The 72,089-nt window shown below is 37.8% G+C and overlaps 1 pseudogene; it reads right to left on the bottom strand.

Moving 5' to 3' along the window:
- Positions 1-46,186: 46,186 nt before the first annotated feature.
- LOC129485769 (uncharacterized) lies at positions 46,187-61,202 on the bottom strand (annotated as a pseudogene).
- Positions 61,203-72,089: the final 10,887 nt, after the last annotated feature.

The raw sequence follows: 72,089 nt of genomic DNA, 5'->3' as shown, positions 1-72,089 counted from the left end.
AGGTCATTCTTTCTGGTATATGTAAACCTATTCCTCCTTCTTTCATCTTGCTTTCTTGTCTTTGCGAGTCTTGTTTCTATTCCCTTTTAGCCTCTCGCCACTATTAGAACATTTCCTTGAGAAAATTATTCTTAAAATTAAGCTAAAAAATATCAAATCCCCTTGATATGCACTCAGGGGTATGGGAACTAAGGGAAATAAGGAGAAAATATTGATTTAAGATTAGTGAAAATGGGAATGACTAGTTTGGGCTAAAGCATAAAAAAGAAGAAAAGGGAAAGAAAGGGTGGCAGTATTGCAATATGTTGAACAATGAAAATTATTGCATAAATATTATTCATTCACAATTTTTTATTGATTTTTAAACACAGTCTATAACATTGCATAATAGCTTATTTGATCTTTTTCATTAAAAACTATCTTATTAAGGATTATTTCAGTTCATTTATATTTAAAAAAATACCCCACGCAAAAAAAAAAAAAACCATATGAAAATGGTACCTCTCTCAGTATTCTCAAAAATTGAATACTATGTGTCAGGTTCCTAAATGCTCCACATACAATAATACAAGGAAATTTTTACTCTTATTACCCCATTGGAAGATGAAGTAAACTGAGACTAAGAAAAATGAGGCAATGTGCTCAAAGTTTCAGTCAAGGGATTTGAATTCAGGTAATCTACCTTGCAGTTTATACTCCTCATTAGGACATGATACTGTTCCATTTGATGTAAGGTCTAGAGCCCTGGGGAATGTGTCTAGCCAAGATGAAAAGCCAATCAGAGTTTGTGGGTTTGGACTTTGAAAATGAACTCAGACCTCTTGGCATTTGCATTCTCTTTGTGGTGGACAAAATGCAAACTTCCATTTGAAAAAAGGGAAACAACGTGGTCTAAATGGCTTCAAGGTTTTGAACATCAAACAGTTTTTACCAAAGAACAGTACAATCACTGAAGTGTATCCAAATAAAAAAATACATGGATTTGACAGCAATCTGATTCACAAAATACCCAGAGCCATTTCATGATTATCATAGTTCCAAGTTAAATAGAAAGCTCTATGTTGTATTCTTCTCTCCCATTAATTGATTCCTGATTGGGTATTACTGATCTTCCAAGGGCATGCCAGTGGGCACACATGGGGAGCTTCATCATTCAGGAAATGGTGTTGGTGGGACCCAGAGGTTTGGCAGGGTGAGTGGCTTGGGGGCAGCCCTGGCTGGAGCTGCCTCTTCTCATATGGTCCAAGTCAGCAGCACCAACTGAAAGTAGGCACTTTCAGTATGGAAATTTCACAATGGGTGAATTTTTTTTCCCAGTCCTTCAAAGTCTGTGGATGCAGAAGTGGGCAAGTAATTTGTGCCTGCAACTTGGTAGTGTGGGCAGCTAGGATCAAAGTAAGGGAAATTGTACAAATTGTCCACTTGAATATGAAAGAAGTAAAGAAAATCCAGCCAACTCAATCAAATATTGCTTTTTTTCTTTGAATTCTTTATTTTTATAATTCAGAAGTTTATGTTTTCAATGGCTGGGTAGCAAAGTGGCAGAAGTGGCAAGATTTTGAGATTGCTACTAGAAAACCTGACTTAGAAAGCAGAGGACTGGACTTTTTATTATTTTAATGCCAGTGAGGCATAATTCAAATAATCATTTCAAGCAAATTTAGGCTTTAATGACTTACAGAACACTGAGCTGGGGAATAGTTCTTCTTCAACTTGAAGAAGAAACTAGAGCCAGGATGCAGCTGGAGCACAAAAACCTCACAAAACACATTTCTTATCTTAAAAACGAGAGAGCTGAACCACCTTCTCTAAGGCTCTTTCCCATTCTAACATTCCATGACCCTATTTTATGCTAAATGCATGTGTGGAGCTGGATAGGTCACTTGAGCTTTAGTCTAAAGGCTTTTGATAATGCATCATAAAGTCCACCAGTTCCTAGATTGACTCCTGTTAAAGCTCTGATCTTGTAGAACATTCCAGAGCCCAACGCTGAAAGTGAGATAAACTAGACTTGACCCAGATCTGACATTGGTTAGCTACATGCAATTGGCAAGCAACTAGTTTCATTTCTTAATCTGGAAAATGAGACTAATACTTTCACTTCTAATATTTGGTTATCAAATAATCACCATTTGTTATTCTTATGACCCTTCATAAAATTATGTTAAATATTATTTTAATTATTTTAATATTTCTTGAGGTAGAATAATGTTAAGTAGGTTTTAATATCTTTAACATCAAGGAACCTATGAAATATAGGCAGCATCCTTAATACCATTTTTTTAACATAGAAATAATGTGAGATTAAAGAATCCAAGAATCAGTGCCTAATATAGTTTGGCTATGTCCCCACCTAAATCTCATCTTAAACTGTAGCTCCCATAATACCCAAATGTCGTGGAAGGGACCCATTGGGAGGTGATTGAATCATGGGGGTGGTTACCTCCATGCTGTTCTCATGTTAGTGAATGAGTTCTCAGGAGACTGGATGGTTTTATAAGGGGATCTCCTCCTTTTGCTCGGCACTTTTCTCTCCTACTGCCATGTGAAGAAGAATATGTTTGCTTCCCCTTCAGCTGTGATTGTAAGTTTCCTGAGGCTTTCCAAGCCATGCAGAACTGTGAGTCAATTCAACCTCTTTTCTTTATAAATTACCCAGTCGTGGGTATTTCTTCATAGCAGTGTGAGAACAGACTAATACAGTGCCTTAAAAAATACATGTAAGTCATGAACAAGTATTTGAAGATATACCTTCTGGTGATAGATGACATATCAGTTAATTGACAGAAAAATTTAGTCACACTATTTACCTGGCATTGTTAATTAATTGGAAAGGAGATGAAACCAAAGATGTTGCTGAGGAAGAATTAAAAATCAGGCAACAACACATATAAAAGTCCCCACTTAATGAAACTCTGTCACCAGCTCTTATTTGTGTATTGAATCTCATTCCAGCAAGAGCACTATCTATTAATTTGAAACACTATTATCTTTTCTATGAGCACAACTGTATCCTAGAAAACTAAAAAATACCCCAAGTTTCTATAATATGAAATACTAACTATAATTTACTTGTGATGAAAAATTAGGATAATTAGTATGTTGGAGAGGTCAGAAACACTTTATTCCCAGATATTTTACATGACTTGTTTGTGTCTTCTTGTACCCTAGCTTAGGAAAGTTAGTGATTCAGATTTATTGTTCTTAATGTCTCCTATAAAGTCTTTATCTAAGTTTATTTAAGCTCCTAAACCTTTGGAAATGGAAATGGGAAATTTCACCTACTACAGATATACACCCTATACTTTAATCCATGGATCTCAGATACCTTTCTAACATGACCAAATTCTCATTTACTTCATGCTTAAATGAAAATACTCCATATTTACATGCTTTAAAACTCCAGAAACTGAGGCAAATATTAACTGCTCTGGATAATAACTGTTGAGAGACTAAATGATTCATATAATCCCACATAGAATGTAGTATATTTTGAGGACAGGATCAGGTTTTTCACATTTTATCCAGTCCTTTCCACTCTCTGAGCACCATTCATCCAAAATTTCCCCAGCACAAATATATCATACCTTGAGCTCTGTAAATGAGGCAGAGTGAATAACTAAATTGGTATTTTAATTTCCACTTCATATATGTTGGAAACATTCGTGTGAGTTTTGTCTTTGCTCAAACCCTCTAGTGGCCTCTCATACCACTTATTCAGAGGAGAAGCCAAAGCCTGTGACCCTTTAAGCCCCCTCCTGTTTAGCCTTTCTCCCCTATCTGCTGTCCTCTGCTCTTTTCATGGCCCACTCCATTGCTATCCCAGACACACTTCTACTTCAAGTCCTTTCCAACTGCTGGTTCCCCAGCCTGGACACTTTTTTCCTATGGCATTCCTGTGGCTGTTCTGTTTCCTTGATTCCTTTAAGTTCTACCCAAATGTCGCATTCTCAACTAGGCCTTTTCTCTCCACTTTTTCAAGAATTTTACCCATTTTCCCACATTCTCTTTTTGATACTTAATCACTACTTGATCTATTATGTAAGTTATTTTATTGATTGTCTTTCTACTGACTGTATCCTCCAACTAGAATGTAAGATTCATGAGGGCACAGATTCATGTTTCTATTTTTTCACAACATATTTAGCACTTACTAAATATTTACTGAATGAACAGATACATTTCTAGAGGTCCATAATTATAATTTTAAAAGGGCATTTACACAAACTGGCACTAAATAGGTAGAGTCAGCGCCCTTGTCTCCCCCCATCTTGGGGAAGGATTATCTCAGTCCTTCTCAATATCAGTTTCAGTAAGTTTTCTCTTTCACCTTCTAAATTCACATTTGCGCTTCTTGGATAATCTTCATCAGAATCAACTTGAATCTTTGTTGAAAATGCAGATTCCTAGGTCCTAGTTCAGGTCAAAATCTTTGGGCAGGGGATAGGACATTTGTAAACTATATTTTTAATAATCTTTTCAGGTGGTACTTAATGCACACTAAAGGGCGACAGCCACTGACAGAAATATTTTTTGGCCTGTTTATTTTCCTACTATCTTTCTTCTTCTGTTCTGAGCTCTGTGTTAGGGTACACCCTAGCCAATGTCAGTCTATGTAGTAGGGACCATATCCACATGGTTCTTCTTAAATTATGCTGAGTACAAGGACATACATGCTTAAGCAATTGTTTGAGGGATTTTAATGGAAGGGATGAACAGAATGACAATAATCATTGCAATGAGGTTTATTTTGACCCTCACATTCTTCCTTTTTACTAAATAGGGTTTGGGAACTAAATTACTTTCAAGTGTGTTTGTTGTTGCAGTCATAAAGGCATTTTCCTGTTTTTCATAAACATCTATCATGTCCAAGCTTCTGAATTCTTTTTTCTTGCTCTGTCACCCAGGCTGGAGTGCAGTGGCATGATCTTGGCTTGCTCCAACCTCTGCCTCCTGGGGTCAAGCTATTCTCATGCCTCAGCCTCCCAGTAGCTGAGATTACAGGCACTCACCACCAAGCCCAGCTAAATTTTGTATTTTTAGTAGAAATGGGGTTTCACCATGTTGCCCAGTCTGGTCTCCAATTCCTGACCTCAAGCGATCCACCCTCCCTGGGCCTCCAAAGTGCTGGGATTACAGGTGTGAGCCACCACACCTGGCCCTGAATATTTTAAGAATAGTTTAACTTAAACATGTTAAACTTAAACAAGGTAAACAGTCAGACTCAGGTTCAGCTGCTTCTCTCCTGAAAGAACTTATTTTAGATGAAATTTCCAGTTAATATTCAGAAATCAAATAAATCTTACCAATACATCTTACCTCATTCAATCCTTTGAAATCTATAGAGAAACTTCAGCCTTGCTTATATGCATTCTCAGAAGGATTTATCTGTACAACTCTGTCTCCAATGATCAAAGAGGGAAACCATAAACTTTGCAACACCTTTTATAAAACCTAGCTTCAAACTGACTCGAGGTTTTTACAGTGAATGTGGGGTTTTACAAGGCAAGAGAGAAATAAAATTTGTTTATTTTTTTATTTGTTTGTTTACCTAAGCAGCACACACATTTTTCATACAATTTGGGTTTGGCATTACCCACAATGCATCTGGCCAAACACTTTTTTTCCTTAATTTTTATAACCAAAGAAATTTTCAGGGAAATTTAATCCACATGTTTCTGATTCATTCCATGTCCAGTAATGTTTCAGTGAAGGATGTTTGATTCCAAGACCTCTGGAAAAGATTCTTTATCTACAGTTTCTAAGATGGCAGGTAAGTGAGTGTAAATAATAGGCTCACTCAAGGTGGGAGATCAGGCACGGCAAGATTGACACAAAACGCAATGAGTCAAACAGCCTTAAGGGACAAGTTTCCTCAAGGTTCTGGGAAGTTGAAGTAGCCTATTTTGACCTCAAATTCCAAGTGTGGTTAAACCAGTATTAGTTTACCAGCAGGAGCAATTCTATTTGCGTAGAAACTCTACTCCAAAGGCTTGAGTGTTCAATATTTATTGCGTATTTAAAATGTGCCAGGTATTATTGCCACAGTCCATGGGGAAATGAGAGATGAATATTCTCTCATACTGATCTGAGTACTGACCTCAAAGAACTTCTAATTTAGTAGGTGGGAATAAGATCCAGTGAGTCAATACCAATGTTCTTCTTAAACCTGTAAGACAGACCGACAGACCGTCTAGTTCTTTTTTTTTTTTTTTTTTTTTTTTTTTTTTTGGCAGAGTCTCGCTCTGTCACCAGGCTGGAGTGCAATGGCACAATCTCAGCTCACTGCTGTCTCCGTCTCCCAGGTTCAAGTAATTCTCCTGCCTCAGCCTCTCAAGTAGCCTGGACTACAGGCACGCATCACCACACCCAGCTAATTTTTGTATTTTTAGTAGAGATGGGGTTTCACCATGTTGGTCAGGCTGGTCTCGAAATCCTGACATCGTGATCCACCCGCCTCGGCCTCCCAAAGCGCTGGGATTACAGGCGTGAGCCACTGAGCCTGGCCGTTTAGTTCTCTACATAGCCTACATCAGCAACCTCACTCAAATCCTAATACACAAAAATACATGCATAGACACATGTGCACACATACACACAGGATTGTAATCTTAGATCTCAGAACTAGAATATTTTATTCAATTTAACCAAAATCTATCTTTTCATCACATATAGCATACAAAGCATTTTAAACGTGATACATGTTAAGTGAATAAATAATATAATGCAATCCATTTTCTTGCTTGTTTTATAGATTAATTTGCAGAACTTAAAAGAATACTGTAAGATTGAGATTGATGCCACTTGAAAGTGAAGAGCCAAACTGAAAAAGTCATAAGTGTCTTAAGAAGTTCGACTTCAAACTAAATTCTAGGCCACTTATGGACAGAATACCATGGTGGGTGGTGTCATCACTGTATGTGATACAGCAAGAGCTTCTACAATATAATTAGTGATTATTGCATTCAGTTTAATCAAAGAATAGTTTACCATAACACCAACAGGCCATCATTTTATGGTTATCAGGTGGACCAGAGACCAGAATCTAATTGTGAAGATTCTCTTAATAAAATGTTAGTCTATATGTTTGTTTATTGGCTGATTGGTCTAAAGTGGTTGGTTTATTCATTTTAGACATTCTAATTTTTGACTCCTCAATGTATATATTTTGCATTTTACGCCAATGCACTTTCAAATGAAACTGTTGAATTTCCTCTGCAGATTAGTCAGATTATATTTTTCAAAGGGGACCTCAATAATGATACACATTCTGCATGCTCTCCTGTCATATGACCTTGTCCCATTCCGAACACCAAGAGCTGGAGTGTATTTCTTCACTTCCTTGAATCTGGGAGGCCCTGTGATTATTTTGACCAATAAAGCATAGGGTTGAAGTGTGATCACATGCAAGAAATGTGATTATCCCAAGATTACTGCACTGTGAGAAGCCCAAGCCAAGTGGAAAGCTCTGTACGGTGAGCTGCCATGCAGGCAGAGGCAGGCCAAGGAACACCATAGCACCTGACAGTGAATGAAAGTCATCTTGGAGTATATCCTCCAATCCCACTGCCTCAGCTGACACCATAGGGATAAAAGACAAACCATCCAGTTGAGCTATTCCTGAGTTCCTCACCTCCAAAACCATGAGTACAATAAAATGGATGATTTAAGCATCACGTTTTGGGGTGGTTTGTTATGACGCAATAGATGACTGAAACACAGACGTCTAGGTAGCTTTCTGCACTCTTTCCAAACCTGTACTCAAATGTGAAAAGGAAAACTTAAGAGTTACAGAAGTCAAAGTCAGCATACTGAAGAAGTTTGAAATCTAGTGAGTGCCACAACGTGTAAGACTACAGGGAGATGATCAACAAAGAAACAAATAAGAACTACAAGTCATAAAATATTTACGGTAATAAACAGAATCCCCAGAAACTTTGGGGATGAAAGAGACAATCAGTGCTCTGACTTGAGTACAACTGTCAGATAAGGCTTCTCATAATTAAATTGCATCTTTAAATAGAGGTGGGTTAGCATTGTCAGAAAAGGTAGACGTTTCTTGAGGAAAATAGTATGAGTGAAAGATAAAAAGAGGAAAGATAAAGAAGGAAGGGGAAAAATAGAAGAAAGGAAAAGAGGATCAAGAAAAATAAAAGGGAGATTAAGAGGAACCATCATAAAACTGATTTGGCTGGAATGAAGAGCAAATTGGGATTGGAAAAGTGTATTTTAGACAAAAAAACCCATTGTATTCGAGGTAGATGAATAAACACAACTACTTACACAAATATATATATATATATATACACAGTGAGTTCTAGCCTAAGGAGTTAAAAAAAACACACAAAGGCTTGTCATAAACCTTAAGGCATCATACCGCTAATTTGGATATGAGTTTGATTTCACAAAGCAAAGACATAAAATAAATAATTAGATGTCACACTGTTTTACCCAAACAACCACATTTGCATATATCACCAGTGAGGGTGCCAGCTGCACCAAATGTCACCAGTTAGCAATCAGCCTTGGGAAACCTTGCCCCACTTTACAAGGTTCGTAGAACTGGCTATACGCAGGAATCTAAGAAGCAAGTAGCATATTTGGTAGGCTTTCTTGTCCTTCTGATGCCTTCAAATAACAGTTATTTATGCTGCTATTGAAGACTTGGGAAATATTGAGTAGTGTCACTGGACTTATTAATATTTGGCTGCACAATGAACCTTAGATGTCATCTTAGTTCAACTGCCTTTTGCAAGTGAAAAATTGTGGTACTCAGATTCGGCCTGTTTAGGGGCAGAACCATGACTTGAACTCAGACTCCTGCAAGTCAGTTTAACACCTTTTCTCAAAAAAAATCTTGATATTCACTCTGAGTATTCGGTCAACATGTCTAGGAGGAAGCATAGGATAGTGAAAAAGAACATCAGAGTGGGGTCCAAAGACCTGGGTTCAATTCTTACAATCCCTATGAGATATTAAGGAAGTAAGTTTCTTTCTTTCTCTAAGTATCAGTGCTCTCTTTGAAAAATGGATATTCATTTGTTCAGTCATAGGCCAAATACTGTTCTAGGAACTTATGATACATAAATGAACAAAACTATAATCAATGGTCTTATAGAGCTTATGTAAACGTTAACAAACAATAATAAAACAAAGTAACATGATCTGGATTACCCTGGCTGCTGTGTTGAAAACTGATTTTAAAGGGTTAAGAGGCCAGCCTCGGTGGTTCACGCCTGTAATCCCAGCACTTTGGGAGGTCGAGGCTGGTGGATCACGAGGTCAGGAGATCGAGACCATCCTGGCTAACATGGTGAAACCTCGTCTCTACTAAAAATACAAAAAAAAATTAAGCCGGGTGTGGTGGCGGGCGCCTGTAGTCCCAGCTACTCGGGAGGCTGAGGCAGGAGAACCGCGTGAACCCGGGAGGCGGAGCTTGCAGTGAGCCGAGATCGCGCCACTGCACTCCAGCCTGGGCGACAGAGCGAGACTCCGTCTCAAAAAAAAAAAAAAAAAAAAAGGTTAAGAGCGGCTGTAGGAAAACAAGTTAGAGGCTATTGCAATTATACAGTAGCAGGTGAGTGGGCTAGACTAGAGTGAAAATAGAGGAAGTGGAAGAAAATAGTTAAATTCTGGATGTATTTTTACTATAAAGCCAACAACATTTTCTGATGGATTATAACATGGGGAGTAAAGAGAAGGGTCAAAGGGACTTGAAAATTAGGGACCTGAGCAAGTGGAAAGATGCAATTATCATCAGCTGAGATGAGAAACGTTCTGGGTGGAAGAGGTGTGGGAATAATGTCTGGAGATTATTTATGGGCATTTCAAAATTAGAATATCTACAAGATAGCCTAGCAGAGATGTTGAGTGGAAAACTGTATATTCAAGTCCAGAGTTTTGACTGGCTGAAGATGTTAGTATGGGAATTTTCAGCATATAGATAGCACAGTCTACTTGGTTGCTGCAATTGCATTGGGTAGCACATCCAGAGGGAGAGATAAGTCTGTTAAAATAACATTTTTAAGGAGTAAAAACCACCTGATTTTGTTCCATTCTGAAATCAAAAATCTTGCTTGAAAGAATGAAGGATACTCTGTCAGTTATCTAACTGTGATAACTGCAAGGATCCTTCATTTTTAGACTTAAAGATAACAGCAAAAAGTAAATAAATGTAAATGGCTAAAAGCACATTATATACTGAATGCTATATACATTTTACTAAAATGTTGATTCAGGCATAGATTTCAAAATTAATTTCAAATTATTTACAGTGTATTTCTTATGTCAGTTTCTAGTTCCTCCTTACAAAGCTTGTAAAAACTTTCATCCAGTTATGCCGTAAAAAGTAGGCAATAACCGTATTTCTTCCTCTGTTTTCCAGTTTCTGATAATATACTCCTTTATGTCTCCAATCTTCTTTTCCTACTAATCTGCACTGGTAATTGTCTTAGCCATATCAGTGTCCTTACAAGTTAGAGATTTCTGAGTTTTTGTCTGGGCATTGAAGTCAAATTTATTCTTACATAGTAAGTCACAGGATTACTGAAGAGCTTTCTTTTTTTTTAGAGACCTCTGCAAAATGCTGATGAACTGATTGCTACTAAAATTCTATTCTGCATTCCTATTATCTTGGCACTCTAAGTTTTTTGTTTTTTCTCTGCTTTTGACCAATTATTTGATTATTGGGGGAGGGGGGTTGTTGTTTGTTGTTTGTTTGATTGTTTCCTGCCTCCTTCCACAAAGATTTTGAGGATGGTTTCAATCATGTATCCAATTTGAAAGGCTGTCATAAATATATGCCATAGAGCAGAGCTTTCCAGTGGTATGCCATGAATGCTTTTCTGGTACACAAACATGCTGACCTCTTGGCTTTCAGGGAAGCCAAGTGTAGTTGGGTGGCCCAACTCTGGATTTGTTCCCTCCAGCCATAAGCAGTCATTTCTGTTTTCCTCAGCATATGCTATCGTTTGAATGTGTCTCCTCCAAAATTCATGTATTGACACTTAATAGTAAATGTGGTAGTATTAAGAGGTGGGACCTTTAAGAGGTGACTGGGTCATTAGGGCTCCTCCTTCATGAATCAGATTAAGGCCCGGAGAAAAGAGGCTTCAGGCAGAATTAAGTACTCCTGCCCTTCTGCCCTCCACCACGTGAGGACGTAATATTCTTCCCCCTGGAGGATTCGGTGATAAGGTGCCATCTTGGAAGCAGAGAGAAGCCCTCACCAGACACCAAACCTGCTCCTGCCAGCACCTTGATTTTGAACTTCCCAGCCTCCATAACTGTGAGAAAATAAATTTCTTTTTTTTCATAAATTACCTAGTCTCAAGTGTATTTTGTTGTAGCAGCACAGAGACTAAGCCTGCCATGCAAGTACAAGCATTTTCTTTGTTTCTGACTTAATGAAATTTAGAAAGGTAGTACCTTAATGAACTTTGTTTTAAGACATATTAGTTCTTGGGATCTAATGTACAGCGTAGTGACTATAGTCAATAATACTGTATTTTTTACTGGAAATTTGCTAAGAAAGTAGATTATAAGTGTCCTCAGCACTGTCCTCCCTCCTACTCCCCACATAAACATACTCACAAATGGTAACTATGTATAGTGACGATGTGCTGATGAATTTGACTGTAGTAATCATTACACAATGTATATGTATATCAAATAATTAATTTGTATAGCTTGAATAGATACAATTTGCTCATGTTAATTATACCTCAATAAAGCTGGCAGGAAAAAAGAAAAAGAATACTCTATAGTAAAAAGAAGAAAGAAAGGAAGGAAAGAGAAAAGGAAGGAAGGAAAGGATGGAGGGAGGGAGGGAGGAAGAATCTAAAAAGTTGCTAGAAACGACAATATTCTTAGTGGCCAAAGCAAAAAAGGAGCCACATAAGATTTCTTTTTAAAAAAAGAAGTGTTATCATGGAGAGGTCAAACTTTTCTCTAAGAAAACTAAAATAACTTTTCTATGGCTCACTTTTATGAAGTGAATAATGTCCTAACAATGCACCAACAATAGAGACAACGATTAATTTTGAATAAATATTTCTATGGTGTCTTTCAATATAGGATGAGGCACAATGCTGAAACACTGTTTACTCAAATTCGTTGTATAATGACTTACAAAAATATAGCATTACTGCCCCACTCTTGGTAGTGTTCTTTAAAAAGATATATTGAAATATATTGAAAGTCCTTTAGATATTTTTCCATAAATATTATCACAAATAACTTTTCTTTTTTAAATAAAAATTGATCATTAAAGAGTTCAAAGAACATTCCCCAGGGAATGAATTCAGTACAAATATTTCGTGTTACATATTTAACAACCAACTATGCAGAAAGTAAGGTTAACATTTTCTTATGAAGAATTTAATCAAGACACAAGTCTGAATAAAGGGCCACCTCACTTGAATGGCCAAGAACTTACACGCAGTACCAACATTTTTCTTTTGCAACAGGCCTGGTTTTAAGCCACAGATAGATGAACGGCTAATCAAAACTTCAAACTTCTAGGTCCTATATGGCATGCCATAAGAATTTCAGCTGTGAATTGCCATCATCTCTCAGAATAATATAAAGCCAATTATAATAATTCATTATAAGGATAATGTCTAATTTCAGAACAGTCTATGCTTGTGCTTTCCGAGATGAGTTTTCTGTATCCTAGGGTAAACAAATGCCTTGTTTTGTACTGAACTATTGGATAGAAACCAAGTAAATATCACTTGACATCTTGCAGGATGAATGAGTTGAATATCAGAGTGTTGATCTTAAACTATCCTTTTTGACCATAACATATAGCAAGACTAGCTGAATATGGTGGTTATTTCTAGAGTGTGATAATAAAATCCAATCCTCAGTAATTGCTCAAAATAACCAGCATAGTTGAATGTTTACAATGTGACACACTCTGTTCTAATTGCTTTAAATATATTAACTCATTCAATCCTCACGACTCTTTGAGGTAAATACATTAGGATTCTCACTAAGGAAATTCAGATACTGGGAGATTATTCCATTTGCTTAAGATTACATAATTAGAAAGCAGGGAAGCTGAGTTTCTCAACATGGCAGTCTGATCCTACAGTTTACATTTTCATTATCATTTTATACTTTCCAGTATACAGAAGAATTATCTTTCCAGTCTTATTACAAGGGAACAACAGCCCATCTCATTTAAGCCAGATCACATCATTAACATACAATTAGAAAGGCATAGAAACTAAAAAACTCATCATTAAAAATTGCAATTATTTCTGCCTTTTCTGTAGTCTATCCTGGTGTTTCCTGAAAACTAAAGTCTATCCTTGTTGTGATTGGCCTTTGGCCTCCTTCTCCTTCTCCCTCTCCTTCTCCTCCTCCTCCCTCTTCCCCGCCACTTCCCATCCCCTTCCTCTCCCCCTCCGCCTCCCCCTCCTCCTCCTTCTCCTTCTTCTTCTTTTTTTTATAAAGAATCATAACTTTCTAATTGGGATCCAACCTGTTTAGTCTCTTTTTCTGACAGGCAAAAACCTGCATAGCAGAGCTCTATTAAATTGTCTCAGAGTGCAGAAACTACAGATAATTAAGGTTTAATCAAATTTCATGTTAAAAATTATACAAGCTGTACTTTAAAAATAAATTCTGCAAGAAAGTTTTCAGCAAGCCCATGTGATGCTTTGAAAATATTATTCAATGGTTTGGGGTTTTGAAGGTCCTTTTCACCTTTGGGTAAAAAGACTGTCCATGAATTAACTGTCATTGACTGTCATTATCATATGATGTTGTCAATGTCATAACTGTCATTGACTCTTGTTGTCAATGAAGTCTTGGTGTTTCCTAAAAATTACACTGAGAATTGAAACACTTTAAGTAGAAAATTATTACTTAACAAGGTGTCTTATCAAGGTTGGTGGGGAATTCTGTCACCTGAGCAGTTGTTTCCATTCATTCTATCACAAAAGAGATAACAGCTGAGATGGAAGAGAAATCACTGATAAATGGCACTGTAAAATGATTTCCTGACGTGCAGAAAAGAGTTTTGTTGACTGTTCAGAGACATTTAGAATAGGTCCATTTCTCTTTATGTGAAAACTGTTTCCTAATGGTAATGAAAGCATCATATTACAGTACAAAAACATTTTTATGAGAGCCTTTACAGTAAAGAATTCCTGTGTTTGTCTTTCGTCAGAGTTCTTTTACTCATGTTTGCTTTTCCTTTTTAACTCCTTTCTCCAGCTTTGCACGTTTATGTTAGGTTTTTATTCTGTGAGAGTGAAGAATAAATCATATAGGTGACTCTCATCTTCAAACAGCAGAATGGCAAAGATAGAGGGGAAAAAGAGAAGTATCAGAGAAATTATCACAGAAGTTCACTTGCTATCATGAAAACTGAGGCTAGACCCAGTCTCAGAGGAAAAAAGAACTGGAGAGCTGAAGATTTCACTTAAGTGATAGCAGTCTGATTTACCAGGACAGGAGACAACTAACTAAATGAATGTATTATCCTGTGAACTACATGTGTATGTGAGGAAAGACAGAAAGCATGCCCTGACCTGAAAATAGTCTTCAATGAATTTTGCACAGAAGAGCCACTTGGACAAGTGTTGGAAGACTCACACTGAGAGTTGATGTGAAGGTGATGCATCATCTGTGCCAGGGAACTGGAGGTGAGAGATGTGCAAGTGAAGGAGCAGCATCTGAAAACTCTGCAAGTGAGTGTCGGTTTAGCTTTAAACATCCAGCAATGCTGGGACCAATGTTAGCTCACAATAGTGCCAGTTTAGTAACACTTTTCCTGACCCTTAGCTCTTCTCCACATTCCAACCCTACCTTTTAGTACTGGGAAAGCCAAGAAGTGCCTAGTGAATGGAGTAGAAAAAGAGAAGTGCTGATAGGGTGACAATAGTCAGTAATAATATATTGCATATTCTTAAATAGTGAAGTGTAAATTTCAAAGATCTCACCACAAAAAATAATAAGAAAGATGATAGATATGTTAATTAGCTTGGCTTAATCATTCGACATTACATGCATATATCAAAAATTATATTGTAGGGGAAGGGACTCCTTTTCAATAAATGGTACTGGAATAACTGGCTAGCCATATGCAGAAGATTAAAATTAAATTAGATACCTTCCTTACACCATATACAAAAATCAACTCAAGGTAGATTAAAAGCTTAAATGTAAAACCCAAAAGTGTAAATACCCTGGAAGACAACCTAGGCAGTACCATTCTGGACACAGGAACAGGCAAAGATTTCATCATGAAGATGCCAAAAGTAATAGCAGCAAAAGCAAAAACACATTCTATCCTGACTCTCCCACTGAATGCAGCTAAAAAGCCAGGACAGGATACAGGGAGTAGCTGTTTGAGAACTGAAAAGTACAGAGTAGCAGGTGGATTGGGGGAAGATACCAGAATTCCAAGTGTCATCTAACTAGTGGTGAGTTTACAACTTCCCTTTCCTCTGCTATCACCCAGCTGGAACACAAAGCAGTCAAAAATCCAAAAATAGCATAGGCACGCAAAGCAGGAGCTAGAGGAGCAGCCCTATAGTTCTGGCTCCAGCAGTGGGAAAGGGGTCCCCTAACACTCAGGACAGAGAAAATTTCCCCATAAGATTGGTAACAAGTCAAGGATATTCACTCTCATCACTCCTGTTCAACATCACACTGTTAAGTCCTAGCTGGTGCAATAAAGTAAGACAAAATAAAAGGCGTACAGTTGTACACAAACACACAAAAAGGTCCATTTTACTCTAATTCACAAAATAATATAAAGGGAAAGGGAAAGTTGTTGGGAAATTTCTTGTTCACTCCTTTGATTTTCTGGTAATAGACAATAGCTTGCCAAGAACTTCTGGCCAGGCTGAATTGTCCTACCAGACATGCATTAAATTGTCTAGCCGAGATGTGTCTCTTAATCACACAAGCACATTACTGAAGGTGTTCTCCAAGAACTACAGAAGAACTTCCAAAAAATTTGTCAGAATAAGAACTGCCAAAAAAAAAAAGAAGAAGAAGAAAAGAAAAGAAAAAAAGGCTTAGGGAAGCCAGACTCTGTTATTCGTGGGATGCTTCATTGCCAAACCAAACCCCGTCAATTATAAGATAACATTTATATGGCATTGGGATGATTTCCTTTCATACTAAGGGAATGGGGCACTTACCTATTGCTGATTTAAACACATCAAACTGAATGTTATTTCTTTTGGAAAATAAAGATCTCAGTTTCACTTGTTCAATTCTGATTTCAAAGTTAACCTTACACTTTTAAAGACTGCAAAACTGAGCCTCTTTTTAAGTACACGATGATCACATGAATGGCAGAATTGGTAATACAATAAAAAACTCAGGGAAACCTATTCATTAATCATACATAGGAGTTGGTAAAAATATACTCGTATATAATTTCTTTATTGAAATAACACATAAGGTCTCAATGAAAATATAAATGCATATGTATATATTAATTTATTCTTAAAATAAAAACACTCAATATGAACACTCAAAACACGCAAAAACCTAAAAAAAGTATGTTATTCCTCAGAAAAATAAAGGAAAATAATAATAGGTTTCAAAAAATCAGGACCGTTTGTTTTGTTTTTTTTTTTAATTTTACTTTAAGTTCTGGGATACATGTGCAGAACGTGCAGGTTTTTTACGTAAGTATACATGTGCCATGGTGATTTGCTGCACCTATCAGCCCGTCATCTAGGTTTTAAGCCCCACATGCATTAGATATTTGGCCTAATGCTCTCCCTCCCCTTGCCTCTTAGCCCCAGACAGGCCCCAGTGTGTGATGTTTCCCTCCCTGTGCCCATCTGTTCTCATTGTTCAATTCCCGCTTATAAGTGAGAACATGCGATGCTTGGTTTTCTGTTTCTGTGTTAGTTTGCTGAGAATGATGGTTTCCAGCTTCATCATGTCCCTGCAAAGAACATGAACTCATTCTTTTTAATGGCTGCATAGTGGTGTATTTTTGCCAAATTTTCTTTATCCAGCCTATCATTGGTGGGCATTATGGGTTGGTTCCAAGTCTTTGCTATTGTAAATAGTGCTGCAATAAACATATATGTGCATGTGTCTTTACAGTAGAATGATTTATAAACCTTCGGGTATATACCCAGTAACAGGATTGCTTGGTCAAATGGTATTTCCTTGAGGAATTACCACCCTGTCTTCCACAATGGTTGAACTAATTTACACTCCCACCAACAGTGTAAGAGTGTTCCTATTTCTCCACATCCTCTCCAGAACCTGTTGTTTCCTGACATTTTAATGATTGCCATTCTAAATGGAGTGAGATGGTATAAGACTGTGGTTTTGATTTGCATTTCTCTAATGACCAGTGATGATGAGCTTTTTTTCATATGTTTGTTGGCTGCATAAATGTCCTCTTTTGAGAAGTGTCTGGTCATATCCTTCACCCACTTTTTGATGGGGTTGTTTGCTTATTTCTTGTAAATTTGTTTAAGTTCCTTGTAAATTCTGGATGTTAGACCTTTGTCAGATGGATAGATTGCAAAAATTTTCTCCCATTCTGTAGGTTGCCTGTTCAATATTGAAGATAGTTTCTTTTGCTGAGCAGAAGGTCTTTAGTTTAATTAGATCCCATTTGTCAATTTTGGCTTTTGCTACAATTGCTTTTGGTGTTTTAGTCATGAAGTCTTTGCCCATGCCTATGTCCTGAATGGTATTTACTAGGTTTTCTTCTAGGGTTTTTATGGTTTTAGGTCTTACATTTAGGTCTTTAATCCATTTTGAGTTAATTTTTATATAAGGCATAAGTAAGGGGTCCAGTTTCTGTTTTCTGCATATGGGTGGCCAGTTCTCCCAGCACCATTTATTAAATAAGGAATCTTCTCCCCATTTCTTGTTTTTGTCAGATTTGTCGAAGATCAGATGGTTGTAGACGTATGGTGTTATTTCTGAGGCCTCTGTTCTGTTCCGTTGGTCTATATATCTGTTTTGGTAACAGCACATGCTTTTTTGGTTACCGTAGCCTTGTAGTATAGTTTGAAGTCAGATAGCGTGATGCCTCCAGGTTTGTACTTTTTGCTTAGGATTGTCTTGGTTATACAGGCTCTTTTTTGGTTCCATATGAAATTTAAAGTAGTTTTTTCTAGTTCTGTGAATGGGAGTTCACTTGTGATTTTGTTCTCTGCATGTCTATTACTGGTGTATAGGAATGCTTGTGATTTTTGAATATTGATTTTGTATCCTGAGACTTTGCTGAAGTTGCTTATCAGCTTAAGGAGATTTTGGGCTGAGATAATGGTGTTTTCTAAATATGCAATCATGTCATCTGCAAACAGAGACAATTTGACTTCCTCTCTTCCTAACTGAATACCCTTTATTTCTTTCTCTTGTCTGATTGCCCTGGCCAGAACTTCCAATACTGTGTTGAATAGGAGTGGTGAGAGAGGGCATCCTTGTCTTGTGCCAGTTTTCAAAGGGAATGCTTCTAGCTTTTGCCCATTCAGTATAATATTGGCTATGGGTTGGTCTAAATACCTGTTACTATTTTGAGATATGTTCCATCAATACCTAGTTTATTGAGAGTTTTTAGCATAAAACAGTGTTGAATTTTATCGAAGGCCTTTTCTCCATCTATTGAGATGATCATGTGGTTTTGTCATTGGTTCTGTTTACATGATGGATTACATTTATTGATTTGCATATGTTGAACCAGACTTGCATCCCAGGGATGAAGCCGACTTGATTGTGGTAGATAAGCTTTTTGATGTGCTGCTGGATTCAGTTTGCCAGTATTTTATTGAGGATTTTTGCATCAATGTTCATCAGCAATATTGGCCTGAAATTTTCTTTTTTTATTGTGGCTCTGCCAGGTTTTGGTATTAGGATGATGCTGGCCTCATAAAATGAGTTAGGGAGGAGTCCCTCTTTTTCTATTGTTTGGAATAGTTTCAGAAGGAATGGTACCAGCTCCTCTTTGTAACTCTGGTATAATTTAGCTGTGAATCCATCTGGTCCTAGGCTTTTGTTGGTTGGTAGGCTATTAATTACTGACTCAACTTTTCAGAACTTGTTATTGGTCTATTCAGGGATTCGACTTCTTCCTGGTTGAGTTTTGGGAGAGTGTATGTGTCCAGGAATTTATCCATTTCTTCTAGATTTTCTAGTTTATTTGTGTAGAGGTGTTTATAGTATTCTGTGATGGTAGTTTGAATTTCTCTGGTCAGTGGTGATATACCTTTTTTCATTTTTTGTTGTGCCTGTTTGATTCTTATCTCTTTTCTTCTTCATTAGTCTGGCTAGCCAGCTATCTAGTTTGTTAATCTTTTCAGAAAACCAGCCACTGGATTCATTGATTTTTTTGAAGGGTTTTTCGTGTTTCTATCTCCTTCAGTTCTGCTCTGATCTTAGTTATTTCTTGTCTTCTGCTGGCTTTTGAATTTGTTTGCTCTTGCTTCTCTAGTTCTTTTACTTGTGATGTTCGGGTGTCAATTTTAAATCTTTGACTCTTTCTCATGTGGGCATTTAGTGCTATAGATTTCTCTCTAAACACTGATTTAGCTGTGTTGCAGAGATCCTGGTACGTTCTTTGTTCTCAGTGGTTTCAAAGAACCTCTTCTGCCTTAATTTTGTTATTTACCCAGTAGTCATTCAGGAACAGGTTGTTCAGTTTCCATGTACTTGTGCAGTTTTGAGTGAGTTTCTTAATCCTGAGTTTTAATTTGATTGCAATGTCATCTGAGAGACTGTTTCTTATGATTTCCATTCTTTTGCACTTGGTGAGGAATGTTTTACTTCCAATTATGTGGTCAATTTAGAATAAGTGCTATGTGGTGCTTAGAAGAATGTATATTCTGTTGATTTGGAGTGGAGAATTCTGTAGATATCTATTAGGTCTACTTGGTCCAGAGCTGAGTTCAAGTCCTGAATATCCTTGTTAATTTTCTGTCTTATTGATTTGTCTAATATTGACAGTGGAGTGTTAAAGTCTCTCACTATTATTGTGTGTGAGTCTAATCTCTTTGAAGGTCTCTAAGACATTGTTTTATGTATCTGGGTGCTCCTATATTGGGTGAACATATTCGGGATAGTTATCTCTTCTTGTTGCATTGATCCCTTTACCATTATATAATGCCCTTCTTTGTCTTTTTTGATATTTGTTGGTTTAAAGTCTGTTTTCTCAGAGACTAGGATTGCAACGCCTGCATTTTTTTTTGCTTTCTATTTGCTTGGTAAATATTCCTCCATCTCTTTGTTTTGAGCCTGTGTGTATCTTTGCATGTGAGATGGGTCTCCTGAATACAGCACACCGACGGGTCTTGGCTCTATCCAATTTGCCAGTCTGTGTCTTTGAATTGGTGCATTTAGCCTATTTACATTTAAGGTTAATATTGTTTTGTGTGAATTTGATCCTGTCATCATGTTGCTAGCTGGTTATCTTGCACATTAGTTGATGCAGTTTCTTCAGAGTGTTGTTGGTTTTTATATTTTGGTGTGTTTTTGCAGTGGCTGGTAGCAGTGTTTCCTTTCCATATTTAGTGCTTCTTTCAGGAGCTCTTGTAAGGCAGGCCTGATGGTGACAAAATCCCTCAGCATTTTCTTGTCTGGAAAGGATTTTATTTCTTCTTTGCTTATGAAGCTCAGTTTGGCTGGATATGAAATTCTGGGTTGAAAATTCTTTCATTTAAGAATGTTGAATATTGGCTCCCACTCTCTTCTGGCTTGTAGGGTTTCTGCAGAGAGATCCACTGTCATTCTGATGGGCCTCCCCTTATAGGTAACCTGATCTTTCTGGCTGCCCTTAACATTTTTCCTTCATTTCAACATTGGAGAATCTGACAATTATGTGTCTTGGGGTAGCTCTTCCCGAGGAGTATCTTTATGGTGTTCTCTGTATTTCCTGAATTTGAATGTTGGCCAGTCTTGCTAGGTTGGGGAAGTTCTCCTGGATAACATCCTGAAGGGTGTTTTCCAATTTGGTTCCATTCTCCCCGTCACTTTCAAGTTTACCAATCAATTGTAGGTTTGGCCTTTTCACATAGTCCCATGTTTCTTGGAGGCTTTGTTCATTCCTTTTCATTCTTTCTCTAATCTTGTCTTCACACCTTATTTCAGAAAGTTGATCTTCAATCTCTAATATCCTTTCTTCCACTTCATCAATTTGCCTATTGATACTTGTGTATGCTTTGTGATGTTCTCTTTTTATGTTTTTCAGCTCCATACAGTCATTTATCTTCTTCTTTAAACTGTCTATTCTAGTTAGCAGTTCCTGGAACGTTTTATCATGGTTCTTAGCTTCCTTGCATTGGGTTAGAACTTGCTCCTTTAGCTCAGAGGAGTTTGTTATTACCCACCTTCTGAAGCCTACTTCTGTCAATTCCTCAAACTCATTCTCCATCCAGTTTTGTGCCCTTGCTGGAGAGGAGTTGCAATCATTTGGAGGAGAAGAGGTATTGTAGTTTTTGGAATTTTCAGTATTTTTGCTCTGGATTTTCCTCATCTTCATGGATTTATCTGCCTGTGATCTTTGAGGCTGATGACCTTTGGATGGGGTTTTTGTGTGGAGGTCTTTTTTGTTGATGTGGATGTTATTTTTCTGTTTGTTAGTTTTTCTTCTAAGAGTCAGGCTCCTCTTCTGCAGGTCTGCTGCAGTTTGCTGGAGGTCCGCTTCAGACCCTCGGTATCACCAGTGGAGGTTGCAGAACAGCAAAGATTGCTGCCTGCCTCTTCCTCTGGAAGCTTAGTCCCAGAGGGACACTGGCGTCATGCCAACTGGAGCACTTTTGTATGAGGTGTCTGTAGACCCCTGCTGGGAGATCTCTCCCAGTCAGGAGGCATGGGGATAGGGACCCACTTGAGGAGGCAGCCCGTCCCTTAGCAGAGCTCGAGCACTATGCTGGGAGAATCCTCCTTGTCAAGATTCACTGTTCTCTTCAGAGCAGACAGACAGGAATGTTTAAGTCCACTGAAGCTGCGCCCACATCTGCCCCTGCCACCAGATGCTCTGTCCCAGAGAAATGGGAGTTTTATCTGTAAGCCCTGACTGGGGCTTCTGCCTCTCTTTCAGAGATGCCCTGGCCAGTGAGGAGGAATCTAGAGAGCCAGTTTGGCCACAGCTGCTTTGCCACTCTGTGGTGAATTATACCCAGTCCAAACTTCCTGGCCTCCTTAGCACTGTCAGTGGAAAACTGCCTACTCAAGCCTCAGTAATGGTGGACACTCCTCCCCTCACCAAGGCCGATCATCCCAAGTCAACTTCAGATGGCTGTGCTGACAGCGAAAATTTCAAACCAGCGGTTCTTAGCTCGATGAGCTCCATGGGAGTGGGACTCACTGAGTGAGACCACTTGGTTCCCTGGCTTCAGCCCTCTTTCCAGGAGAGTGAATGATTCTCTCTCCCTGGGTTCCAGGCACCACTGGAGTAGGGAAGAACAAACAAACAAAAAAAAACTCCTGCAGCTAGCTCTGTGTCTGCCCAGTGCCCAAACAGCTGCCCAGTTTTGTGCTTGAAACCCAGGGCCCTGGTGGTATAGGCACAGGAAGGAATCTCCTAGTCTATGGATTGCAAAAGCCGTGGGAAAAGTGTAGAATCTGGATTGGATAGCACAGTCTCTCATGGCTTCCCTTGGCTCAGGGAGGGAGGTCCCTGGCTTCTTGCACTTCCTGGGTGAGGCAATGCCCCACCCTGCTTCTGCTCACCCTCCGTGGACTGCACCCACTGCCTAACCAGTCCCAATGACATGAACTGGGTACCTCAGTTGGAAATGCAGAAATCCCCTGCCTTCTGTGTTGGTCTCACTGGGAGCTGTAGACTGGAGCTGTTCCTATTTGGCCATCTTGCCCTCCCCAGGACTATTTCTTAAAAGGCAGGTGGAAAACACCCACCCTCACAAAAGCAGGGCTTTTTAAAATGGCTTGGCTTTAAGAAGAAACATCAATGAAAATGTAGTGGCATCAGTTCAATGAGTGGACAACCTCATCCCACCAATGCAGTTCTTTCTCATAAACATATTTTAATCTCATTTCAATAACCATTAATGGTCCAGTTTTTAATCTACTATTAAAACATTCCAGATCTCAACTTCCTCCTCTCATTTGCTGATACAGACACAACAAAAGTAAACACACAGAGTAATAAATAAATAATCATGCATCACAGAATATTCAGACATCCCCTGTTTTGTTTTAACAACTAACCTATTTCAGGATGATGATGTCTGTAGACATGGCATTTATATTGATCAGGTATTTGGATACCTATTCAAGGCTTAGCAGTGGTATGTTTCTTAAAGTGTTTCCTTGCCTGGGTAGTTTGGAATAAATGGAAGTAGGTTTTCATGTATATAAAGAATAGCAGGTGGATTGGGGAAAAATATGAGAATTCATAATGTTACCTAACTAGTGGTGAGTTCACACCTATCGTGATATAAGCACACACATCAGACATGTATTTATTTGTAGTTGGAAATCTATCTTCCTATGAGTAGGAGAGATGGGCAAAGGAGGGAGTTACTGCTCCCCTTTTGGTAGGAGGCTCCAGCATCTCCATGGCCATTTATACCTTTTAGGGAAGAGGAAGCAATTAGTCCCAAATTATTGCAGCTGAACCCCCCTAATCTGAATTCTCTGCCAGCATGCACACATTCAGCAATAGTCTTTTCCCCAAATACATGTCTTCCTTCTTGATCTCTGATCCATTCAGTTTTTTAGATTATCATGTAATTGATTAGATAAAAAATATATATAACAATAGTATATCTGGCAAAAATACTTAATAGAATTAGTTAACCAAATACAAAATTAACAGCAACTAGCCCAAGATGATTGTACATTTCATTTCTCTCCCCCACTGCCCTGATGTTCTAAGTTTTGTGAAGTTGAAGACAGGGATGGGGAGACTCTTGCTCTTCGGGAGATTCACTTGTCTCCTTATTCTCAAACCCTTCTCATCTTTCTGTATGCCATATGCACCTAACATATTCTCCATTTGTTATACAGCATCTTGTATGAAGTGCTGTAGATGTATTTCTTTGACCCTGAGAACAGCCCTGAAGCATAGTTCTCATTAACCCCCTTCCTCAAATAAATCAGTTGAGCCTCAGGAAGCTTGCATAACTGACCGTAGCGTGTCTAACCATTAGGAGCCCACTGGGGATTTTGGCCAAAATCTTGTGGCCTCACATTGAGTGAGGTCCAATGAACTCCTGTAGATGTGGTGACTATATGTCCTGGTTTGCTCTGAACAGTCTAAGATGGATGTCTGATCCCTTTGCATCCTGCCAGACTTGGTATTTTTCCCTGTCTTTCTTCACTTTCTAAAGCATCCCAGTTTGGACAATAAATGATGGGATGGCCATGCCTTTGGAAGACTGACTGATACCACAAAGGGGAAAGACGTGTTTTTTGGTTTCTTCCTTTCTCTCTCTGCAACTTTGCTCTTGATTGATTTTCCTTTACATTTCAGACAGAACCTGCAGCCTCTCTTGGGGCATTCCTTCCAGGTTGGTCTTCTGAGAGCTTTTCTCTATTAGGATTGTATAATAAAACAGATATGCCCACCAAGAGACTCAATTGTAAGAGTGCTATTGTTTAAAAAAAAAAACAAAACAAACAAACAAAAAAAAAACAGGAACTAGGAAGGAAACTTGGACTAACATTTACTGAATGCCCATAATGTGGTAAGTGCTGTGCCAAGACTTTTACATAAATAAATTTCTCATTTTTCCAATGAAGAACTGAGATTCAGAAGGATTAAGTAACCTTCCCAGGGCCTGAATAAGGATCCTAACCTTCATAGTCTGACTCACATGCTCACTTTCCCTCTCCAACATGCTGCCTCCTACTTAACTGCAAATATAATACATTCATGTGTTAATATAAAAATGTGGCCAAGTGGATTAAGGTCTACATATTCCATATTTTAAAAATTTGTATTTTTCCAAGGCATTTTTGACCTATATACCATTTTCTGTGTCACACAGCCATGCATTATCACATGGGCTTGTGGTAACCAGACATATTCATTTTTCCTTTTATTTCTTATAGTATTACCAGTGATGTGTATGCCTGTGTGATCAGCTTCAGTAGTTTCAGTTTGGGATAGCGGGTCCTCAAGTGGCAGAGAAAATTCTGTCCGTTGGTATATTGTTTTTGTTTTTTAATAAAGTTTGGCAGAACAAAATAAGGCTTCTCTGTAAAATATAACAATGCCAAATTTACACAGCACTCACTTTTGAATTAACCTACAAAGTTTTGGGTTATTTAAAGCCAGTTATTTAATGACTTCTCTCTGATATGCATTGTAGAGAGTCTACGGACTAAGAAGATTTTGGCTGGCATATACTAAGAGAACTGACAAAAAGCACTGAGCTGAAGTGAAGAAGTACAAGTCAGAAAGGCCACTGCTAAGAGAATGGATTTGAGTAACTTTTAAATGTTTTCACCAGCAAAAAAAGTGATGTTCGTGGATAATGCATATGTTAATTAGCTTTATTTAGCCATTCCACAATGTATATGTATATCAAAACATCATGTTGTTTCAAGATCCCTTGGAAAGGAGAAAGTGTGAAATTACTCCAGAGACAAATACCAGAGGCCACATGAGGAAGAGCACGGACTGTGGAAGCAGGCTGCCGAGTTTGAATGGCAGCTTGGATGCCCACTAGTTACCTGACCTTGGGCAACTTTACCTTTCTGTGCTTCACTTTCTTTCTGTACAAAAAGGGGGTGGTGAGATCATCTACCTTGTGGGGTTCATGATCAATGTACAAATCCTCAGTTTTCAAAAAAAATCATGTTTTATACCATAGATACATATAACTTTTAGAAATAGCAAATAATTTACAACAAACAAAAACAAGCCAGAAAGAGCATATTTCCGTCAATTACCTATGCTCGCTCACAAGCAGGCAGGGCTACTTTTCTTCACAGTTTGATATCACCAACCTTCTGATCGTGGCCCCCTGTCTGGAAAAAAATGGCATTTTTGTGTTCTCATACCATGTGTGAGAACACACCTCCCATGTGAATTTGGTGGTAGCCCTCAGTACAATCCCCTCCATTCTTCCCAGCCTTCCACATATACAAAGCTTCTGCTTTGTGGTCCCTGTGGCACTTTTGTGAATCTGGGGACACTCCAAGGGAATGACTCAGAATGTTTCAGCAGCCAAAACCAGGGCACTGAGCATCTCTGGCCCAGCTGCAGAAACAGCCTGCCATTAGCCAGGTTCTCCTGGAATCTATCCTTTGCCCCCAGATGTACGAAAAGGAAACATAAAGTTTTCATATCACAGCTTGCAACCAAGGGAAATTGTGAAGCAAAGTCTCCCTCTGCAACTCTTTCTGCAGCAGAATTCCAATCCCCTTGACACCAGGCTGGGACTAGAGCTCTGGAAGGAATGTAATGCAGCAGAAAGAACACTGGCCTGCAGGCTGGGTGCTGGTCCTAGTTCTGCCACCAACTTGCCCCATGACCTTGGGCAAGCCACTACAATTCTCAGATGTTCAGAAGCTTCATTGTCAAACAAGAGTGTACTCTATGCTTTCTGAGTTTCTTCTGGCTCAGGTATTGCAGGATTCTCTGAGTTTCTGATTAACTGGTTCTTGCTAATATATTATATTATTGTACATTGTAAACAGCAAGCCTCATCATTTATTCTGCTTGTCTCCCATGAGATGGAGAACACTTTGGGGACAACGTCTGTACTGTCCATTTATGCCCTAAGATCAAGTATAATGTCTGACACATAATAGGTACTCAGGAATGGGGGCCCAGCTATTTCTTGGCTAGCCAGCAGCTGTAACTGAAGACCATTTAAGAAGGGAGGATGCCACAGCTGATTTTCAGCAGAAGAGTTACTATAGAACAGGCCATACCCTGTATTGCATTTCAAATCTTATTTCAGTGGCACTGACTCTACCACTTTATGATCAGCCTTAATTCATCACATTCATATGTTTATCAGTATAATCCACATGGCTATTTGCTTTGTTTTATTTTCAACTTTCTCAACACAAAATGTGTGGGGGAAGTGAGAAAAAACACCCCTTATGTTGTTAACATTTCAATTTGGAAGTGCTTTTCTTGCTGTGTCATTTAAACAGATCTCACCTTCCAAAAGTAAAAACTAGCCAGAGATGCTATTCTTCATACCCTAGCCCTTCTCTACTAGCTAGTACTGCAATGTGTTAATTGGGTTCATTAATTAGTTAATTTGTTAATCAACGGACTTAATGGAAGAACTAATATTACAAAGAAAACAACATGAGAAAGCAAGAAAAACTGTTGAATCAATAACTTTGGTGGGTCACTAAATAATATTCTGTCCAAATTTCATTACCATTGCCCAGGCTTCTGACAAGTAAACTGTGACAGTCAACATGCCAGATTCCCCAAATTAAACATACTTCTTCATAATTAAATATCGCAGCTTCATTGTTCCGATAACAAAATTGAAATATTTTCCACCATGATAACATCCTTAGCAGTTAATGTCATTGGAATAGAATGATGTTACCACATGATAATAGGCTCTCAATGCCAAAGTCAAGTTAGACTGTTTATTTTCAAAGCAGATCATTACATTGACTTTTTTTCCATTACCAAGTGATTGATGTAGCTTTAAAGGTGACCAACAAAAATTTCACAAAAAAATGGTCTAACGATGGGGTTATGTGCTGAATGATTCAAATACCAAGGGAGATGCCACATATAGCAGCATAGAATCCATTTAAAAATTAACCTTTACCAAACCTTCAGCAGCAGTTTGCTCTGCAAAATGAGGGCAGCTGCCAGAGGCTCCAAAAGTGCCTAAAAACACAATAAAAGCTTGTGTTGACATAGTCCATTTCTCGATAACTATGGAATTCTGGAATAGAACACCTGCCAACAGAGGAACCTGGTGTACAACTAACAGACATGAGCCAACTTATCTTGACAAGCAGCCTGAAGAAAGGTGGCACTACAAATACCAGGCCCCACAAACAGGCTCTGACCACAAACCAAAGAAAAGCCTTCCCACACACCTCCTAGAGCACAGCTCTTTCAGCCACTTGGGGATAAAATCCTATCAGTGAGGTCATCTTCAAATACTAAAGACTAACAATGAATACCATTCTCTGAGACTCAAAGAACCTACAAAATTCCTTTCAGCCAGAACATGCTCAGTGCAAATGATTGCATTATCACGTTTCGTCTCTCTGCTTCAGAGGAAGGCAAAGGGAGAGGAGTACTATCTCTAAAATAAAAATGCTAGGTGATTCGACTTGGAGTGGTTGACTTTCAGAATCAGATGTGGCATTGGAAAAATATACCAACTTCTGTACACTACTCATTTTAACAAATATTTAATGAGTAAGGCATTGTGCTAAGGGCTGCTGGAGGTTGAAAAAGAAAACAAAACAAAACCCAAAAAAAGTCTACTTTACCCAAATCATACTGCCTGTTCACTGTTATTTATTTTTTCTGCATGAAGTCATTTGGGCTGGGAGAGTTCCAAGTGAGCGTACTTTGTACAGTCAGTGCTTGCTGCTTGCATAAGATATGTGCCATGCACAATATTTTTGATGTTGATGTTAATTGGTGTTGAATAAAACTTATTTATAATTCTAAAGAATCATACGTGTGTTAAGGATGCCTGAGGCTTCAAGGGCCTAAGTTGCATGTCAAAGACTAAAAGGGGCTGGGCGTGGTGGCTCACGCCTGTAATCTCAGCACTTTGGGAGACCAAGGCAGGCAGATCACCTGAGGTCAGGAGTTCGAGACCAGCCTGGCCAACACGGTGAGACCCTGTCTGTACTAAAAAAAAAAAAAACAAAAAAAAACAGCTGGGTGTGGTGGCAAGAGCCTGTAATCCCAGCTACCTGGGAGGCTGAGGCTGGAGAATCACTTGAACCCAGGAGGCAGAGGCTGTAGTGAGCTGAGATAGTGCCACTGCACTCCAGCCTGGGTGACAAGAGCAAAACTCCATCTCAAGAAAAAAAAAAAGGAAATAAATAAAAGGGACAGATTTATCAACAGGACAATCCAGTAAGGTGAAACAAACTGGTCATTGGCAAGTATAATAGACAAAGTGTCTCAGAAACAGTGTTAGTACAATCTTTAAATGATTGCCCATTTATGAGAATAAGCACAGTAATCCAGAGCCCCTTAAATATATTTCAAGAGAGCATTTCTCAATGTCACATGTTGCCCTAGGGAAGATCCTGTCCACTCAGGGCTAACCAAGAACTCCTCAGCCCTGATTGATATAGCTGTCCCACAAAATCCTTAGAAATGCTTTCATGCCAAGCTCCTGTCCAGTCCTCCAGCAGCTTCTGCCGTGATGTCCCCTACCTGGAAGGAGATTGTCCTGTCAATAAAGTTTCTAGCTCTAGGCATGCTTGGTCTAGTTTGATTTTTCTGTAATGATCTATCTGGATCTCTTGCTCCCATAGTCTTTGTTCTACTTTTTTAGCACCCTATGCTTCTCTTCAGTAGAACTTATCCCACTTGTTACTGGTCTAATGTCTGTCTTTCTCATTAGACATTAAGCAGTATGGCATAGTAGTTAACATCTGGCTTGTTCTCTACTGTATTCCCAAAACTTAGCACAGCCTTGACGCATAGTAAGGGGTTAATTAATACTTGCGGACTTTCTTGATTCTCACATCCTAATCTTTACCCAGACTCTGCAACCTGTTCGTGGTCAGGGGGAACACTGAGTTCTAGCTTAAAACTCACGAAACTCATAAGCAAGTCAAACTTACTACCAAGGTCAACTTTACCTTGTGCTGCCTTGTAATAATGCAACATTTGACTTATTCCTCAGAAAAAAAAAAGCCCTAACTCTGAACCCTGGTTTGCTGGTCTAGGGCTGTGACCATGGCTTGTTGCTATTGCCAGTCCTCTCTTGGTGAAGGTGAGTATTGTATGGGTACCTGCTGACAACCTTCCCTCATGGCCCATATTTCATAGTCTCCACCTCTGGACTCTGCCTATCTGTTAGATTTCTCAGATGCTTTTTCTTGGACTTATCTGATGCTGTTTGCATAGACATGTTTCTGTTGCTTATCATCATACTCTGACTCATTCGAAACCTAGTCTAGCTTTGGACAACCTTACTGCTAGAAGTACCATGCAGTTTGTATCGCATATATTTTTAAAAGCTTTATGTCACTTGTTAAAGATAATTAATATACTATTTTGATGTAAAAATTTTGGAATATCTTCATAATTTGTTGTAGAAATTAAGTAAAACACATAATTCATTTAATTTAAAATAAATAAATAATTAAAATAGCATCAAATTCTCTGTAGTCATCATTTATTCTTGAGACTTTTGGCAAGTTAAAAATATCCAATCTACAAACTGCTTTCAAAAAAATCAATATTTAATTAATAAGAAATTTAATAGGTAATAGAGTAACATGATGTTATATCTTGTATACATTAAACATTTATTAACTTCAACTTTACTGTTATCTTTTCATATTTTTAAGCTTCAAGTATTTTTATGGGCCCCTGAGAAGCTCATGGTCCCTAGGCAATATTCCTATAGTGTCAAAGGCAAAAAAATGCCTTGTCCTAAGAAATATTTTTATTCTCATGAACCAGTGTAAAGTTCCACAACCTAGCCTTTGCCAGTCTTCTAAGACTTGCAAATCTGAACTCTTTAACGGGCAGCTGTGTCATGGGCGATAAACAAAGCTCTTCCCTTGGGTTAGTGAAATCTCCATTCTATGTTGATTTCCCTGTCATTGTTAAATACTGATAATTTTTATAAAGACTTAGGACCCTAGTCAGTGATATTTTCAAAAAGATGTATCTGAGAGGCACTGTGACCCACCGAAGATTCCTCAGCCACTCAGTAATGCAAGCCTTCATCAGGCTCAGGCAAAGCGGTGTCTCCTGCCTAATGCAGAACCCAGGACAGACTTTCTCCTGGTAACCAGGCAGGCACACAAGGACAAACATGCCATACCAACTGCAATTGGATGTGGGTCCTAAAATAGATATTCCTGGTTATAATATTAATTTACTTCAAATTACATGTGCATCTCTAAAGTATTACCAAATAATATGTTTCACAGATATTGGAGATAGGAAAACTTCATTAGATCATACAATTCTCTTTCTCTCTCTTTTTTTTTCCGGCATCTAAATGATTTCTCCAGTACCCTATAATTAGTGGAATTGGTCATGACCGAACTGTCAACTATTCTGGAAGCACTTACTTAATCATGTTAGCAAGGGACAGGTAAAAATGTGATGTAATTGAGTCTGTATTTGCTATTCTTGGGAATTTATTTCTACCCACTGTATTGGCCCCACAAATAGAGGTTATTTCATGCTGTTTCAATAAGTCACATGCTGTTGATACATCTTTCTAATCCATATAAGTCTGCTAAAGATCTGAACATGGTTAATTATTTTACATTGCTAGAAAATTTCTCCTACATTCCTCCAGGGAGCCAACTGCTCATTTATAGATATATCAGTGAAACACAACTGAGTTGGTCCACCAAAGACTCAGTTCCTTTGGATAAAACCTGCTGGATTTCCATCTTCTTTGGTCAGATGTTTGAGCAACAGGAGCAATGTACTGAGTCTGAGAAGTGCAGCTGGATTAAAGACCTGGGTCTGCTATTTACTGTTTGTGATCCATTGGGAATTTTTCTTAATGTCTCTCTCTTCTTCACATCTTCATATAGAAAATCATGCTGGGAGTAGGACCCGCCCATAAGGTCACTTGTAAAGATTAAATGAATTAGAGTAATAAGCAGTCATAGAATAAATGTTCAATAAATGAAATGCGATTTGTTTGTGCCACAAGGGCCCAAATATTTGGTCAAACATTATTCTGGATCTTTTTGTGAGGATGTTTTGGATGAGATTAACACCTAATTCAATAGACTGAAAAAAGCAGAATGCTCCCTGATATGGGTGAGTCTCATCCCATCAATTAAAGCCATGAATAGAACGAATAAAATCATCCTTCCCTGAGTAAGAGAGAATTCTTCCTGTCTAACAGCCTTCAAGTGGAAACATTGACTTTTCTGGTGCCAAGCCTGCTAGTCTTTGGCCAGGAACTACACTATTTGCTCTCCTAGTTCTCAGGCTCTAGCTTTGGACTGAGCTAAATCATCCACAGTTGTGGATCTCTTGCTTGCCAATTTACTCTGCAGATCCTGGGACTTGGTCACCGCCATAATTGTGTGAGTCAATTTCTTATAATAAATCTCTTTATATACATGTGTATGTGTGTATATATAATTATATATGTGTATATATACATCTATATATTTGTTCATATCTATCTACAGTCATATGCCACATAACAGCATTTCAGTCAATGACAGGCTGCATATATGATGGTAGCTTGATAAGATTATAACGGAGCTGAAAAATTCTTATCACCTAGTGATGTCATAGCCATCGTAACATCATAGCACAACACATTATTCAGGTATTTGTGATGATGCTGGTGCAAACAAACCTACTGTGCTGCCAGTCATATAAAAGTCTAGCACACACAATTATGTACAGTACATAATACTTGATAATGATAATAAACCACCATATTACTGGCTTATATATTTACTATAATATACTTCGTATTGCTATTTTAGAGTGTGCTCCTTCTACTTATTAAAAAATAAAGTTAACTGTAAAACAGCTTCAGGAAGCTCCTCAGAGGTATTCGAGAAGAAGGCATTGTTACCATAGAAAACAACAGCCCCGTGTGTTATTGTCCGTAAAGAGCTTCCAGTGGGGCAAGATATGGAAGTGGGAGACAGTGATGTTGATGATCCCGACCCTGTGTGGGTCTAGGCTAATGTGTGTGTTTGTGTCTTAGCTTTTAACAAAAAAGTTGAAAAGTAAAAATGAAAATAAAAACTTTTCAAAATAGGAAAAAGTTTATAACTACAGATATAAAGAAAGAAAATATTCTTTATAACTGAAATGTTTGTGTTTTGAGCTATCACAAGTCAAAAGTTAAAAAATGTAAGTTTATAAAGTAAAAAAGTTACAGTAAGCTAAAATTAATTTATTATTGAAAAACTGTTTTTATAAATTTAATGTAGCCCAAGTGTACAGTGTTTATAAAGTCAACAATTGTGTAGACTCACAACTCACTTACTGATTCAGCTAGAGCAACTTCCAGTCCTGCAAACTCCATTCTAAACGCCCTATACGGGTGTATTATTTTTATCTTTTATATCATATTTTTACTGTACCAGTTCTATGCTTAGATATGTTTAGATAAAAATACCACTGTGTTACAATTGCCTGCAGTATTCAGTACAGTAACATGCTGTACAGCATAGAGACAGTACATGTAGCCTAGAGGCAGCAGGCTATACCATATAGCCTAGATGTGTAGTAGGCTATATCATCCATGCTTGTGTAAGTATACTCCATGGTGTTTGCATGATGATGAAATCACCTAACAGTACATTTGTCAGAATGTATCCTCATTGCTAAGTAATATAAAATGTGTGTGTGTCATATATATAATAGATATATATATAATGTGTGTGACATTGTCACTTAACAATGACACATACACACATATACATAATATAATAAATAAAATATATGATGTGATATACATGTTATGTATATATAAATCTCGCTTGAAGATGGATGGGGCCATATAGGAAGAAATGTGGGAAGCTTCTCGGATGCTGAGAAAAATCCCTTCCTGACAGCCAGGAAGGAAACAAGGACCGTGATCCTACAACCACAAGGACTGAATTCTCCCAGCAAGCTGAATGACTGACCTTCGATGTTAATTTCTCCTAGAACTTCTAGACCAAAGATCTACTTCTTTCTAAAAATTCTCACTAATATCCTAGGAGCACAAATTAGTATTATCGTCTTACAGGAGCAGAAACCAAGTTTCACAGTCATTAATCAATCGCCCTTTCTAAGATCACAAAACTAGTAAGTACTAGAGCCAGGATTTGAACTAAAGTCTCCTTAAAGATATAGCTTGGGGGTGGATGCAGTGGCTCATGCCTGTAATCCCAGCACTTTGGGAGGCCAAGGTGGGCGGATCACCTGAGGTCAGGAGTTTGAGACCAGCCTGGCCAACATGGTGAAACCCTGTCTCTACTAAAAATATAAAAAAATTACCTGGACGTGGTGGTGGGCACCTAAAATCCCAGCTATTTGGGAGGCTAAGGCAAGAGAATTGCTTGAACCCAGGAGACAGAAGTTGCAGTGAGCCAACACAGTGCCATTGCACTCCAGCCTGGGAGACAGAGTGAGACTCCATCACACACACACACACACAAAATATATATATATAGTCCTGTTCCATCCTAAAGAAGAAAATAAAGTTGAAGAAAATTACTTCTAGCTAAAGACAGGACAATGTTTCATAAAGGAAATGACATTTAAGCTGAGCCTAGAATATAAGTAGGATTTCGCCAAATAAAACAATCCAAAGTTGTTTTGGGAGAAGTCTGAAAATTAATTTAGTTCAGAACATACCTGAGACTTAAATGCCCTCTACTTTTAGTCACTCTAAATTGATGCATGGCTTCCGCTTGGATGCCTCAGAGAGGTGACAGATGTTCCACTAGTAAACCTTGAAAAAACTTTCATTCCTGGATTATGTGGTTCTGTTATTTTAATATCCTATTTCTTTTTTCCAAAATGAAGATACATAACCATAACACAGAAAGCAAGATTTTAGATATGAAAAATCTGATCCTATAGAATATTGTCAGCCGGGTGTGGTGGCTCACACCTATAATCCCAGCATTTTGGGAGGTCAAGGCAGGTGGATCACCTGAGATCAGGAGTTCGAGACCAGCCTGGCCAACATGGTGAAACCCTGTATCTACTAAAAATACAAAAATTAACCAGCTTGGTGGTGGGCGCCTGCAATCCCAGCTACTTGGGAGGCTGAGGCAGGAGAATCACTCGATCTCGGGAGAAGGAGGTTGCAGCGAGCTGAGATCGTACCACTGCACTCCAGCCTGGGCAACAAGAACAAAACTCTATCTCAAAAAAAAAAAAAAAAAAAAGGATATTGTCAATTTTGGGAAGTGATCATAGCAGGATATTAGCAAGGTCAGATTTGCATTTTCAAAGATATCTCCAGAAATGTGGAGGATGTGGGTGGGTTAAGGGAGGAAAAAAGATGAGATGAGACTCTAAATAAGACTATATCTATAGGGATGGAAAGGAAGAACAGACAGAAAGGAATATTGAGATATATGACTGGAAGTATCAGCAATTTATTGATAATAAAAAGGGATCAATCAAAACGAGTCAAGTGTCTGGCTGGGGAGATAGGATGGATAGTGAAATGGAGATTCAAAAGATTGAGCAAATTTTTAGAGCAAAGGTGGTTGCTTTGTTTCTGTACCTAAGACATTCGAGGCATCCCTGTGATCTGAGAATGAAATATTATTTCTAGTGACCACAGAGGTGAGGTATGAAGAGAGACATTGGAGTGTCATCATTAAGGTGACAACTAAAGCCCTACAAATGGGCAGGGCTACCCACGGAGAGAAGCTAAGGAAGGAGGGCAGTGATTAAAGGATGGAACCCTAAGCAACACCAACACTAAGAGCGGGAAGAAGAAGGGAATTGGGAAAGGAAGGAGAAACTGTAGGAGAAGCAGGAAAAACACAAGGGGAAATTTATTGTATAATTTGTCCCCTGCTATGGTATGTATGCACAAACATAAGTTAAGAAAAATTATTAAGAAATACTATTTCCTTATTTAATCACTCCCATATAATTAAAGACTGCCCATCCTCCTCAGTTTTAAAATAGTGTACAGTGAGTTCCTAGTTCACTGGGTTAGGAAAAAACAGAGGCAATGAGTCAGTACTTATTCCTCTGTTTTCTGTGCCAATTCCCTCTTCAGTCTCCAGGCTGTCGCCCTCTTCTGTGAATGTCCATATCATGGGTATTTGAGCTGAAGCCCTGGCAGCTCCAGGCTGCCCCTGCACCATGTTTTTTCTCTTACATGAAGCCTTGATTAATCATCTTTTGCCTTCGAGTGAGAAACTCAGTTCTTGAAAATGAAGAAATTCAAGTTTCGATTTCAATTAACTTAGCTTGTGACTGCTGTATCAATGGTGAATCATGCCTCTTTGAGGAGTGAGATTAACAAAAATAAATGAAAGTAATGAGGGTGGCAGCCAGGGCAAAATCACCCTTTCATTACATTACCTTCTACCAAATAACTTTATAGTGTTCCTATCAGAAGGAAGAAAAAAAAGACTTCAGAAGAATTATAATTGGCAATCCTTCATTAGCAAAAATTAAATCAATCAAGAAAGGCCTCTGGTTCTTTGATTTGGGTCCAGCATATTCACTTTCCTCACTTCCAAAGCCTTGGTTTCATGTCTCCCTCAACCCCCTACTTAAATTTGTAGCACCATGACAACCATTATATATTTTACTTGTGTATCCATTTAGAATCTATTTTCCACCGTGCAAAGTCCATGAATGTTTAAGGTTTTTTCCTACTTTATTCACAGCTGAATTTCCAGTATGTAGAACAATTTTTGGCACATAGTACATGTTCGATAAATTACTTTTTTCACATCAACATCAAATTTATTTCTACTATATTATATGATGCCAACAAATAAGATATAAATTATTACTAAAAATAATAATAATATTAACAAACTTGAAGGATATGTAGTGAAAATATTCCTAGTAGTGTTTGTACGGAGCTACATAACCTTGAACAGTTAATTTCTCTGGACTCCATTCATCTACAAGACAGTGAAGCAAATTAACCCTTAAGATCCCTTATAGCTCCAGAATCTGAAGATTCTAAGTTTAGGGTAAACCAAGGAAATGAAAGAAGAGAATGGAAGGGTCAATATCTCAGAATGCTTTTAATAATGGAATGGTGGCCTCAAAGGGTAAAATAGGACAGAGGTAAAAGTAAGAACAGGGTGTGGGGAAGTAGAGAAAGTGGTCAGTTGACTCGGAAAAGCAGGGCAGAAATGAGAGAGTTCAAGAAGAGACAGTTCATGAAGTGTTTGTCTTAGGCAATCATTGTGCACTTCAGGATGAAAGACACAAGACCAGGGATGCAATTTGTCATCTCTTAAGTTGTTGAGGAAGAAGTCCTGAGTTAATAACTGCAAGAAGGAGGAGAACTACTCAGGAAGAAAGTTTTTGTTGGGACCCTGGTATTGACACCCATCCCTGAGGAGCCTCAGTTTCATGGCTGACTCCAGGCTGCTGACAGTGTCTTTTCATTCTCAGCTAGGATGGTAGAGGATGAGCTGATGAAGTGACTCAGATACATGCTTACACTTGAAAAATCCAAAGAAAATTCTTAGTGGCCCCTTCTAGAAAATCTCAGGGGATGGTTCATCTACTGCAGTCCTTTCCTCTCCTTCTTGCCTCTGCTCACCACCACAAATAAAAGAATGTTTTTCTGAATACTTATTTTGTTTCACAAGGCCCCAATCTCAAACTAATCTGCAGTTAAAATGTAGACATTGGAGGGGATTTATCTTAGAGAAAGTTCAACTTTCTCAATAAGTACATACTTGCACAATATTCACAATGACTTTAAGGAAATATTTGGTTTCATTTGCTCCATTCTTTTTTTCTCTTCCACTCAGGAAAGAATGCACCAAACACATTCACATCAATTTTCTTTCTTTTTTATTTTTTTAAGCAAATCACAAAGACCCAGCTTACCAGCTTTCCTTTTTTTTGTTTCTGTTTTGTTTGTTTGTTTTGTTTTGTTTTGTTTTGTTTGAGACAGAGTCCCACTCTCTCGCCCAGGCTATAGGGCAGTGGCTTGATCTCAGCTCACTGCAACCTCTGCCTCCCTTGTTCAAGCAATTCTCCAGCCTCAGCCTCCTGAGTACCTAGAACTACAGACACACACCACCATGCCCAGCTAATTTTTTAAATTTTTAGTAGAGCCAGGGTTTCACCATATTGGCCAGGCTAGTCTCGAACTCCTGACCTCAGGTGATCCACCCAACTAGGCCTCCCAAAGTGCTGGGATTACAGGCGTGAGCCACCGTGCCTGGCCACAGCTACACTTTTTTAAACCTAAGCTTAACATTACATATTTAAACAATTGTCAAAACTTACCAAGTTGCCAGCATTCATGCACTACTGGAAAACATTCTTAATTTATATTAAACCAGAAATGTATTACCATTATTGCATTAATATCTTTCACTACTAAATACCAAAAAAGAAATTGAAGCTATTTCTGTAGAACAGGGGTCCCCAACCCTCGGGCCACTGCCTGTAGCAGTCTGTGGCCTGTAGGAACTGGGTCACACAGCAGGAGGTGAGCAGTGGGCAAGCCAGCAAAGCATCATCTTTATTTACAGAAACTCCCCATTGCTAGCAATATCTCCTGAGTTCCACCTCCTGTCAGATCAGTGCAGTATTAGATTCTCATAGGAACGTGGACCCTACTGTGAACTGCACGTGTGAGGGATCTAGGCATCATGCTTCTTATGAGAATCTAATTCCTGATGATCTGTCACTGTCTCCCATCACTCCCAGATGGGACTTTAGGAACACAAGCTCAGGGATCCCCCTGATTCTACATTAAGATGAGTTGTATAATTATTTCGTTATATATTACAGTGTAATAATAATAATAATAGAAATAAAGTGCACAATAAATGTAATGTGCTTGAATCATCCCAAAACCATCCCCAACCCCCACCCCATCCATGGAGAAATTGTCTTCCATGAAACCGGCCCCTGGTGCCAAAAAGGTTGAAGCCTGTTCCTGTAGAGGATTCATCCTGTCAATGTTAACTTCACAGCAGGACAATACTAGGAGGCTCACATTTCAGATACAATGGGAAAGCAGATCCATGCTGGTGTTAGTATGCAATCTCATCCTACTACAAAAGGGTAAAGTCTCACCTTGGAGTACGTTTAATAAAAAGGCGAAGTGCACACAGAGATTTCAACAATTTTAAAGACAAAAAAAAGGTCCCAACAATAAACTCAAAAGTCTATGACAAATAGGGGCTCTGTTAAGCTGTTCGTAAATACTTTAGGTTAGGTACAATTATACTGAAAGCCGTGTTTGTTTGAAATCTTTTTTTTTTTTTTCCTATAGGAGATGTCAAATATTTTTATTGAATTAAATAGTTCTAACTCACAAAGAGTTTAGAATCTAATAAAATGATATTATATACAACATTGATTAATTTTTGCCCAACTGCAAAGGGATGAAAATTTTACCAAGTCATCAAAATATATAAACTTAAATTCAAAGACAAAAAATACACATAAAATTTAGAAATAAGGAGGTGACACTGTAATTGTTACAGAGAGTATGAGTTAAAATGAAAAAAATCAAATGAAAACTTTTTTTTTTAAGTGTTTTTTTTTATTGTAATTTTTTTTTTTTTTTATACTTTAGGTTTCAGGGTACATGTGCACAATGTGCAGGTTTGTTACATATGTATCCATGTGCCACGTTGATTTCCTGCACCCATTAACTCGTCATTTAGCATTAGGTATATCTCCTAATGCTGTCGCTCCCCCCTCCCCCAACCCCACAACAGTCCCCGGAGTGTGATGTTCCCCTTACTGTGTCCACGACTTCTCATTGTTCAATTCCCACCTATGAGTGAGAACATGTGGTCTTTGGTTTTTTTGTCCTTGCCATAGTTTACTGAGAATGATGTTTTCCAGTTTCATCCATGTCCCTACAAAGGATATGAACTCATCCTTTTTTATGGCTGCATAGTATTCCATGGTGTATATGTGCCACATTTTCTTAATCCAGTCTATCGTTGTTGGACATTTGGGTTGGTTCCAACTCTTTGCTATTGTGAATAGTTCCGCAATAAACATACGTGTGCATGTGTCTTTATAGCAGCATGATTTATAGTCCTTTGGGTATATACCCAGTAATGGGATGGCTGGGTCAAATGGTATTTCTAGTTCGAGATCCCTGAGGAATCGCCACACTGACTTCCACAATGGTTGAACTAGTTTACAGCCCCACCAACAGTGTAAAAGTGTTCCTATTTCTCCACATCCTCTCCAGCACCTGTTGTTTCCTGATTTTTTAATGATGGCCATTCTAACTGGTGTGAGATGGTATCTCACTGTGGTTTTGATTTGCATTTCTCTGATGGCCAGTGATGATGAGCATTTCTTCATGTGTTTTTTGGCTGCATAAATGTCTTCTTTTGAGAAGTGTCTGTTCATGTCCTTTGCCCACTTTTTGATGGAGTTGTTTGTTTTTTTCTTGTAAATATGTTTGAGTTCATTGTAGATTCTGGATATTAGCCCTTTGTCAGATGAGTAGGCTGCAAAAATTTTCTCCCATTCTGTAGGTTGCCTGTTCACTCTGATGGTAGTTTCTTTTGCTGTGCAGAAGCTCTTTAGTTTAATTAGATCCCATTTGTCAATTTTGGCTTTTGTTGCCATTGCTTTTGGTGTTTTAGACATGAAGTCCTTGCCCACGCCTATGTCCTGAATGGTATTGCCTAGGTTTTCTTGTAGGATTTTAATGGTTTTAGGTCTAACATTTAAGTCTTTAATCCATCTTGAATTAATTTTTGTATAAGGTGTAAGGAAGGGATCCAGTTTCAGCTTTCTACATATGGCTAGCCAGTTTTCCCAGCACCATGTATTAAATAGGGAATCCTTTCCCCATTTCTTGTTTTTGTCAGGTTTGTCAAAGATCAGATAGTTGTAGATATGCGGCATCATTTCTGAGGGCTCTGTTCTGTTCCATTGATCTATGTCTCTGTTGTGGTACCAGTACCATGCTGTTTTGGTTACTGTAGACTTGTAGTATAGTTTGAAGTCAGGTAGGGTGATGCCTCCAGCTTTGTTCTTTTGGCTTAGGATTGACTTGGCGATGCGGGCTCTTTTTTGGTTCCATATGAACTTTAAAGTAGTTTTTTCCAATTCTGTGAAGAAAGTCATTGGTAGCTTGATGGGGATGGCATTGAATCTATAAATTACCTTGGACAGTATGGCCATTTTCACGATATTGATTCTTCCTATCCATGAGCATGGAATGTTCTTCCATTTGTTTGTATCCTCTTTTATTTCATTGAGCAGTGGTTTGTAGTTCTCCTTGAAGAGGTCCTTTACACCCCTTGTAAGTTGGATTCCTAGGTATTTTATTCTCTTTGAAGCAATTGTGAATGGGAGTTCACTCATGATTTGGCTCTCTGTTTGTCTGTTATTGGTGTACAGGAATGCTTGTGATTTCTGTACATTGATTTTGTATACTGAGACTTTGCTGAAGTTGCTAATCAGCTTAAGGAGATTTTGGGCTGAGACGATGCGGTTTTCTAGATATACAATCATGTCATCTGCAAACAGGGACAATTTGACTTCCTCTTTTCCTAATTGAATACCCTTTATTTCCTTCTCCTGCCTGATTGCTCTGGCCAGAACTTCCAGCACTATGTTGAATAGGAGTGGTGAGAGAGGGCATCCCTGTCTTGTGCCAGTTTTCAGAGGGAATGCTTCCAGTTTTTGCCCATTCAGTATGATATTGGCTGTGGGTTTGTCGTAGATAGCTCTTATTATTTTGAGATACGTCCCATCAATACCTAATTTACTGAGAGTTTTTAGCATGAAGCGTTGTTGAATTTGTCAAAGGCCTTTTCTGCATCTATTAAGATAATCAAAACAGAAATGACCTAAACCATGAAAACACAATTCTAGGTTAGGTTTAGTTAAATTTGTATTCAAAAGATGAAGATGATAATAATCACAGGATATGCTCATAGCATTTCATCAGTGTATGTGGTCATGTCATTTCCAAGCGCTGGATGTGGAATAAATCGTCCATTTGACTTTTAAAAAAAATAAATAAATAAATAAATTAAAAAAAAAAAAAGATAATCATGTGGTTTTTGTCTTTGGTTCTGTTTATATGCTGGATTACATTTATTGATTTGCGTATGTTGAACCAGCCTTGCATCCCAGGGGTGAAGCCCACTTGATCATGGTGTATAAGCTTTTTGATGTGCTGCTGGATTCGGTTTGCCAGTATTTTATTGAGGATTTTTGCATCAATGTTCATCAAGGATATTGGTCTGAAATTCTCTTTTTTGGTTATGTCTCTGCCGGGCTTTGGTATCAGGATGATGCTGGCCTCATAAAATGTGTTAGGGAGGATTCCCTCTTTTTCTATCCATTGGAATAGTTTCAGAAGGAATGGTACCAGTACCTCCTTGTACCTCTGGTAGAATTCAGCTGTGAATCCATCAGGTCCTGGACTCTTTTTGGTTGGTAAGCTATTGATTATTGCCACAATTTCAGAACCTGTTATTGGTCTATTCAGAGATTCAACTTCCTCCTGATTTAGTCTTGGGAGGGTGTATTTGTCAAGGAATTTATCCATTTCTTCTAGATTTTCTAGTTTATTTGCGTAGAGGTGTTTGTAGTATTCTCTGATGGTAGATTGTATTTCTGTGGGATCAGTGGTGATATCCCCTTTTTCATTTTTTATTGCATCTATTTGATTCTTCTCTCTTTTCTTCTTTATTAGTCTTGCTAGCGGTCCATCAATTTTGTTGATCTTTTCAAAAAACCAGCTCCTGGATTCATTAATTTTTTGAAGGGTTTTTTGTGTCTCTATTTCCTTCAGTTCTGCTGATTTTAGTTATTTCTAGCCTTCTGCTAGCTTTTGAATGTGTTTGCTCTTGCTTTTCTAGTTCTTTTAATTGTGATGTTAGGGTGTCAATTTTGGATCTCTCCTGCTTTCTCTTGTGGGCATTTAGTGCTATAAATTTCCCTCTACACACTGCTTTGAATGTGTCCCAGAGATTCTGGTATGTTGTGTCTTTGTTCTCATTGGTTTCAAAGAACATCTTTATTTCTGCCTTCATTTCATTATGTACCCAATAGTCATTCAGGAGCAGGTTGTTCAGTTTCCACGTAGTTGAGCGGTTTTGAGTGAGTTTCTTAATCCTGAGTTCTAGTTTGATTGCACTGTGGTCTGAGAGACAGTTTGTTATAATTTCTGTTCTTTTACATTTGCTGAGGAGAGCTTTACTTCCAACTATGTGGTCAATTTTGGAACAGGTGTGGTGTGGTGCTGAAAAAAATGTATATTCTGTTGATTTGGGGTGGAGAGTTCTGTAGATGTCTATTAGGTCCACTTTATGTAGAGCTGAGTTCAATTCCTGGATATCTTTGTTAACTTTCTGTCTCGTTGATCTGTCTAGTGTTGACAGTGGGGTGTTAAAATCTCCCATTATTATTGTGTGTGAGTTTAAGTCCCTTTGTAGGTCACTCAGGACTTGCTTTATGAATCTGGGTGCTCCTGTGTTGGGTGCATATATATTTAGGATAGTTAGCTCTTCTTGTTGAATTGATCCCTTTACCATTATGTAATGGCCTTCTTTGTCTCTTTTGATCTTTGTTGGTTTAAAGTCTATTTTATCAGAGACTAGGATTGCAACCCCTGCCTTTTTTTGTTTTCCAGTTGCTTGATAGATCTTCCTCCATCCCTTTATTTTGAATCTATGTGTGTCTCTGCACGTGAGATGGGTTTCCTGAATACAGCACACTGATGGGTCCTGACTCCTTATCCAGTTTGCCAGTCTGTGTCTTTTAATTGGAGCATTTATCCCATTTACATTTAACGTGAATATTGTTATGTGTGAATCTGATCCTGTCATTATGATGTTAGCTGGTTATTTTGCTCGTTAGTTGATGCAGTTTCTTCCTAGCCTCGATGGTCTTTACAATTTGGCATGTTTTTGCAGTGGCTGGTACCGGTTGTTCCTTTCCATGTTTAGTGCTTCCTTCAGGAGCTCTTTTAGGGCAGGCCTGGTGGTGACAAAATCACTCAGCGTTTGCTTGTCTGTAAAGTATTTTATTTCTCCTTCACTTATGAAGCTTAGTTTGGCTGGATATGAAATTCTGGGTTGAAAATTCTTTTTTTTAATAATGTTGAATATCGGCCCCCACTCTCTTCTGGCTTGTAGAGTTTCTGCTGAGAGATCAGCTGTTAGTCTGATGGGCTTCCCTTTGTGGGTAACCCGACCTTTCTCTCTGGCTGCCCTTAACATTTTTTCCTTCATTTCAACTTTGGTGAATCTGACAATTATGTGTCTTGGAGTTGCTCTTCTCGAGGAGTATCTTTGTGGCCTTCTCTGTATTTCCTGAATCTGAATGTTGGCCTGCCTTGCTAGATTGGGGAAGTTCTCCTGGATAATATCTTGCAGAGTGTTTTCCAACTTGGTTCCATTCTCCCCGTCATTTTCAGGTACACCAATCAGACGTAGGTTTGGTCTTTTCACATAGTCCCAAATTTCTTGGAGGCTTTGTTCATTTCTTTTTATTCTTTTTTCTCTAAACTTCCCTTCTCGCTTCATTTCATTCATTTCATCTTCCATCAGCAATACCCTTTCTTCCAGTTCATTGCATCTGCTACTGAGGCTTCTGCAATCTTCGCGTAGTTCTCGAAACTTGGCTTTCAGCTCCATGAGCTCCTTTAAGCCCTTCTCTCCATTGGTTATTCTAGTTATCCATTCTTCTAATTTTTTTTCAGAGTTTTTAACTTCTTTGCTATTGTTTTGAATTTCCTCCTGTAGCTCAGAGTAGTTTGATCGTCTGAAGCCTTCTTCTCTCAACTCGTCAAAGTCATGCTCCATCCAGCTTTGTTCCATTGCTGGTGAGGAACTGCATTCCTTTGGAGGAGGAGAGGTGCTCTGCTTTTTAGAGTTTCCAGCTTTTCTGCTCTGTTTTTTCCCCATCTTTGTGGTTTTATCTACTTTTGGTCTTTGATGATGGTGATGCACAGATGGGTTTTTGGTGTGGATGTCCTTTCTGTTTGTTAGCTTTCCTTCTACCAGACAGGACCCTCAGCTGCAGGTCTGTTGGAGTTTACTAGAGGTCCACTCCAGACCCTGTTTGGCTGTGTGTCAGCAGTGGTGGCTGCAGAACAGCGGATTTTCGTGAGACCACAAATTCAGCTGTCTGATAATTCCTCTGGAAGTTTTATCTCAGAGGAGTACCCGGCTGAGTGACATGTCAGTCTGTCCCTACTGGGGGGGGGTGCCTCCCAGTTAGGCTGCTCAGGGGTGAGGGACCCACTTTAGGAGGCAGTCTGTCCATTCTCAGATCTCCAGCTGCGTGCTGGGAGAACTACTACTCTCTTCAAAGCTGTCAGTCAGACAGGGACATTTAATTCTGAGGAGGTTCCTGCTGACTTTTTGTTTGTCTGTGCCCTGCCCCCAGAGGTGGAGCCTACAGAGGCAAGCAGGCCTCCGTGAGCTGTGGTGTGCTCCACCCAGTTCGAGATTCCTGGCTGCTTTGTTTACCTAAGCAAGCCTGGGCAATGGCGGGCGCCCCTCCCCCAGCCTCGCTGCCGCCTTGCAGCTTGATCTCAGACTGCTGTGCTAGCAATCAGCGAGACTCCACGGGCATAGGACCCTCCGAGCCAAGTGCGGGACACAGTCTCCTAGTGTGCCGTTTTCCAGGCCCGTTGGAAAAGCGCAGTATTGGGATGGGACTGACCCGATATTCCAGGTGCCGTCTGTTACCCCTTTCTTTGACTAGGAAAGGGAACTCCCTGACCCCTTGCGCTTCCCGAGTGAGGCAATGCCTCGCCCTGCTTCGGCTCGCGCACAGTGCGCTTCACCGACTGTCCTGCACCCACTGTTTGGCACTCCCTAGTGAGATGAAACCGGTACCTCAAGCAGAAATGCAGAAATCACCCGTCTTCTGTGTCGCTCAGGCTGGGAGCTGGAGACCGGAGCTGTTCCTATTCAGCCATCTTGGCTCCACCCCGCTTGAAATCTTTAAAAAAAGTTCCTGTTGGCCTGGCGTGGTGGCTCATGCCTGTAATCCTAGCACTTTGGGAGGCCGAGTTGGGCAGATCATGAGGTCAGGCGATCAAGACCATCCTGGCTAACACGGCGAAACCCTGTCTCTGCTAAAAATACGAAAAAATTAGCTGGGCTTGGTGGCATGCACCTGTAGTCCCAGCTACTCTGGAGGCTGAGGCAGAAGAATTGCTTGAACCTGGGAGGCGGAGGTTGCAGTGAGCCAAGATCACACCACTGCACTCCAGCCTGGGCAACAGAGTGAGACTTTGTCTCAAAAAAAAAAAAAAAAGAAGAAGTTCCTGTTAATCCTCAAATGGCACTTGTTATTGTTTAACATTTCTGTTAAATACATGCACTGAATTACTTGTTACCCAAGCCAGAAGCTGCTTCTTACCATTTATCATTTAGGACTTTAACTAGCCGTCTTTCTCAACATCTATTCCTTCTTGACCATCCTCGACAATCCTCTTTGTAGTAATTTTTCTGCCAACTATTTTAATAGAAGTTGATAGTGATTTAAAGTTGCCCATCCCAGTACCACCAAATGAGGTAGAAGAGAATGAAGTGAGACCCCCGTGACCTAGTGATCTGAATGAAGTAAATCCAAACAGTCAAAAACTTCCACCAAAACCTTCCCTGAAGACATTATCTGGGTTAGAGAATGTGAAGCCAAACTCACAGAACTGTCAAAATGACTTCCACCTCCTCTCCGCCAATTAATCCTTCTTTGCCATATTTTTCATAGATGTCCTGCTTTTTAGCATCTGACAGCACTTCATAGGCCTTGGCTACTTGTTTGAATTTTCTCTCTGCTTCTTCTTTATTCTCAGGATTTTTATCTGGGTGTTACTTCAGTGCCAGTTTTCAATATGCCTTTTTAATATCCTCAGTTGAGGCATGTCTCTGCACACCCAGAACTTCATAGTAATCCACCGTGTTTTAACAGATTGTTGGAACAGGTCCAAGGACAGAGGCAACTGGCAGTGAGATACAGGGGAGGCGAAGTGGTGGCCCAGGTCTCCTCTAGGCTCCAGCACCGCTGTGCTGGTGGCAGCGGCCTGCTCCGCTCCTTAAAAACAAAATCCAACTGACAAAATAATATCACTAAAATTTCATTAAATAAAAAATCACTAACATTAAATATAATCAAATAAAAACATAACTATTCCTTTAGCATAGCTACCTACAAATGCAGTAGGGTTTCCTAATTAAAACCGAAAAGAAAATAAACTCACCAAATCCCACCGGAATTCATTGAATGCAGCTAAAAAAATTTTAAATATAAAACAGTGAGCTTGTTTTGTGAATAAGTCTGTGCATTCTTTTACTTGTTTATTTAAATTATAACTGCTGTGTTTAAATATTACAAAGAAAATAAATATATCCTTTATTGAAAGAAGTGGAAAAGATAATTTTAAATGACTTAATTAGCTCTACCAATCCATTTAGCTACTGCTTTTTAGTCTGTACTAGCAGGAAACCATGACTTCCTGAATTTGGAAATGATGCATAGCCCCTAATAAACTTACACAATAATGTTGCCCATTTTTTTTTCCAAACGTAGCAGGAACTTATCTTTATTCATTTTGTCTAAAGTAAAAATTTGCATATCATCTCAATTTTTTAAGCGATTTCTAGTAATATTTGAAGAGTATTCCAGGCATATTTTAGCAGGCAGGGGAGGAAGGTAGACATACTGGTTTTATTTTCATGAAAATTTCAGGGGACTGATGGTAAAAGAAACATGCCTGGGCCTCTTGGGATTGAGGAGTGGCCCAGAAATCTGGAGATAATGACTCCTGCTTAGCTTCACAGGCATTATACTGTTTGTTTGAAGAGAAACTCATTAGAAGGGAAGAAGAGTCAAGACATTACGTTGGGCCGGGCACGGTAGCTCACGCCCATAATCCCAGTACTTTGGGAGGTCAAGGCAGGTGGATCACTTGAGGTCAGGAGTTCGAGACCAGCCTGGCCAACATGGCAAAAATCCATCTCTGCTAAAAATACAAAAAAAAAAAAAAATCAGCCGGGCGTAGTGGCACACTCCTGTCTCAGCTACTCATGAGGCTGAGGCAGGAGAACTGCTTGAACTCAGGAGGCAGTCCAGCCTGGACAACACAGCGAGACTCAAATAAATAAATAAATAAATAAAAAGGACATTATCTTGGTCCATTAGCTAAGTTAAGTGTTCATTTATAAAGGTAAATGGTTTTGAGTGCAGTATAATGTGGTATCATTAAAATTGTAAGTCCAAGCTGCACAAAGAATGTGTGCCAAGGAAGGAGGAGAGGGTACAGCTATTACAATATTTATCAAATGGAAAAGCACATTACTAGAAGTGCTGTGGACCACTTAGAACACACTGTTACTATAGCAAAGAAGTTATATTCTGAGGAAAAAAATGAGTAATTTCTGCCCTACTGCTTCCCTTCACCCAAACATTACCACCAATAGCGAGCCATGGTTTCTAACATTTCACAAGTGAGTCGACTCATTCTTCAAGTAACATGTTATACAAATAAAAGACCAATGAAGGGAAGCTCCTGTATTGATTTTTTAGATAGCTGGTGAAACATTAGTTCTGGATGTGTGAAAAGGGTGTTTCTGGAAGAGACTAGCATTTGAATCAGTAGACGAAGTAAAGAAGATCTGCTCTCAATAAGGTGGGCAGGCATCATCCAATCCTTGGAAGGCCTAGATAAAATAAAAAGGTGGAGGAAGGGTGAATTCTCTCTCTCTTCTTAAGCTGGAGCATTCATCCCCCTTCCTTAGACATTGCAACTCCTGGTTCACAAGACCTCAGATTCCAGGACTTACACCACTCCCCAACACTGAGTTCTTAGGCCTTTGGACTCAGACTGAATTATACCACCAGTTTTCCTGGTTCCCCAGCTTGCAGACATTATATCATTAGACTTTTGGTCCTCTATGATTGCATGAGCCAATTCCCATAATAAAAATATATGTGTATTATGGGATATATAGGATACACACACACACACGCACGCGCACACACACACACACACACACACATATCCTGTTAGTTCTGTTTCTCTGGGGAACCCTGGCTAACACAGGCTATCACAACAGTTTAGTTATAAATTTATGGAGTACAAGTGTGATTTTGTTACATGCATAGATAGTACACTGGCAAAATAATGTTTAGAGTACCCATCACCTAAATAACATACATTGTACCTATTGGGTAATTTTTTATCATCCGTTCCACCCCTTCACCCTTCTGAGTGTCCATTTTCCGTCATTCCACCCTCTATGTTCACGTATCACAACAGTTTAAAGCTAAATTGGGAGCAGTAAGACTGGTCAGGATTGATTGGATTTGGGATATATTTTACAGATAGAATTGACAGAATTTGATGATAGATTGGGAATTCATAGAATGCAGGAAGTACGATCAGATGAGTAGATTTCTATGAGGAGACTAAAGGACAAGAATTTAGGAGTCAGCTAATTGCACATCCTAAGTTTTAGATGGTCAAATCAATATGTATAGACAGCGCATATATATATATATATATATATATGCACATATGTATAGTTTTTTACATTTACTCATATAAAATTACCATATTGTATATCAAAAAATGGTTGTCAAAAATTGTATATGCTTAAACCAAATAAAAATAAATTCAAGAGTAATAAGCATATAAATGTTATTTAAAACCATAGCACCGGCTGGGTGCGGTGGCTCATGCCTGTAATCCCAGCACTTTGGGAGGCCGAGGCGGGCGGATCACGAGGTCAGGAGATCGAGACCATCCTGGCTAACACAGTGAAACCCCGTCTCTACTAAAAATACAAAAAATTGGCCGGGCGAGGTGGCGGGCGCCTGTAGTCCCAGCTACTCGGGAGGCTGAGGCAGGAGAATGGCGTGAACCCCTGGGGGCAGAGCCTGCAGTGAGCCGAGATGGCACCATTGCACTCCAGCCTGGGTGACAGCAAGACTCTGTCTGAAAAAAAAAAACTATAGCACTTAATCAGATTGTGTATCATGCAGAGGTAAATGGAGAAGAGACACAAAAACTGAGCCCTGGAGCACTTCAACCTTTACAGATCAGGAAGACAAAAAGGAAGCAGAAAAAGGGAACTAAGAAGAAGTAATGTCTGAGAAAAATTAGAAAATTTTGTCTTAGAAGACAATTGGAGACAGTATTCCAAGGAGGAGGAATGAATCACATTTGACAAATGCTTTTAATAGATTAAGTAACCTGAAGACTCAGAAATGACCATACAAATGAAACCAATCAGCTTTACAAAAGGCAATTCATTCATAATGTTGGAAAAAAAAGAAACATGTGTACTCTAAAAAATAAATTCATTACTAATAATGTCAATTGGTAATTGGGATATGATTTCTCAAAGTTTAGGTTTTCTTTTTTTTAGTTTAGATATGGTATATTTCCCCACCACCCTAATAGGTTTAAATAAGTATTTTTGTAAGTTAAGTCTATTGCATAAATAATGCAGAAATACAAAATTAAATCTTTTTTTATTATTATTTTTTTGAGACAGAGTCTCTCTCTGTCGCCCAGGCTAGAGTGCAGAGGGTCGACCTTAGCTTACTGCAATCTCCGCCTCCCAGGTTCACACCATTCTCCTGCCTCAGCCTCCCAAGTGGCTGGGACCACAGGCACCCACCACCACGCCCAGCTAATTTTTTGTATTTTTTTAATAGAGGCGGGGTTTCACCATGTTAGCCAGGATGGTCTAGATCTCCTGACCTTGTAATCAGCCCACCTCGGCCTCCCAAAGTGCCGGGATTACAGGCGTGAGCCACCGCACCTGGCCTAGAAATATAAAATCTTAAGTCAGCAGATGGATTAGACTTCGAGCACCCAGAAGCATGTTCTGTTGGGAAATATCTGTACCCAGGAAATTAGTCTTTACCCAGTCTCAGAATAAATGCTCAAAAGAAAAGTATTGAAGCTTTTTGTACCAGTCACTTGGAACCTGTTGTGAAGAGATATATTGGCAGAATTATGCAAAAGTTGTTAGGTAGGCAGATTTTTTAAAAGAAAAAAAGAAGAAAGAAAATGCTGAAATTGATATGCCCAGCAAAATTTTCATTCTATGAAGTGATATGATGTATGGTTTCCTACTTTGTGTAACTGAATATGTAAATTTCTGTATCTTTCATCATAACAAAAATGCCTTCTGACCCTCACACACATGCAAAGAAGAACATTATATCCCAGGACAAAGAATCAGAGATTAAAAATAAATAATGATCATGAATATATATGCACCTAACAATATAGTCTCAAAATATAGAAAATAATAATTTTAAAACTATAGAGAAATTTGTAACTGGAAATTTTAATCCAGTTCTCTCAGAAATTAATCGTTTAAAGCAACCAAAAATAAATAAGTACATAAAAAATTTGAATAACATAATCAATTATTTTGAATTAATAGCTATACAGAGACATTTACACCCAACAATAAAAAAAGAGAGAATGTATATTTAGCACATATGAAGCATTTGTAAAAACTAGCTAGTACTAGAACAACTACGACACAAAAGAAGCCTCAACAAATACCAAGTAATTAATAGCATAAAAGTATCTTCTCTAACAATAATATGATAAAATTAAAAATTTATTATAATCAAATAGCTTTAAAAATCAAATATATATGAAATGTGAAAATACACAATTAAGTACTATTGGGACAAAAAAGAAATAATGTAGAAATTATAATATACTTTAAATTGAATGACAATGAAAACACTACCTGCCAAATGTTGCATCACAGCTTATGTTAAAAGAATATTCAGAGTTTTAAATCTACTTAAAAATAAGAAAGCTATAAAATAACTGAGTCAAAAATAGAGCCAGAAAACAATTACATAAAGCTTATTTTAAGTAAAGATAGTTAACAAAACTAAGTGGTAATTCTTTGAATAGATTAATAAAACAGAAAAGGCCCTAGTAATACTGCTTTTAAAAATATGGAAAAAATTACTAGCAATAAGCTATAGATGTAATAGAGATTTTTAAAATAATAAAATATTATTAAAACTATATGCCAAGACATTTGAAAACCTAGCTTAAATGGATATATTTCTGGGAAAAATATAACATGCCAAAATAAACCCAAGAAAAAATATAATACTTGACTAGATGAATCACCATTAAAGAACTGCATATGTGAATCAAGAACACCTCCTCCAAAAAATGACCAAATCTTGGTCCCGCATGGTTTTGCAGCTGAGTGCTACCAAACTTTAAAGAAGAGATAATCCCTTTTCACATACAAGTTGTTCCAGAATAATAGAAGAAAAAGGTAAGCAGCTCAACTTATTTTATAAAGCTGGTGTAACCTGAAATCCAAAAATAGATGAACAATAGAAGCATAGAAAATTATGAATATTTTTAAACACGCAAATATCTGTAAATAAATTATCAGATAACTGTATCTACTTGTAAAAAAATAATGTGTCATGATTCAGTATTGGTATATTCAAACAATCCAAGATTGTTCAATATTAGCAAACTTAATGAAATTCACAGCTTTAATAAACTTAAAGGAAAAGTCATAAAGTCATCTCAATAGATGAAGAAAAATAATATTTGATAAAGGTCAATACATATTCATGAATACATTCTCAGAAAACGAAGTGAAAAGAATTTCCTTGACCTGATAAATCTATCTACTAAAAACCCAAGGTTAACTACATTATCTTTTAAGAACTAGAACAAAATAAAAATTTCCATCAGCTCTGATAATACGCATCTTAATGCAGGAAGAAAGAGAAGTATGGGTTATGATGATTGCAAGGTGCAAGACATGTCCAGATGATATAGTAATGTACAGAAAAAAAAACTGAAACAACAAGCCATTGAAACTAATGAGTTAATCAAATTTATAAATATACTACCACATTACAGAAATCAAATAACTATAAGATAAGGGTAAATGAATAAAAAGTGGACAAGGTATTGGTGATATGGAATTGTTCAAGCACTTTTAACTATCAAAAAAGAAGAACTGAATAAACATACCACATTTAAATTTAATACAATACCAAGGTTTTTTAAAAGTCTGTAGAAATTTTTAGGGGAACTTTACAAACATTTTAAAGTTTATGTGGAGGAATAAAATATCCAGATAGCTGTGACTCAGTGTCAGGTATTGAGACAAATTAGAAAGACAGAACAATAAAAGAGTAGTTTGAAACAGACAAAAAGAAAAACTAATAGGGCAAAATAAATAGTCCAGGAATAAGCCTATGGATTGATTATCTTTATATAGGATGTAAAGCAGAAATTCAACATTTTCCTCACTATATAGAGTGTTATAATATATTTCTCCAAAACATCTACAAAACAACTTGGACTTTCCTCACAAATTCACATTGTGAGAATTTACTGGAATCCCTGATGGAGATGTATTGGAAAAATAAAAGATTGTCATGCCTACACCCAACTCAATATACTGGTTACACTGGTTAAAATGAAGTCTAGGAATATCTTAAATCCAGTGGTTTCGCTAACACCACAGTGAAGCCAAGGATTCTCAAAGTTCAAACCAATATGCCTCTGAAAAGAACAATACAATATTTATAAGAAAATTTAAATAGAAACATAATGAGGAAAAATAAGTAACTGACTTGAGGCTCTCAATATTAGTGAAGAGATCTTCCAAAATATTTTATTGAGGCCAAATAGTTTCTCCAACATTATAGGGACTACTGAAGTTCCTGATGGAGTTGTTCTTTCATGATTAAGTAGTATGGGCCTTTTGAGAAGGAACATATTTTTTCTTACCTTTCCTGCTAAATACAAAGAAAAACCTTTCACATTATATAGAACAAACATACAAGATTCTGAAAGATGGAGAGAAGATGGTAAGTCAGCCAGGGGCATTAAGACCCAAGGAACAATATGGTAGTGACTATCCTGGGTTTTTGTTTTGCCTCATTTATCCCAGACTTTGAGCTGAAGAAGATGGCAACCTCAAAAGACAATGATCACAGACAAAAACCAACAAAACAAAACTGTCTCCTGCTAAAGAACAGTCTCTAGCCAAAGAACAAGAAAATGGCAGTTTAGTAAGATAGAAAACTTTTGAAAAATAGCTGTGCTACTCTAGGTAAATACCACAGAAAAAACAAACAAACAAAAAACTATGACACCCACCCCTACACCCCATACCTGAGAGCAACGGCCCAGTGGGGAGTCTAGACTTCCCCCATCAGTGGTTGCAATGCCACCAGGGTTGTGGCAGGGAAAACTGAGGAGAGGGCTGGAACATTTATCCCCACTAGGTGGTAACAAGGCTCTGCGTTCCTCACAGTTATCAGTGAAAACCACATAGGGACCCTGGACTGTTACCTCCACCCAGCAGAAATGAAGTACATCTGTCTCTCTCTCTCTCTCTCTAATGGAGTGGTGTCAGAGAAAAGCTATGACTCAAGATTTTCATCACCTCCCAACAATAATGAGGTAAAGCCCCTGCTGTGGTATCAATGGATGCCTCATGGGGAGTGAGTCCTCGCAACTTCATCTAGTAGTAGAAAGAAGTGTCCCCTTCAGGTGACAATGCAGGCCAACAGGAAACCCGCTAAAAGAGAGGTTTAAATAAGATCTAGGTTTTCAGTAGACAGTACTCAAAATGTCCAGGTTCAAATTCCAGAACCAGGAAGATTTCATACTGAATGAAAAAGGCAATCAAGTAATGCCCACATTAAAATAACAGAGATGTCAGAATTACCTGGAAAAAAAAATTTTTAAGTAACCGTCAAAAAAATGTTTCAACAGGCAATTACAAACATGCTTAAAACAAATTTTTAAAAAATAGATTATGGTGTTAGGAAATAACTAAATAAAAAAAAGAGAGAGAAAGAGAGAATCTGAGCAAAGAAATAGAAATACAAAGGACGGCCAAATGGAAATTGTAGAACTGAAAAGTGTAAAAATTAAAAATTTTAAAAATCAATGGATATATTCAATAGTAGAATGGAAGTGACAGGGGAAAGAATTAGTGAACTGGATGATGGAACAATAAAAAATTACTAAACTTGAACAACAAAAAGAAGTAAAAAAAAAGACCAGAAAAAAAAACTTTCAGGGACATGTGAAACTATAACAAAAAAAATATATAACATTCTTGTCACAGGAGTCCCAAGATCAGAGGAGAAAGAAGACTTGAATAGAAAATTATTCAAAAGACTGGGCATGGTGACTCATGCCTGTAATCTCAGCTCTTTGGTAGGCCAAGGCAGGAGGATTGCTTGAGGCCAGGAGTTTGAGACCAGCCTGGGAAATAAGGGAGACCTTATCTCTACAAAAAATGAACAAAAGCTAGCTGAGTGTGGTGGTGTGTGCCTGTAGTCCCAGTTGCTCAGGAGGCTGAGATAGGAGGATCACTCAAGCCCAGGAAGTCAGACTGCAGTGAATCATGATCATGCCCCTGCACTCCAGCCTGGGCCACAAGGTAAGACCTTGTCTAAAAAAAAAAAAAAAAAAAAAAAAGGAAGGAAGGAAGGAAGGAAGGAAGGAAGGAAAAGGAAAAAAATTACTAAAAAAAAAATGGCTGAGAAACACTCCAAATTTGGCAGAGTACACAAACCTACGGAGTCAAAGAGCTAAGTGAATCCCAAATATGATAAATCCAAAGAATCTATGCCAGGACATGTAATCAAATTTCTGTAAACTAATTTTTTCAAGAATTTTTTGAAAGCAGTTTAAAAGAAACCATACTTTATGATGACTTACAATGTTTCAACTTATGATATTTTTTCTTTACTTTGGGTTTATAGGAACATAACTCCATCATAAATTGAAGAGCTCATTATGACTTACAATAGGGTTACAATTTCTACTGAATGTGTATTGGTTTTGCACCATTGTAAAGTCGAAAAAAAGGTTAGTTATAAATCCAGGACAACCTGCTGTGTTGCCAGCATTGAATGCATTTTTGACTTACAATGATTCGTTAGGATGTAGCCCCACCATAAGTCAAGAAGAAACTGTGTAAGAAAAGAATTCAAATAATAGCAGATTTCTCATCAAAAGCCATGAGCACCAGAAGTAAGTGGAACCACATTTTACAAGTATAGAAAAAAAACTGTCAATCTAGAATCCTATATCCAGTCAAAATGTCCTTCAGGAACGAAGGAAAAATCAGACATTCTCAGATGAAAGAAATCCAAAGGAATTTTTCACCAAGAGACCTACCTTAAACAAATGGCTAAAAGAAGTACTTTAACAGAAAGAAATTTTTTTTTAAAAAAGGAAACTTGGAACATCAAAAAAGAAGAAAGTATATGGTAGAAAAAAATATGGGTAAATAAAATAGGCTTTTTCTTTCTTTTTGAGTTTTCTCAATTATGTTCAACAGTTGAAGCAAAAGTTATAATATTGTATATATGATGTGGTTCTAAATGTATGTAGAGGAAATATTTAAAATATTATAAATGGAGAAGAGTAAAGAAACATAAAGGGAAGGAAGGTTTCTATACTTCACTCTAACTGATCTAATAATTACACTAGTAACTGTTAACTTAGGTAAATATAATGTAATACCTAGAGCAACCACTAAGAAAAAAATACAAAGTTACTCAAAAACACTAGTGATACATCAAAATGGAATCCTAAAAATTGCTTGAGTAATTCACAGGAAGGCAGGAAAAAGGAAACAGAGAGATGAAAAACAGAGAAAGTAATAAAACAAAAGGGTGTTGTTTTCATACCCATTGGTGTGATATATGAGATGAGATATATTCAATGTCTTATACAAATTCTGGACCTACCTGACCTCTTAGGTCAGTTTCAAGTTCTGTGACATTTTGCTTCCAATGACTATGAACTGTAATAATGTCTGGCTGCTACTTAAAGGCAAGAATTTTGGCCAACTCACTAAGACTAGTTTCACTCATCCCCATCCGCCTTCCCCACAGTTAGTACAGGGAAGACAAAATTCAGCTAAATCAAGCTTTCTCTCCCTTTATAATACAATTCAATGTCCCTTGGACACATCCTGAATGGTGCACTGTCCTAGACTCATTCCATAGTCTGGGGAGGGCCTGGAAAGCTGGAAATTATCTTTGTTTTCAAGTTATACAAGGATGAGGAGAGTGGACACACATCAATTACAGGCAAAGTGCTAAATCTACTCTGTGAATTGCCTACATAAGTGAAAAATCAGATCAACTACCTAGAAAAACTCAGAGTTTTAAGAATACTGTTTCTAGAATCCAAATTCCCAAAATGGTTCATTACAGTAGTCTCATTTTTTTTCAAAACCTTAAATGGAAAGTGCTGTTAGCACTGATATTTCAACATCATTGACAGAAAACATGAGTGGAATAACACCTAGTGACGTTTCTGTGGTTCCCTGAGATTTGCAGTAATGACAGGCATAAACGTTTGATTTTATTGAGGAAGTTAGTAGACGGAATTTCGTGGGATTACAAGAAGCACTTACTATGTATGTTATAACAAGATAATAGTTCAGGGTCCCTCTAAATCATAAGACCACATTCAGAATCATAATCTCAGCTTGAATGGTCTAGTAAGATTATCACACCACTATTCCTTGACTCCTCAAAACCATAGGCTGCTTACTCTCTTGGTCACCTATGATTTGGAGTATTTGATAACTGTATTTATACCACTTTTGGATTACTAACATCATTACAGTGGAACTTAAATTCTGTTCATCAAAGATGTGATACCAATTTTAAGCAAATACTTGTTATGGCAGATTGAAATTCACATTCTTCCCCTCCACAGGCCCAAAGTGAAGACAGAAGATGTGAAATTGGGTAATTAGCATTTAAAAGTAACTTCTTATAATCAAGCATATCTATCATAAAATTTGATTCCAATTAAAAAACCAAGGTCTTTTCTATTTTTCTGCAGTTCTATTAAAATTCATTAAATTTAAGAAATATGGAAATCCTTCACAAATAAAAACATGAGGTGAGTAGAGACTGCAGGCAGACATTTTCATCTATCTAGTTGAGTTTCCAGCCTCTTATTTCCCAGAACAATTTTTAAGTAGGACATATAAATCAGAAAGGCAATATAATCTCAAAATCGGCTGTGATTCAGGGTTGTGTTATTGGTGTCTTCTAGGAAGCCAATTTTTTAAAAAATGAAAGAACACTGTTTTACAAATGACAGGTCAAAAACCTATAGGTTTATTTTAAGGAATTTCAGGTGTGTTTCTACACCCTACTTCTTCTTTGCCAATTTTTATCTATGAAGGAGGGTGGCAGAAATGTTAACTCTCTGGTGGGCTGAGGACAGAACACGAGCATATATGTGCCCATGTAACTAACATACACAGATTCACAGCCCCCACCCCCTGCAAACATGTGTTGCCTACTTAATTCCTTCTCTCTCTACTTCTCTAACACCATCTAATAAAGGGGATGTGTAAATGGATTGAGAAACTCATTCATTATGGAAGAAATGTTCCATTCCTTGGCTCTGTTGGTCTTGGGAGAGAAGATATGTGTTAGCAGTAAAATGTGCATGACTTTATATTGTTCAGGACAGAATGGCATGGACAAGAACTGTTTGTGACCACTGAGGACAAGGCTCCCAGGAGTTTGGGGATAACAAATATTAGAGAGGAAAAGAGATTTTAATGGTCATTAATTATGGTAGTTTATGTTCTTAGTTTATGGTAGTTTATTGTTCTTATGGTAGTTTATGTTCTATGGTAGTTTATGTTCTCTCATCAATGTTTTTGAGAGATGCAATTAATGGGTGAGTTCCCTGTTCATACTCTGCTTATTTAACTCCTTGTCCTTGGGTTGGAGGAAAAAGTTATATACAAGATACTGGATAAAAGTTAATGGATGGTGAATTGGAAAATATAAGGGAATGCTAAAGCCCCATAGAGTTTAGTTGTGTCAGAGAAATATTTTCATTTATAATTTAATATACTGTAGAAAAAAGTAAACTTTTTTAGATATTTTTATTCACTGAAACCTTATCCATCCCTATCTTGGCATCTTGATTCCACATGAGTATTTTTATTCCAACTGGTTGAGAGGCAGAGATGAATTTTTGAATTTCTAGGTACACACGTTTATTTTTAGACTCTGTCATTACAGATGACATGCTATTTTGCTTCTTGCCATAACTGATATTCAGAAAACATTCTGACATTTAGCTAACATGACCTCAAGAACTTCCATGGGTGTTCAGCTCAATAAATATGTGGCAAAAATTCTCTTTTTAAACAGTCTTACTTATCTATCAAATAAGTCTTACTTATCTGAAAGTATACAGTGCTTCTAGATGTTAGGTTCTATTCTGATGGAGATCCAGCATGTTTCATCACTTCTTTACTTTTTCCTTGTAATGTAATGGTTAATTTTTGGTAATGAAAAATTCATTTATTCTGTAAGGTGCTGAGCAAACGAAATTGAAAAACTAAAATTAAAAATGAACACAGATGTGAATGGGAGAGTCCAAGAAATTTAGAGTTTTTAGATTCATATCTTAAAGTGAGCGAATTTCAGCAGGTACCAGGGACCAGAAATACTGGCTTTTGTATGGGTTTTTAAAAAAGGAGAGGAGGCCAGGTGTGGTAGCTCACGCTTATAATCCCAGCACTTTGGGAGGCTGAGGTGGGCAGATCACAAAGTCAGGAGTTCGAGACCAGCCTGGCCAATATGGTGAAACCCCGTCTCTACTAAAAATACAAAAACTAGCCTGGCATGGTGCTGCGTGCCTGTAGTCCAACTACTCGGGAGGCTGAGGTAGGAGAATCGCTTGAACCCAGGAGACAGAGGTTGCAGTGAGCTGAGATCGCACCACTGCACTCCAGCCTGGGTGACAGAATGAGACTCTGACTCAAAATAAATAAATTAAATAAATTAATAAATAAATAGAGGGGAGGGGAGAGGACGATTCATCTGGAGGTTATTGCGTGTGTGTGTGTGTGTTGTTTAAAGTCAGGATTAAATTGTATTTTTCCACTTAAAGTGAGCCAATATAGCTCTGAGATGTATATGTAGAATAGTTGTTATACATATGAACACTGAAGCCAAACTGTCTGGGTTGGAATCCATGCTTGGGAGTCTTCAAGTTATCCATCTCTCTGTACCAGTGCTTTAGATTTATCAGCTGTAAAATGGTGCTAAGAATATTCATATGGTTCTTAAGAGATCAAGTCAATATATATTTCAACATTTGAAACAGTGCTAGTAGTACACACTAAATGTTCAGTAAGTGTTGTCATTATTATTTTATAGGTCAACATTATTTTTTAAATAATCCACTGTTTCATGAATGATTTAAGTAACTAATCTATTCTTATCAGTTTTGCATCTGCACATAGGCATGATTTTGGAACCTCTATTCTACTCTAGTAGTCTATTTGTCTCTTCTTGTGCCAGTGCTAGAGTAATTTAATTGTCACATATTTGCTGTAAACCTTGATATCTTAGGGTTTACTCTCTCAACTTTTTTCTTCTTTTCTAAATTGCTATGGATATCCACAATTTTTATTTGAATTGCATTAAATTTACAGATTAGAATGGGAATAAATATTATCTTTACCATGTCATTTTTTCGTTCAGAGATGTGGTATATCTTTCCATTCATTTAGATCTTTTTTGTGTGTTCTCCAATAGTGTGTTAAAATATTTCTCTGTAAAAGTCTTACTCATTTTTTTAAGGTTTAGTGCCATTATATATGGGATTATATTTTCTGTTTAATAACAACTGGTTTAAAAAACAGAGAAATTGTTACTTTTTAGGGTATAATGTGCCACTATGTTAAATGAATTGTGTGAGATTTATTATACATATTTTTATTATTTGTTAAATTTATTAGATGCTTTTTCTACATCTGTCAAGAGGATTAAATAATTGTTTCCCTTCATTCTGTTAAAATGGTGAATTAGATTGATTTTCTAAAGTTAAAGTTATTTTTGCAATTAGTTGATGTTACCCAGATATCTTGCTAATTTTTACTAGTTTTAATAATTTCCTGCTGATTCTTATGAATGTTCTATACAAATACTTCTATCAACTTCTTTTCTAATCCTCATACTTTTTTATTTTTCCATTGCATTGTATGAACTGCAGTATTATATTCAATATTAAAATCAAAACTAAAAATATATAGATATAAAAGGCTAATTTCACAGCCTCCAGGGAAGGATATTAAGTAAGATGTAAAAGCACAAATCCATAAAGGGGAAGTCTTATGGATTTGATTTTCTCTGATGACAGATCCAGAGATGATATTTCCATCTGGCAAAGAATACATAGGCTGTACAAGGGTCTCCTGAAAATCAACAAGAAAAGATGGGAAACCCAATAGTAGAATTAGCAGAGAATATGACTATACAATCCACAGACAGGAAGCATAGGTACCTGACATACAAATGAAAAAGAACCTTATTAGCAATCAGAGAAATGCCAAACTAAAATAACAATGAAATAGTACTTCATACCCATAATTTTGGCCAAAATAAAATGTTGAGCAGTCTCGAATCATGAGTAAAAAATATGGCAATGAGAATCTTTCTGTGGATGCATATACTCATGCAGTCAAACAGAAGAGCAAATTGGAAATAATTACAAAAGTTGACTACATGCTTACTGTGAGCCTAGTGATTATAATTCTGTTATATAACATCCCCTGCCAAGGAAACTTTTTATACTGGTAAAAATATATATGCAGCATGTTCGCTGTAGCATTGTCCTAGTTAGAAACAAACTAAATAGCTATCAACAGGGAAATTGACGAAATATGTGGAAATCAAGAAAAATGAACTTCTGCAACATATTGACATTGATAGATTTCAAAAACATAATGTTGAGTGAAAAAAAGTAACAAGATACATCAGATGAGACCATTTCTGTAAATTGAAAGCACATACCTATAACAATACTATTTATTGCTTATGAATATATATATATGCAAATAAATATATAAAAATGGCTTGGAAAAACTCCCATTAAATACACAAGAATAAATGTCTTTGGTGGGAAAATGGATTTGGAGATGGGGACATATAGAATAATAAAATTACATGAAGGAATCAAGTGCAAAAGGGAAGTGGTACATGGGTCAATTCTGCTATAAAGTGAGAATTATGATCAATCTAATTCTATGAATGTTTAATTTTTAAAAACTGAGAGGGAGTAAGGGAAGGAGGAAGGAAAGAAAGGACAAATTTTTAAAAAAGAAAATGAATAGCTGTTCTGAAGAGTCAGAATTATGCCAAAAAGCCAAAAAATAAGAGGAATGAAAATACTAGCTCTAGCTCTCAAGCAGGGAATGAGTTCTATGAAGTAAACTTAAAGTGTCTAATGGAACTATTCATGGAGGATCTAAAGAAAACTGGTAAGAAACAAAATCAGCACATACCTTTAGGGTGGAAAACATCTGACACCCCCAACCACCCTCCCATCCCCCAGTCTCACCACCCCTCATTACAGCCATCTTGCCAATCCTGAAAATATGGAGTTCTTTTCTGCTTGAGGAAAACTTTTGAGACTCTTTCAGTTGGCTTTTTTAAATGGATAATGATAGACGTAGTGCTATATTTTAGGCAAGGATTCAAGTTTGGTGAATCACAGGGATTTTCTAATTTCAATCATCAGTAGCCTTGGTTAGTGAAATCTGCACTAGTGTGACTGATGTTTTCCCAGAAGGATGTTGTACCACCCTACTGAAGCTTCTCTGAGTCCTCTCTACTCGCAAAAAGAAAATCTAGTTGACTGAATTATCTTATTTCCCTATAGTCAGCTCTCAGGGAAAAAATATTTATGCCGCTGTGGTTAAACCTCTGGAAAACAGACATATGTGCAGAGAAAAAAGAAAAAAAAGGAGTGAGTGAAAGTAGCTTTAGCTGGAGAGGGATAGGAAGAAGTTGAGCTGGCTTAGCCAACAGTCATGAAGAGACTAGATGCAGAGATTCATGATAGCTTAGGACTTTGGTGCAGTCTTGAGAAATTAAGTGTTTTCAAGCCAGCAGGTGTGGCAATCCGCCAGTGAGGGACATTCATGCTATCTTGTTTGGCCTTTGTGAGAGATGCAATGATGATCTCTAAACAAGCAGGTCCTGTCTGGTATGGTGTTTATACAGGGGTGCACCCATGAGGATGAAGAATCTGCATGTCTCTTTGGAGGTGGCGCAGAGCAAAATGAATCTGTCATTCACCGACATGTACTTCATGGTCCAGTTCCAATGCCCAGGCCTTAGAGACTCTGGGACTCTTATCCCCTTAACCTCACATGCACAGATACACACATACAAACACTCAAATGGAAAAAAATCAAGATTATGCAAGGTCTATCTAGGTCCAGTGTGTACTCTGGATCTCAAGTGCCAGGTGTCCTATGGCTTAAAAGGAGAAGAAAGGACTGAGAAAGAAAGGACCTAAAATTTGAGAGAGCCTCCCAACCTAGCGATTTCCCAAGCTCTGCATTAACTCAGTGACTGTTCACAACCACAACAACCCTGTGAAGTATGTATTATCATTATTATCCCATTATAACTAATGAGGACCTGAAGATCAGAGATAAAATGCCATGCTCATCATCGTGAAGCGAGAAGCCGCGGCCAGCACCTTCCCCCATTCCCTTTCTGTCTTCACCAGTTGTGCTCTTCTCCCTGTAAAATGCCTGAAAGATTCAATGGAGCAGTTGACACAAAAATAAAATCACTTCTCCATTAGAAGTAAATTGTAATTACAGATATCAAGTCCTCCTTTTTTGATGGACAGTGGAATGATGTGTCATTAAGACAGTAGTGATCCTTAATTGATATTGTACTCACTAATACAATGAGAAGATTGGCCTAGAAAATGTCTAAATTTTTTTATATCTAACTCATTTTGTGGTGTTCCCTTCCCAAAGGATACTCTCCTTTCCTACTGTCATCTGGGACATCTCATGCTGGGTGACTTCCCAGTACCAGCCTTAGAGGTACTTAGAGGTGTCTTGTTCAGTAACGGACCTTGCTTTGTTTCAGAACCAAATAAAACAACTCCCCACTGCCTTTACCTCCCCAGGAAATCTTCCCCAAACTGCCTGGTTTAATTTACTTCATGGTTTCCGAAATGTCTCCAACTATTGATTCTTTTGGGTAACAATGAAGACATTCTGCAAGTAATAAGAAGGTTTATTCATACTTAAGTGTGAATTAGTTCAGACATCAGGCTGTTCTCTTAAAACCCACATGAAATTGCTCTGTAAGGAGAAAGTAGGGGTGGCATTACTAGAAGAGAAGAGATACTATTTGAGAACACTGTGAAAGTGGAAGCCAGCATAACTGGGATCTTATGCAGCTGAAGAGCAATTTAAAGTGCTATCCCTCTAGAATTGGAATGGAGGAGATGTCAGGAGATGAAAAAATAGAGTGATAAACAGGTAGCTGAGAGGTGCAAAGGCAGAAGGTACATTTTACCTCCACACCAACTCTACCTATCCATCCATCTAGGAACTTGAGATTCTCCATGCAGATGTTCAGTGAGACAGATTGCCTGCTTCTCAGGAGTCAGCACTTTGCAGAGTCACATCTGCAACCCAAAACACAATTCCTAGCCTCTTCCTGCCTAGCTAAGGGGGAATTCTCTGCACTCGTAGTGTAAAGTAACTGTTTCAGAGAACTGTGGCTTCTATGCTATCTCATGACAAAATGAAAGAAATTGAACTCAAATTGCAGCACATCTGAAGCAGGTAAGCTGTAAGAAAGAATTACTGATGACTAGCTCTTCACTTCTGTGTTTCCATATCTCTAGTTTTTGTGGTTGGGTGGAGAGGTTTCTTTTTCATGTATTTTACTAGAAGCATATTATTAAAGGGAGTTTTCATATGACTGTGGATTCAGAGTTGAGTTTTTGTGTTGTGTGTGTGTGTAAATGAGAGACAGAGAGAGAGAAGAAAAATAAGAAAAAGTGGCGGAGTGTTTCCCCAACCTACTGAAGTCTTCGCAAGTTCTTCCAGAGTCTTTGCAGGTGGGTAACAGTTTAATCCTTACCTTTTTCCCTCTCTGGTTACTAAGAAGTAACAGGAGATGGAAACCTATTTGAGTGTGGAGACTGTGCAGTGGTGTGTTCATTAGCATTCTCCTGTAAGTTTCTAATAAATGTGTGTGGTTACACAGAGATGATATAACCACTTTGTGGGGAGTGCTGCTCTGCACACACTGCAGCTGGCTCACTCCCAGCAGTGTACTATGCTATGTCTAAGAAGTATCAGGCTCCAAATAGGCTGAGGATTTTTAACCCTCGTGAGTTTGTTGGCACAAAGGAAAAGAACAAGACTTTGCCTCGGAATATTTTGGTTTTGGTAGTGCTTGTACCCCAAACAGAGATCAAACTGCCTTGCACATAGGATGATAGTGGTAAAAACAGTCTCCTAGGGACTTTTATATCAAAATTAAATAAATGAGTTCATTTCAGAGAAGCAGACAGAATGTTTGCAATGTCTGGGGAGAAAATGCTACAAAACTCAGACCTTGATCATTGTGACAGCCAGAGGCAAACCCAACTACAATTTCCAGTTTGTTTTTTAAAAAAACAAAACAAAACCAACTTTTATTTTAGATTCAGAGGTATACGTGCAGGTTTGTTACATAGGTAAACTGCATGTCACGGGGGTTTGGTGTAAAAATAATTTTGTCACATAGTACACCATAGTTATTTTTTTCTGATCCTCTCCCTCCTCCTAACCTTCACCCTCTGATAGGCCCCAGTGTCTGTTGTTCCCCTCTTTGTGTTCATGAATTCTCACCATTTAGCTCCCACTTATAAGTGAGAACATGTGGTATTTGATTTTCTGTTCCTGCAATAGCTTGTTAAGGATAACGACCTCCAGCTCGATCCATGTTGCTGCAAAGGACATGATTTCATTCTTTTTTATGGCTACATAGTATTCCATGGTGTATATGTACCACATTTTCATTATTCAGTCTACCATTGATGGACATTTAGGTTGATTCTACGTCTTTGTTATTGTGAATAGTGCTGCAATAAACATATGTGTGCATGTGTCTTTATGATGCAACAATTTATATTGCTTTGGTTATATAACCAGTAATGGGATTTCTGGGTTGAATGGTAGTTCTGTTTTTATCTCTTTGAGGAATCACCACACTGCCTTCTACAATGACTGAACTAATTCATACTCCCACCAACAGTGTATAAGTGTTCCTTTTTCTCTGCAATCTCCCCAGCATCTGTTATTTTTTGACTTTTTAATGGTAGCCATTTTGACTTGTTTGAGATGGTATCTCATTGTGGTTTTGATTTGCATTTCTCTACTGATCAGATATTGAGCTTTCTTTTTATATGATTTTTGGCTACATGTATGTCTTACTTTGAAAAGTGTCTGTTCATGTCTTTTGCCCACTTTCTAAGAAGGTTATTTGTTTTTTCTTGTAAATCTGTTTAAGTTTCTTATAGATGCTGGGTATTAGGTCTTTGTCAGATGCATAGTTTGCAAATACTTTCTCTCATTATATAGGATTTCTGTTTACTCTGTTGACAGTTTCTTTTGCTGTGCAGAAGCTCTTTAGTTTAATTATATACCATTTGTCAATTTTTACTTTTGTTGCAATTGCTTTTGGTATCCTCCTCATGAAATCTTTGCCAGTTCCTATATCCAGAATGGTATTGCCCAGGTTGTCTTCCAGGGTTTTTTATAGTTTTGGGTTTTACATTTAAGTCTTTAATCCATCTTTGTATATGGTCTAAGAAAGAGGTCCAATTTCGATCTTTTGCATATCGCTAACAAGCTATCCCAGGACCATTAATTAAATGGGGAATCCTTTCTCCATTGCTTGTTTTTGTCAGCTTGGTCAAAAATCAGTTGGCTATAGGTGGGAAGCCTTGTTTCTGGGCTCTCTATTCTGTTTCATTGGTTTATGTGGCTGTTTTTGTACCAATATCATGCTGTTTTGGTTACTGTAGCACTGAGTATAGTTTGAAGTCAGGTAGTATGATACCTCCAGCATTGTTCTTTTTGCTTGGCTATTCAGGCTCTATTTTGGTTCCATATGAATTTTAAAAGTTTTTTTCTAGTTCTGTAAAGAATGTCATTGTTAGTTTGATAGGAATTGCACTGGATCTATAAATTGCTTTGGGCAGTATGGCTGTTTTAATGACATTGATTCTTCTGATCCATGAGCATGGAATGTTTTTCCATGTTTGTGTCTTCTCTGATTTCTCTGAGCAGTGTTTTATAATTCTCATTATAAAGATCTTTCACCTCCCTGGTTAGGTATATTCCTAGGTATTTTATTCTTTTTGTAGCAATTGTGAATGGGATTGCCTTCCTGATTTGCCTCTTGGCTTGGCTGTTGGTGGTGTATAGGAAAGCTAGTGATTTTTGTACATTGATTTTGTGTCCTAAACCTTTGCTGATGTTGTTCATCAGCTGAAGGATCTTTTGGGCTGAAATTATAGGGTTTTCCAGATATACAGTCACATTGTCTGCAAACAGGGATAGTTTGACTTCCTCTTTTCCTATTTGGATGCCCTTTATTTCTTTCTCTTTCCTGATTACCCTGGCAGCACTTCCAATACTATGTTGAATTGGAGTGGTGAGAGAGGGCATCTTTGTCTTGCGCCAGTTTGCAAGGGGAATGCTTCCACCTTTTGCTCATTCAGTATGATGTTGGCTGTGGGCTTGTCATAGATGGGTGTTATTGTTTTGAGGTATGTTCCTTCAATACTTAGTTTATTGAGAGTTTTTAACATGAAGTTTTAACATGTTGAATTTTATCAAAAGCCTTTTCTGCATCTGTTGAGGTAATTATGTTGTTTTTGTCTTTAGTTCTGTTTATGTGATGAATCACATTTATTGATTTGCATGTTAAACCAACATTGCATCCCAGGAATAAAGCCTACTTGATCATGGTGGATTAGTTTTTTGATGTGCTGCTAGATTTAGTTTGCTAGCATTTTATTGAAGATATTTACATCAATGTTGATCAAGGATATTGGCCTGAAGTTTTCTTTTTTGTTGTGTCTCTGCCAGGTTTTAATATCAGGATGATGCTGGCCTCATAGAATGAGTTGGAAGAGTCCCTTCTCAATTTTTTGAAACAGTTTCAATAGAAATGGCACCAGCTCTTCTTTGTACATATGGTAGAAGTCAGCTGTAAATTCATCTGGTCCTGGGCTTTTTTTTACAATTTCCATTTCATATTCAAAGCAAACTAAATAGTTTGCCTTCTGTTTGTGAAGACCAAGTAACAGTGAGATTTTACTTCAGAAGCAAAGGTCCAGAATAGCTCTCCACATGTTTGTAACAGAGTTTGGATGCCTTATTACTAAGGCTTAGTCTGTGGCCTCTTTGGGATCCAATGCTTCATGTGTTTGCTGGAATGTAACAGCTCTGTCATGAGTCCTACTCTTTTTTCTTCTGCCTACTTTTTTGGAAATCCACACAGAAGCCGTGTTTGTTTGCAGAATCTGCAAATGAGGGGATTAGCAGGAAGCAGATAATTTGTGGAATGGGCAATAGAAGCAACTCACTCAATGAGATCCAAACAATCTTCCAGTCTCTGCTCCTGTGATACAATTTAGTAGGGATATTGGAGCTTGTGCAGAGCCAAACCTTTAGGACGGACTCTTCCAGGAAATCTGGGTCTCATGCATAAGAATAAAACCTCAGGACACTCTGTCTTCATTGCTAAAAATCTCCTTTACTTTCATGCTTCACCAGGGTGGTCTTCTTGGCCTCCTTTATGCCTCTTTTCTACCTCACTGTTGAGGAAGCAGTTCTTGTCATGCAATTATTACATTTATTAAATTGTAGATTACTATGAGATGTAAACTCTTCCAACTTGTACCAAATTCCAGTGAGTTGAACAATAGCTGTGATTCCTATAAAAGAAAACAGAGAGGTGAGGCACAGAATTAGTTAATTATGGAAAACAGAACCCAAGAACCTCTTATGGCCTCCAACTGGCATTGAAAAACTTTTAGTAAACATAGACTAAGCCCTCTGTATTTCAGAGTTAATGAAGTAAAGTAGCATTTCTACTACTCATTCCAAGATGAAAATAACACCCTAGTAACAGCCACAGATACAAAAATCCCAGACTTCCATGGAGCCTTAAGCCATGCTTATGAAAGCTTGGCTAAACTTGATGGAACAAAACTATTGCATCTTTATATTCAAAGTATCTCATCTATAGACTTCCAGAAACGTCAGTCCCAATTCACAACTAACAAAGTATCTGCAGAAATCTAGGCTTAGAGTCACACATTTGAATCACTCATGCATAATGAACAAACAAATAAATGCTTAGTGAGATCATATAACATATTCAGTAGTGTGGGCCAGGGGAAAAAAAGAATCAGTGATGCATTATATGCCCTCACCTAGTTGGAAAGACATATAGCACTACTATAACGGATACCATACTTGTATAGAAGGAGCCATGGATACTATACGGATCAACACTGTGGCAAGTTTCCCAGGAAAAGAGAAAGAAACTGAGCTGAGCCTTGAAGTATACACAGAAGAAGAGCCTGTGTTATCAGTGAGAGGAAAAATAGAGGCAAGTACAGGCAAAACTGAATTGAATTCAATCATTATAAAATATGTACTGACCACCATTATGACCAAGCATCATGGGAGTATGAAGCAGGGAGAACAACGTATTCTTTTTCAATCCTAAGAGTTTGTCAGAGGAAGCCAATGCTCAATCCCTTCTTGACGACTTTCACATTTAAACATGCAACCCTTATTTAAGCTATGTGTTCTACTCCGCCATCTTGGTATACAAAAAAAAGTGCATAGCTGAAACGCTGATTATTAGATTCAATGGAAAGAATAAAAAGTTAATTCAAAATCTTCAAAAAGATTTTGTTTTAAGTCTTCCATCTGAGACAACAGTCTCATTGGAATAAGATAAATATCCTGATTCTGGAGTAGGCAGTGAAATGTTACTAAATTTTTTACATGAATCTCTCCTATGTATAGGGAAAGGGGAAAAGAGCAAAAATAACTCATGATTTTTAAGCTGAGTTTCTAAGAAACCTGAGTCCATGGTCAGATTTCCCAGTTTCTGTAAATGTTTAAATAGAACTTAATTTTATAAATATAATCTAAATAACTTTTTTAATTATAGTAAAAATCCATTGATTGTATGCCAGATTTTGAAACACCAGAGTCCAGCAATCCTAAACATGCTGGACCAAATGTTATCCAAGGTAGAATTCTTCTAAAAAAAAATTTTTTTTTCTCATGGAAAGAGCTTTTACTGAATGATTTGTTCTATAGAATCTTTATGTCATTCATTGTAGTAGCTAACATTTATGGCGTGTTTAGTGAGTGCCAGATTCTTGAGCTAAGCATTTTACATGAGATGATTTAATGCTCACAACAAATCTATAAAATAGACACTAATAGCCCCATTTTGTGATGGGGTACATGAAGCCGAAGAGAAAACAGACAACGGCCTAAAGCAAATGGTGAAGCCAGGATTGGCACCTACAGAGGCTAACAGTAGGGGTTAAGCCCTTATCCACTACCCCAGAATGCCCTAAAGATATCTACATGATAAAATTTAGCACAGACTAAATGAGTATGATACATTCTTGCAGTTAGTGGTAATAGTACAATGCCCTTTCTCCCTAACAGTCTACTTGTACCTAGATTGGCTAAAGAACTTTGATATTTTTCACATAACAAATCACTTTTTATCCTCAGAGATACTCAGAGCACTTTGCCTCTCATACATAATGCATGATTATGAAGAGAGTACAGCAATTATTTTAAGATGTAATTCTTCATTCTTTAGTTAAACATTATTAATGTTCATGTTATTTATGCTCAAGGTTATTTTTTCCTCGTTGCTGAAAACATGAGCCATTTTAAAATTATACCCAACTGCAAGTTCTCCAATGAGAAATATCATGATGTAATTACAAGGTGGAAATTATATTTTTAAAAATAAAATAACACTATGTCTTTTAGGCTGCCTAGGCTAATGAAAATACTTTGATTTTAGTCCAGCCAGGATATATCACTGGCAGCTCCAGAATTAGTTTACCTTTTTCCTCACAAGCTTTAACTTATCACCTTCTGCAATCTACTGTCTGGGAAGTCAAGATTATGCAAACTGCATTTCATATCCTTTACACCTCGAGTTTATCTCCCCCCATTTAGATGATGTGATATTCTGCCAAAATTGCAGGATTTAAATGCATTCAGCAGCCTTAGTTCAAGTAGCTAATTTTCTCTAAGAAGTTTTTTTTTCTTTTTCTTTTACATCAGACATCAGCAGGATATCACTGTATAAACATAAACTGTTAAAGACAGTTTTCAGATTTCAATGACATCATTTTTCTGCCCCACTTAGGAGGTTTTATTTATTTTTAAAAATCATTTTATTTTTATTCTAATAACCAATCACATGGTTTTAAGTGCCCAGTTCAGAGTCTAAAATGGACAATACTTATTAAAGATTTTATTCACATAAAACTAAATCTTCAAAGTATTTATTTGTCTATGAATAGAATTCCTTTGTGCCCTTACCTTGAAAAGGTGGTAAGACCATAGCTAAAAGTCCTGGTTTTCATTTACTTTGATCCCACAAACCTTCCAGAAACCAGAAACATCAAAATATGATCTTTCAACAATATTAACCTGTAGTAGAAAGAAATATGGTTTGAATAGACAAAAGGCCTATCAAAGTGAAGCCATTGTAGGACTTGGAATTTGTGTCCCCTAAAGACTGAACACAACTAAAAATTACATGAACCTAACTTTAGGGCTGGTGGTGGTGTTTTAACTTCAACATCAGGTCATCACACCAAGACCAATATCTATTAGATGCCCTAACCATTTCTTTCTTGTACTCTTCTCTCTCTCTCTCTCTCTTTTTTTTCCCCCTGTTGTCTGATTCCTCATCTGGCAGTTGATTTCAGATCTCTTCTTCTGCAAAGAATTCCCTTAGTACATGGTACTTACCTGAGGCAGCTGGCCCCACCATGTGTTTCCAATGCTTGATAACAGACAGAGTATAGTCCTTTGATTCAAATGAGAAAGGTGCAAGCTTTCAGCAAAATGACTTTTCCTTCCAAACTCATTTCAAAGAAGTTTAAAAATAATATAATGTTAACAAGAAAATGTGTTTTAATACACAGTGAGTAAGGAAACTCGGATTCAGTTAACGTGGGATGAAACCCCACTGCCTTTTTCTCTATCTCTCCTCCCACCAAGGGATCCCATTGTAGGTGCATTTATGACAAGTGGGAAGCAAAGCAGGTTAAATAAAGCTCCATCATCCTAGCCAGAAGATCAACTATGGGAACACCAGGAAACTCGAAAGTGCTAGGAACAGGAAGGATCTTGGGAAAGTAAACCCATAAAAT

The sequence above is a fragment of the Symphalangus syndactylus genome, chromosome 7 (genome assembly GCF_028878055.3).
Source record: "Symphalangus syndactylus isolate Jambi chromosome 7, NHGRI_mSymSyn1-v2.1_pri, whole genome shotgun sequence".
Classification (NCBI taxonomy): Eukaryota; Metazoa; Chordata; class Mammalia; order Primates; family Hylobatidae; genus Symphalangus; species Symphalangus syndactylus.
The sequence above is the reverse complement of the archived record's forward strand: the minus strand, read 5'-3'. Positions and strand labels throughout refer to the sequence as shown.